The 60,948-nt window shown below is 45.9% G+C and overlaps 1 protein-coding gene across 2 annotated transcripts; it reads left to right on the forward strand.

Moving 5' to 3' along the window:
• Nucleotides 1-27,672: 27,672 nt before the first annotated feature.
• Nucleotides 27,673-59,780, forward strand: CNMD (chondromodulin). 2 transcript variants are annotated; one of them, XM_004012041.6, is made up of 7 exons: nt 27,673-27,833; nt 28,266-28,406; nt 33,788-33,928; nt 43,269-43,382; nt 48,415-48,568; nt 54,187-54,356; nt 59,189-59,780. In XM_004012041.6, the coding sequence occupies exons 1-7, from the start codon at nt 27,681-27,683 to the stop codon at nt 59,402-59,404; spliced, it is 1,089 nt and encodes a 362-aa protein (XP_004012090.4). In that variant the 5' UTR covers nt 27,673-27,680; the 3' UTR covers nt 59,405-59,780. The 2 variants fall into 2 exon arrangements, with proteins under 2 accessions (XP_004012090.4, XP_012039715.3); XM_012184325.5 differs by having other exon boundaries at nt 59,192-59,780.
• The last annotated feature ends 1,168 nt before the right edge of the window (nt 59,781-60,948 follow it).

Consider the following 60,948-nt stretch of genomic DNA (forward strand, 5'->3'; position numbering starts at 1 on the left):
TCTGTTATTGACAAGGAGAGTCAAAAAAGAAGGCTGAGACTAAGTGCCTGCTGGGGAAGGCAACCAGAGGCAAGTGCATTGTACCCTGGGACCACAGAAAGGCTCAGGAGTTGATAATACCAGGTGCCCCTGAAGGCAGAGGTGAAGAGGAGGACGACCGATGGGAAGGCAGCGTAAGAGGAAGTTCGTGCGGCAAGTGCCCGTCCCTTCCAGGCAGCCAGGTAACAGCTCTTCCTGAGCCAGGCAGAAAACAAGGTGCTCTCTGGGAGGATCACCAAGCTGGAGCCAGGAATCTGAGGCTTAGGCACAAATGAGGCCAAGATGAGCTGCCTCTAAGAAAAAGTGAAAGTATTAGATGCTCAGTCGTGTCCAACTCTTTGTGACCCCATGGACTGTAGCCCTCCAGGCTCCTCTGTCCATGGGGATTCTCCAGGCAAGAATACTGCAGTGGGTAACCATTCCCTTCTCCAGGGGTATCTTCCTGACCCAGGGATCGAACCCGGGTCTCCTGCATTGCAGGCCGAATCTTGACCATCTGCGCCACCAGGGAAGCCCAAAAGGAGAATTAAAGCAGATAGTGCAGGCCGCAGGGACAGAACCACTAGGCGCTTTCCTTTCTTGAAATGGAGCAGGACCCTCTGGTCCTTGCCCCCGCCCCCAACCATGGCCTCTGCCTGCCTTTTGTCTGTGGAAAAACTTTAGCCAAAGAATGAGTAAAATCAGAGACGTGAGAACATCCCGAAACAAAGGAAAACAGCCAAAGGAGGCCAAATAATAATAACGTAGTCATGAAGCATAGTCAAGGATCTTTAGTTCCTTCTCGTGGGCTATAGATAATGTGCTGAAGCATATCCTGGGAGCTGTCTTGTAGAATCTGAAATATCCAGGTGGAAGAAGTTGACTACCTGATGACTAGACTGTAGCCGTGACATAAGCAGCCACAGTGCTGAGAACCGACCTCTAGGAAATAGGAACAAATTGACCAGGGAACTAAAGTTTAATTATACTTCAAACAATCAAGATGGCACTGGTCAGACCACCGATGATCATTCTGAAGAGGACTGTCAGAGGTGACTGTGCTGTTTCTGCATGTAACCCCCCCCCCTCCGTCTATAAAAGCCTCCTTGATTGTCAGGGAGGGGAGTCAGCCTTTGGACAGGCGTCCGCCATTCCTCTTTCTGGTTGCCAGCATGCAAAATAAAGCAAACTTTCCTTTCCATCAACCTGGTCTCCTTACTGGCAATTGTAGAAACAGTGATTGAGCAATCAGATACCATTTTCAGTTACATTCTTGTTTCCCAAATGCTGGAACTAAACTGGAATTCTCAAGAGTATATAGAGGAATCCTAGCTTCCCTGGTTGCTCAGATGGTAAAGAATCTGCAGGAGACCTGGGTTTGATCCCTAAGTCAGGAAGATCATCTGGAGAAGGGAAAGGCTACCCTCTCCAGTATTCTTGCCTGGAGAATCCCATGGACAGAGGAGCCTGGTAGGCTACAGTCCACGGGGTCGCAGAGTCAGACATGACCGAGCGATCAACACTTTCTTCTTTCTTTTCTTGTCTCCAAGTGATGGGCCCAAGGGAAAACCCCCAGATAAAAACATGTGGGTGTTCCTGACAAAAAACCAAGTATCCATCCATCTTGCATGTCAGCTGATAAGTCCTGCTCATACACAGGGAGCTGCCATTCAGTTCTTAGGACCTCACACTTGAGTGGTGTCAGTGAGAGCCAAGGATACAGATAAGTGAGGAAAACTACTACAGGAAAGGAGGGTCTAAACCAACACACAGGACGAAGAAACCTGGAAGAAATAAAGACAAGGCAGGGAGGAGAAGAAAAACACCTTTAAAAACTGTAATTCGTATCCCCACAGATAGAAAAGAAGGTATTACAGCAATGAAATTAGACCAAGATGCTATTTTTAAGTATCATTTGAGAACAAGAAATATGATAGCAGACTAAAAGAAGTGGAAGATAAAGATGTGAGAAATTCACTGAAATTAGAATTTTTAATGGGAAATAAAAATGATGAATGATCATTCAAAAGATATTCCAAAAAGTGGAGACATAGGGAGAGTAATCGACCCCGAAAAAGGACAAGAAAAATTCTTCGAACTGAAGAATATATGTTTCCCTTTTATGATGCTGTAGGAAGCAGTTAACCCAATCTCAAAACCCAAAAGTCACTGGATGACTGTTCGTCTTATCTCTACAACACTTACATTCACAGGAAATGCATGGGAATAGCGAAATAGCTGTCCTTACGAGGGCTTGCTCTATGCCCGGTACTTGCTGTGTTTTCTATTCCTTATATCTCATTTTATCCTCACAGCGATCCTATTAAGTAGGCACTATTATTTTTCCCACTCACAGGTGAACAAACTAAGACTCAAAGAAGTTAAGTAACTTCGGGAGCTATGATTCAACCCAAAACTGTCTGTCCTCCTAATGACTACACTCTTCAGCGTCTTATCTGTTAATGACACCAGGGTGTACGTACACAAGACAAAACACACACACACACACGCAGATCTTTTTTCCCCTAACTTTTAGTGGGTTTTATTATCGTTTTATTATTATTTTAAATTCTCCACTCCCCCAACTCTATGCCACTGTTACCAAATTCTTTTTTAAACCATTCCAACTTTAATAGAAACAATTTAAAATCAATAAACCTCTACTATTCAAGCTTAGTCATAAGTGTAAATTTTCTCTTTTTTACTAGTATATTTATTATTTAATTTAATTTAATAACTTAATTTATTTAATTTAATTTATTTAATTTAATAAGTTCATATTGAAAACATGCAGTATAAATTCTACCGTCTTACAGTTTATCCTAAATTTGTTATTCCACGTTATGCATTATTGAAGAATAACTTTTCCTCTTTTAGAGACAGACCCAGGTCATACCCCTAGAAGTGAGCCCCTGTTCATTGACCTCTGCCTCGCCTCGGGACGGTCCCTCATTCAACGCACTGTTTTGCTCTCTGAGGCTATGTCCATTGACCTCAGTCTCTCCCGAGACCAGATTCTTTTGTTTTTTATTGAGTTGAGGTTAATTTAAAGACTGTGTTAGTTTCAAGTATACCGAAACAACCTTTAAATATATGCATATATATTCTTTTTCAGATTCTTTTCCATTAGAGGTTATTACAAGATATTGAGTATAGAGTCTGTCCTAAGCTGTGTAGTAGGTCCTTGTTATTTACCTATTTTATATATAGTGGTGTGTATATGTTAATTGCGCCCCCCCTACACACACACACACACATAGATCTTTATCTATGCCATCCTTTGCTCTCTCCACATGGGTAGATGCTAACAAGTCTTATTATGTGCTTTTCTGGTGGTTACTTTACTTTTCAAAAAGGCGTAGTCTTTTGTGCCCCTTTATATTTTCAAGTTTTAACTAAATTGCTCATTTTCTGCTTTTCATTTGGGAGCAATGTGAAAAACAGATCAATCCTTGGGACAGTCACATCAGCTCATATGGCCTTTTAACCTCCCAGTCATTTCTTGGAAGTCAAAATCCCCTAGAAAAGAAAAATCTTTTTTTGTCCTGTTTGGTGAGGTAGGAAGCTGCTAAGGGACGGCTTTACAGGGACAGAGAAAAGGGTAAATGCTTGTCCCCCACATTCTCTGTGAAAGGCAAAGACCAGCTTGGCAGCCGGTATTGATAGATCTTGGAATAGAAGCAAGACCGCATTTCACCAAGGACTGTTTTATTGAAATTGCAAAGATAATGTCAACAGTGTCTGTCTCTGGACTTTCTTCTGAAGGAAGAGTATATGTTCAGCTGGGCTAAGCCAGCCCTCTCCAGATAAAGGCAATAATGACAGAGACTTTCAAGACATGTTGGCTTTTATGGAGCACTATCCTGCATCAGCCCTGAAAAGCATGGAAAAGCTCATAAAATGCCTCAAAGGCTACATTTCATGATTATCTTTAACCCTCATTTCACCTTACGCATTCTTTCTTTCCATCAGTCCCTCAGTGGGGAGCTATATCCTCTGTCATATATTCAGAATTTATTTTTAAATATTTTCAACTTTATTGAGGTTACTCTTTACACAACAGATGAAGCCATTTTAAGTGTAAGTCAATGAATTTTAACAAATCGATACATATATCATTCTCACAGCCAAGCCTTTAAAGATGCTCCCATCCAAACCAGAATCTTTCTTTGTGTCCCTGTGAAGTCAGTCCCAGCGTCAGGCTGCTTCCTGTTACTGCAGAGTAGATATTTCATTTCTAAATTTCTAAAGTTTATTAATGGAATAATACAGTGCTGACTTTATGTCTGGATTCTTCTTCTGACTATAACCTTGTAGAGACGTATCCATGATGATACATCCATCAGCAGTTAATTCCTTTTTATTGTTGAGTAGTATTCCCCTGTCTAGACATGCCACCATATAGGTATCCATTGACCTACAATTCTCACTGAGTTGTTTGCAGTTTACTGTGAATAAAATTGTCAGTATTCATTAAAAAAAAAAAAGGACTGTCTTCAAAGATGCACATATATGCAATTGCTTACGTTCTGTCTGTCCATCAAAGTGTTCTGAGAATATTTGTTTCCATAATGTCTCTGATGCGTTCCTCCACTCCCCAAAGGTTCAGCATAAGCAATGCCCGACGGCCAACAGAGACCATCTCTTCCAATTCTCAAAGGGTGGAAAGAGCCATAAAGGAACTGGAGTTGGCTCTGGGCCAGTATGGACCAGTGTCTATTGCTGAAGCAGATAACAGGGAGACTAGAAAATAGGATACAGCTGCCAGAAGGAGAAAACGTGGGTACAATGATAGGCCGGCTTTCAAGAGGTAATTGCCCTGTGAGGTTTGGAAAGCAACTTTTTGGTAACACAAGAAAATTATTTTCTTAAGTCACTAAATTGTAATTATGACATTGACCACACAAAGGATTATTAGCATCTTGGAAATCACCTGTAGATGCAAAGAATAGAAATAATTCAACCATCCCCAAATGGACAACACTCAAAGGCATTTCACTTGAATATTTTTAAATTAATTTTTTTAAGTTGCTAAAGAAAGTAGGTTGCTATTTACCCAAGTTTTTCAAGTTATTTCATTTTGAGTTTTAACTTTATGGACTGGAGAGGCCTGCCTTGACTCTCTCCACTTTACAAAGAAGGAAACCAAGGCTCAGGAAAGCTAAGAGGTTGACTCAAGTTCCCACAATTAGTAAGAATAATGGCTAAATTAGTACAGTATTTGCAAAACACAAAGCCCTTTCAAATGTGTCATATTTCATGCAACGCTCCTGTCATGTGAGAATAATGTTACTGGTAGACTCATTGCTCAGAAATAAACTGAGGCTTTGAGTGCTGAGAAGGATTTTCAGGGTTGCTAACATTGGTCCATACAAGACCCACATATCATATTTCAAATCTCACCCTCTTTCCATTCGAGTTCAACCCCAGCTCTATCAAGTACAAATCCACTTCATTTTCTGCTAAACCATCCACCCTTGAAGAAGACAGAGAAATAAATCTGTTTCCTCTTTAACTGACAATAGTTGAGTCAAATGTTTTGAGAGCTTTAGCATCCTTGGGTTCTGTGTTGACTCTTTCAGCTCAGGGGGTATTGAAGCAATAGTCTACCCAGCAGTCAGTTTAAACTGATTTACAAATGGAAGATGCCTGGGAAATTGTTGAAGTCTTAACATGCCCTTATATAGCACAATATTTGGCTTTGAGATCTAGCCAAGACTGTCTCTGGCTTTAGAACAGCTAAATGTGTGTTGGAGGGCCATCACTAAGCCCTGAACCAGACCAACATATTTGAAATGAAAGGGGGTAAATAAGGTGTAAACTAAATACAAATCTACAAGTTGTGAACTTTCAAAGGTGTGAACACGCATTGGCAAGTCCAATCACGTAAGTCAGTTCATGGGTCTGGCATACCCTGTCACATGCGTGCATCCTCCACAGGTGGCTGTGCTCTTGTGAACTCTGCTGTGCAGTGCCGTTTGGTGTACAGCAGTACAGCATCTTTATTTCAACCCCGGGCTGTCCAGAAACCTGTGTAGCAGCAGTGGCGACACAGCTGGGGCCGCAGAGAGGAACCAGCTCTTATACTCTGAAAGTGAAAGTCACTCAGTCCTGTCCGACTCTTTGCGACCCTATGGACTATACAGTCCATGGGATTCTCCAGGCCAGAATACTGGAGTGGGAAGCCTTTCCCTTCTCCAGGGGATCTTCCCAACCCAGGAATCCAATCCAGGTTTCCCACATTGCAGGCAGATTTTTTACCAGCTGAGCCACCAGGGAAGCCCAAGAATACGGGAGTGGGTAGCCTTTCTCTTCTCCAGTGGATTTTCCTGACCCAGGAATTGAACTGGGGTCTCCAGAATTGCAGGCAGATTCTTTACCAACTGAGCTATGATGGAAGCCCATTATACTTCACTACTGTACTTTTCAAGATCCTGCACTGTAAGATTAAAAGTGTTTTCTTTTTGTGTCTGTTTTGTGTTTGTTTTTTATAATACTTTTTGTGTGAATATTATTATAAACCTATTACAATACTGTAGAGCCAACTGTGTTAGTTGGGTACCTAGGCCAGCTTTATTGGACTTACAAATTGGATATACGAACGCACTTTCAGAATGGTACTTGTTTGTATGTAGGGGACTTACTGTACTTTCAAACCACACGATACTCGAATGGCTATGGATTAAATGCCCAGCTGTACTGTGAACCCCCAGACACCCTTTTCTTTAGAGTAATCTACATTGGGGTCCAGTGTGGGAGCAAAGAGTGTGTCCCTACTAACAAAGCCCAAAGGTTATTAGTCTTAACTTGGCATCCTGTCACTTTCCTTATTTTCTCATTCAGAGTTAACCTTATTTTGGCATTGATTTTGGTGTCTAATTTCATTTTTCAAGAAAAATTTAAAGACTGTCATTTCCACACACACGCACCCCATGAGAAACAGCTCTGGTGACAACTTCTTTTATTAAAGTTCCTCGTGACCAAACAATAGTGCTTCATTCATCTGAATTGAAAGACGAGGTTGTCAGAAAATCTGTAAGCTATTTCTACACAAATCCTGCAAGTGTTGTGAATAGACCCTCTGTCCAGCCCCCTCCACAGATCTGGCATTGGCACAAAACTTGGCTCAGTGGGTTTCTTAAAACGAATCCTGAGCTGCCATACATGCCCGGTGGGTTTTATATTGACTCTGAAAATACCATATGTTTACCTTGCGTTTCATCTTTTCATGCAACACCCTCATTGCTTCAGTTTCCACATTCCTGAAATATTAGAAGTTTTGGGGGTGTTCAAGTTCCACTTTGAGACATTAAAAGTGGCTGCTTGCTTTTTTAAGTCCTGTACAAAACAATAAGAGCACTTTCAGCATTCTTATTTTCCTAAGCCACGAGAAACCAGGACGAGAAAAGGAAAACTTAATATTGAGTTGCAAAAGTCTCAAGTTTTTCTCTTTTTGTTTATGGAGTTCTTGGGTAACTATGAAGAGAGTCTTTGAATTCATGTCGAGTCTCAAAGTCAATGGAAATCTTAGTCCCAGGAGAATTGCTAGGGCTTTAAAACAGAAAATGGTTCCCATGACATGTGTAGCTGGTTTGAGTCTGAGAAGCCAGCTTATTAGGGAAGTTACTCTTTGAATCGTAGCAAGAAAGGCTGCTCTCCCGGCTGTTCAGGGAAGGTAGAATGAGTGCCTATGGTGATTCTCAGATTATGCATTTGATATATTTTTTGCAATTAAATGAGAAGTCAGGAGCCTCTTGATTGCTCGAGTTTGCTTTCGGTTCAGCTGCTCCCAGGAGCAGCGGGATCTTCACCATCTGTGAATCAGCAGCAACTCCCAGCTTTACGTCGTAGCATATGTTAGCAGCCATTTCCTGTTGCTGGTGCACTTCATATGTTCCTTGAAACCCCGTCTAAAACTCACTTCTCCTGTGCTTCTGTGTGTGTAAGCCCACCACCTTGCTAGTGGGTCACTATCGTGTGTCTCCATTTAATTTCAGTTCAGTTCTGTTCAGTCGCTCAGTCGTGTCCGACTCTTTGCGACCCCATGGACTGCAGCACGCCAGGCCTCCCTGTCCATCACCAACTCCTGGAGTTTACTCGAACTCATGTCAATTGAGTTGGTGATGCTATTCAACCATCTCATCCTCTGTCATCCCCTTCTCCTCCTGCCTTCAATCTTTCCCAGCATCAGGGTCTTTTCCAATGAGTCAACTCTTCACATCAGGTGGCCAAAGTATTGGAGTTTCAGCTTCAGCATCAGTCCTTCCAATGAACACCCAGGACTGATCTCCTTTAGGATGGACTGGTTGGATCTCCTTGCAGTCCAAGGGACTCTCAAGAGTCTTCTCCAACACCACAGTTCAAAAGCATCAATTCTTTGGCACTCAGCCTTCTTTATGATCCAACTCGCACATCCATACATGACCACTGGAAAAACCATAGCCTTGACTAGATGGACCTTAGTTGGCAAAGTAATATCTCTGCTTTTGAATATGCTGTCTAGGTTGGTCATAACTTTTCTTCCAAGGAGTAAGCGTCTTTTAATTTCATGGCTGCAATCACCATCTGCAGTGATTTTCGAGCCCCCCAAAATAAAGTCAGCCACTGTTTCCACTGTTTCCCTATTTACCATTAAGTGATGGGACCAGATGCCATGATCTTAGTTTTCGCAATGTTGAGCTTTAAGCCAACTTTTTCGCTCTCCTCTTTCACTCTCATCAAGAGGCTCTTTAGTTCTTCACTTTCTGCCATAAGGGTGGTGTCATCTGCATATCTGAGGTTATTGAGATTTCTCCCGGCAATCTTGATGCCAGCTTGTGTTTCTTCCAGTCCAGCGTTTCTCATGATGTACTCTGCACAAAAGTTAAATAAGCAGGGTGACAATATACAGCCTTGACATACTCCTTTTCCTATTTGGAACCAATCTATTGTTCCATGTCCAGTTCTAGGTGTTGCTTCCTGACCTGCATACAGATTTCTCAAGAGGCAGGTCAGGTGGTCTGGTATTCCCATCTCTTTCAGAATTTTCCACAGTTTATTGTGATCCACAGAGTCAAAGGCTTTGACATAGTCAATAAAGCAGAAATAGAGGTTTTTCTGGAACTCTCTTGCTTTTCCGATGATCCAGTGGATGTTGGCAATTTGATCTCTGGTTTCTCTGCCTTTTCTAAAACCAGCTTGAACATCTGGAAGTTCGCAGTTCACGTATTGCTGAAGCCTGGCTTGGAGAATTTTGAGCATTACTTTGCTAGTGTGTGCGATGAGCCTGTTCCTCTCCGTACTCTCAACAACCTTCAAGGATAGGCTTTTTTTCATGTTATTGAAGTATAGTTAATTTACAATATTGTGTTCATTTCTGCTGTACAACAAAGTGATTCAGTTAGACATACACTCTTTTTTCATATTTTTTTCCATTATGGTTTATCACAGGATATTCAATATCAGACTTGTGGTGTATGTATGTATATATATGTATAAATGGTATATATTCCATATGGTATATATGTTCCTTACTGATGCCCCAGGTCTGCCTGGAGCAGGAGAAGCCTTATGAACAATGAAAAGGCTCAGCCACATGTGTATAAAAGTCACACAGATAATGAGTGATGCTCATAGATTTGTATATACTATGGTATATACATATATATATAGTGGTTTATACCACCATATATGTCATTGTTTATCAGTTCTATATATAACAGCTGTATCTGCTAACCCCAGATTCCCAATCCAGCCTTGCCCTACCTCTCACACCTTTGGGCAACCAGAAGTCTTGTCTCTGCGTCCGTGAGTCTGTTTCTGTTCCATAGATAGGCTCATTTGTGTCATGTTTGAGAGTCCACATGGAACTAATATCATATGGTGTTCATTTTTCTCTGTCTGACTTCCTTCATTCAATGTGATGATCTCTAGGCCCATCTGTGTTGCTGCAAGATGGCATTATTTTATTTTTTATGACTGAGTAGTATTCCATAGTGTATACAGGTGCCATATCTTTTTTATTCATCTGTCGATAAATATCTACATTGTTTCAATGTCTTGGCGGTTGTGAACAGCGCTATTGCGGACATAAGGACACGTGTATTTTTTTTGAACTATATTTTTGTCTGACTATCTGCCCAAGAGTGGGATTGCTGCATCATCTGGCCACTCTAGTTTTTTGAGGAACCTTCTTACTGTTTTCCATAGTGAGTGCACCAACTTACACTCCTTCAGGGATAAGTTTTGATGTCCAGGTTTGATAGATGAGCAAATGGAGGTTCAGAGAGGTGAAGAGTAACTCAGCCACAGTCACAAAGCTTGTCAGTAGGAAAGCTGGAGTTCGCCCTCCGAGTCCACCTGAACACAGGGCCTGGCCCAGCCCTTCCCACGCTCTGTTACTTAGCAGCCCCCCAGGCCTGCCCGGGACAGGAGATGGCCTGTGGGCAATGAAGAGCCTCAGCCACACGTGTATCAGTCACCCAGAGGACACATAAGGCTTATAGACTCAGTCAAGCTCCCAGATCACCTAGTTCAAACTTCCACCCCAATCAGCAATTCCCTCCACAGCAGTCCAGGTAAACAGTTTCTCAGCCTGTACTAGACTTGTTTCTAAATGAAAAAAAAGAAAAAAAGATGGTAAATGGCCATGGCGAGGATCACATTTGCGTATAAATATTCATCCAGTGTTTGCGTTTCTGTAGCAACGTTCTATTTGGGAACAATTGTGCAAACAGCCACGATCGGGCTGGATCAGCGTATTCCCCCAGCAGAGCCAGGCCCCCAGGAGAGAGCCGGCAGTAAGGTATAATCAGGAATCACAGTTCTTGGTGCTGTTTATGTGCCTTCCTGGGACTGACAGTCTCGAAAGTGGACCCCAAAGGGCGGAACAGCGTCCTCTTGAAACTGCACAATCAGCATGACAAACAGCACACAAATGCCCCAAACAGAGCAAACGCCCTCACGTCCCCACCAGCAGCGCTAATCACCTGTTTTCACTCTCCTTGCTTCCTGCTCATCCTCGCCATGTGTAAGCATGATTTTTCGGGCTGTAACGAGGTATATGTGCAATTGGCTATTCCGCTTTGCGTGCTTAACATCATATCATAAGCATTTTCTGTTGCTGCACAGTTTGCCTGATTCTAATTTGTAGTGACTGCATGATAATCCATCAAATTGACACAACGTAATTTACTTAACTACTCACTCTTCGGCTGTTGCTAGGTTTTCTTTATTATTAATTACTCCACAATGATCATTTTCATTTTTATTGACTTTTATTGACTTTTCCTTCTTTCGGATTCTTTCCTTGGAGTCAAGAATCCATTAGGCTCTTTAAAAAATAAAGTCAATGCGAATGGATTCTGCGTTGACGCTTGTGACATATGACAGGTGAAAATCCTTAGTAGAATTCACATCAGGTGTGGTTGTTTGTCCACCTATTACTTCGTATAAAGGTGTCTAATCACTTGTGTCATAGATGAATAAAATTCTGCTCACAATGAGCTTACTCTCTAAAGGAAAGTAAAAGGGGAGTTGTTTTTTTTTTTAAGAGTAAAACAATTTTCAACTCTCCCCAGCCACAAAGAAAGGTTTTTAAAATTTCTGTTATCTTTCCTTTTTAACTTCTATCGGATATATGTCTTAAAGCTTTCAAGCACAGTTTTTTAAGCAGGAGGATGGGGTCATTGGATCCGCTATTCAGACAGATCATTTTGTCCCCAGCATGAGAGGAGGCCTGGGCAAGGTAAAGGAATAGCAGGGGTCCAGTTGGGAAGCCCCAGCAATAGTCCTGGGAGGGCAGGGTGAAGCTTTGAAGCAGGTATAACATATGTGATGGGGGTGTTCAGGAGGCCAAGGCAGGTGATGCTTAGAATGGTCAGGGCTTGAAGGCCAATCAGGTATGCAGGGTGGACAAGTGAACCAGTTGGCAGATTTTGGGAGGTTTTCAGATGCATGCTCCTGCCTTGGCTTAGGTATAGGAAAGACATACACCTGCCAACTTGAAGTCCTTTAAGATACCCCCCAATCTGAGGTCACCGGCCAAAAATGCTGCCATAGGAGAGTCACTCATTGGAGTTGACACCCTTCTCATCAGCCTTCTCTCAGGTTACGAGGTGACCTGCTTTTGGGTGAAATGACACATTATGACATTATCCACAATGTGGGTCTGGGAAAGGAGTGCTGGGCTAAGCGCGTCCGAGAGTGGAGTCCTCATCCTCGCTGTGTGGTCACGGGCAGTCACTGGCTCCTGCCAAGCCTCAGTTTATCTTTCTGTAAAATGGGGATAACAGGCACTGTGCTTCCTGTTTCACAAGTTGGTTTTGAACATCATGAGAGATCACATGTGTGAACTCTCTGTAAACTCTGATATCCAACACAGATGTGGCAGGGTGGGAGGGTGAGAAGGGGAGGCGGGAAGCTGACTGTGTCACCAGCTGATGCTGAAGGGCAGAAGCAGAGCTTTCAGTGAGTGAGATAGGGGACAGGAGATGCTGACGGGTGTGCCTGGAGGGTTGTCTGAAGAGTATCTGTTGAGGCTGCCATGACGAAACACCACCGTCAGGGTGGCTTAGGTAACACACATTTATTTCTCATAGTTCTGGAGACTGGAAAGTCCAAAAGCAAGTTGCTGGCAGATTCCATTCCTGGAGACCCTCTTACTGCCTTGCAGATGGCCTTCTTGCTGCGTCCTCACAAGGTGGAGAGTGAGCTCTCCTGTCCCTTCCTCTTCTTGTAGAGTCACTGATCCCATCATTGGGCCCATCATCATGACCTCATCCAGACCTAATTACTGGGTTATCCAAAAAGTTCATTCAGGTTTTTGTAAGATGTCATGGGAAAACCCAAACGAACTTTTAACCAACCCAGCTGCTTTCGAATTGTGGTGCTGGAGAAGACTCTTTAGAGTCCCTTAGACTGCAAGGAGATCAAACCAGTCAATTCTAAAGGAAATCAATCCAGAATATCCACTGGAAGGACTGATGCTGAAGTTGAAACTCCAATACTTTGGCCACCTGATGCAAAGAACTGACTCATTTGAAAAGATCCTGATGCTGGGAAAGGTTGAGGGCAGGAGGAGAAGGGGGCAACAGAGGATGAGATGGTTGGCTGGCATCACCGACTCAATGGACATGAGTTCAAGCAGGATGCAGGAGATGGTGAAGGACACGGAAGCCTGGTGTGCTGCCATCCATGGGGTTGCAGAATCAGACACCAGTTAGTGACTGAACAGCAAAAACATACTTTCCAAAGGCCCTGCTTCCAAGTACCATCCCATGGGGACCAGAACTTCAACATGTGAACTGGGCGAGGGGGAACACACAACGTTTAATTCATGGCAGAGCACTGGAGACGGGAGCACTAAGAGAGACAGAGCTAAATGGCAGGCGGATGGGTCTCTGAGCATCTGGAACAAGGGGATGCCTGAGGACAGCACATAAGGCTGGAACCCTGGCTCTGTCACTTTCTAAAGCTGGGCAACTCAGACAGGTTACTAACTGTGCCCCACCTCAGCTGCCTCCTCTAAAATGAGGACTCAGCCATTCAGCCACCGGATTTTATTAAGCAGCTACTATGTGCCGGGAACTATTGTAGGTATGAAGGATAAACACGTAAACAGAAGAGTCCTGGGAAAGCATAAATCCCCAAGGGATGGTAACAGTGTCCCATGGGGTTACTCTGAAGGGTCCTAGGTATAATCTGCATGGCATTGTGATTTTGCAGACCAAGTGCACTAGAATTGTTAGCTGCTGTTATCTCATCTGTTTCGCTATTTTTCCTTGGATAGGTCCTGTTAAGGTGCTGTTTTAATGTTAATAGAACAAGCGGATAGGAATCAGGGGCAGTACCCAGAGGTCCATTCATGCGTCCCATCTGTTTGTATTTGCTGCTATGGATTGGACTTCCAGGGTCACCCCTACGCTGCTCATCTCCCTGGACGGCCAGTATCCATGCAGTGTGACCATTCTCTGGGCTCCTTTCTCCAGCGAGTCCAGAAGGGCATTGCTTATTTAGGGAATGACATGTTCCCAGTTATTAATACATTCCAAATATTAAAATTTCAGTCGAAGCACTGGGAAAATCATGGCAGGCTCATAATTTAGGGAGGCCAGGTGGCTAATGAATGCTTGGTGCCCAGGAATATCTTAATTCCTCTGCCCCTCTCTCCCAATTAACAAAAGCGCTGATGATCTCAGGGCTGTTTCTGGCCATCTGGGATAAATCAGCCTGCTGGCAGCTGCCCAAATGATGTATTTTAAGGGCACAGGCCATGTGGCTCTCTATTGCAAAGCAATTGGGGTCACCGTGTTTGCATATGGATTAACTTGCTGTGCAGGGATCCTACCCTCTTACTGCACCCACTGTGGGCTGACCCGCAATAGCTGTTCAGCAATGATAAAAAGGAGATAGACCTTACGACCAACCCTTCAGGATGCCCCCATCTTCACTGCTCTCCATTCCTGTTTTTATTACTCTCCACAAAGAGACTTCAATTGGCTCTCCCTATCTATTTCCACAGTCCTCCTTCGTAGAAGGAATTTCCCACAATTCATATGAAGACGTATCTGGATGAGCATGGCGGGAGGACCATAAAAACCCATATGGATGGGACTTGAAAGTCACCAAGTTACTTACCAAAATCAGTAAGGTCTATTTTCCTTAGTGATGCCAAGGCAAGGTGTGTTAGAGTCATTTTAAAGAAACTGTTAATTGGATGAGCCATTCTCTGGGGGGAAACCCAGGGCAAATCACAGTGAATGGGCTCAGGTGGTAATTGCTCTGTTGTGAAGAGTGTCTAGAAGTTTCTGAGTTTCCTGTCTCCATTGCCCTGAGCAATTATGTTCAACACAGAGATGACAGACTTATTCCCTATTCAACCATCATCAATAAACATTTACCAATGACCTACCATGTTCGACACACAACACTGAACACTGGAAGGGTCCAGAGATGTACAAGACAGTCCCCAGCAACACGAGGTCGTACAACTTAGATGCCAGTTGCTCCCTGCTCCTTGTGATCCATGATCATAGGTCCTGGACTTTTTAGGCTAGTTTTAATACTTCATTTTCTATATCGTTATCCCCATAAATCACTGAAGCAGTCCAGTAGTCAGCATCCAAGCTACATCTCTCAGACTACCTTGGTATCTCAGACTACCTTGCCTATAGCAAGGTAAAAAATTCTATAAAACCACGAGTTCTGGCTTTTAGCTAAATCTGATGTTCACTGAACACACAAGTAGCTCCTGCCGTAAGGTCGGTGACCATTCATAATTCTACAAAGGCAATTAGCGAGGAGCATGAACCTTTCCAGCAAGATTTTCTAAGGTATGACTGGCCCTTGCACAGCTTCTCCCTTCATTAATTAATTAACTATGTACCTATCCAATGAACGACAGTGAGTAAGACACAGTCCTGACCCCTGAGAAGCTGACATGACTGTCTGGTGGGGGAAACAGACAAATAACGAGACAGAGAGGCAATGGGGAAAATGGCCAGAATCTTGGATGTGCTTTGAGGGACGCTGGACTTGACTCTGGGCACTGAGACCCACTGTGGGTCTTGAGCAGAGGTGGGAGGAGATGTGAGTTGCACTTTAGAAAAGCTGATGTAGCTACGGGGCAAAGAGCTTGAAGGGGGCAAGGCTGGAGGGAGGCAGGCAGACACACAGGATGTTCCTACTCTATCCCAGGGCTTACTGCCACATAAAGCTCCACTGAGGGAGATTTCAGTTCTTGAGAGTGGAAAGGTGAGGCTGAGCCAACGAGCCAAGAAATAGCCGCCTAGAGAGGCGGAGCGACAGACTGCAGCTCCGGTTACCTATACACGATGCTCGGCATGTCTTCTGGACACGCTGGTATTCAGATGAGAAGGAGGTGGCTTAGGGGTGAGTAGTTAAAAATCATTTGAAAATTAACCTATCTACATGGACCAAGGAAAATTCAAGAGACTCAAAATTGACTAAAGGGAAGGTCACCCTGCTTTGCCGATCCCAAAAGGCAGATAATAAACCCACCCCTCGTATTTAGCATTGGAATGCAACTTCTTTTTTTTTTTCCTGGAGCGTATCTGCCATCAATGCATTTTTTTTTTCGTCAATATAAAAATATTCCCCACACTAACTCCAGACTGGCTGGACAGCAGGAAGCGAGAGAGGAAAAGCAGACAGAGCTCATGAGCCAGTCCACGAGCACAGGGAAGCGGGGACTGGAACGCTGTGCCGAGAGTTGACTGCCCGTGACAACTGTGACCCTCTCAGCCCCCTCAGTGGACCTCAGTGTTGTCACTAGAAAGTTCTAGAGAGGTGCCAGCTGCCTGAATGGAGTGATTGTGTTTTAGTGACACCATGGAATTCCTTTTTTCCCAGTTTTGTTGAGAAATAATTTTCACACATCAGTGTATGAGTTTAAGGCAAATAACGTGGTGGTTTGGCTTAAATAGACTGTGGAGTGACTGTCACAATAGGTTCAGCCAACATCCATCTTCTTGTATGGATGCAATAAAAAGAAAAGGAAAATCATTTCTCCTTGTGTTGAGAATTCTTAGGCTATACTCTGCATTTGTCCTTATTTGTTGTTTAGTCTCTCAGTCGTGTCTGTTTTGCAACCCCATGGACTATATAGCCCACCAGTCTCCTCTGTCTCCGGGATTTCCCAGGTGAGAATACTAAAGTGGGTTTCCCTTCCCTACCCCAGGGGAATCTCCCAACCCAGGGATCTAACCCATGTTTCCTGCAAGTCTCCTGCATTGCAGGCATATTCTTTACTGCTGAACTACCAAAGAAGCCTCTGTTAATATTGGGTTGACCAAAAAGTTCATTCAGGTTTTCCATGGGGTCACAAAGAGCTGGACACAACTTAGCGATTGAACAAGAACAACCACCACCATCATCTCTTGCTTGGACCACAAAAGAGCCTCCCAAAATATCTACCTCTTTTATTCTTGCTCCCTCTCCAATTTAGACATTCTAGTCCACAGAGGTCAAAATGATGTTTCTATTATCTTTTATTTTTTTATTTCTATGACTCTCTATACGGAAAAACATAGACTTACAGAAGGTCACCAAGCCAGGCTTCAAGAATACATGAACCATGAACTTCCAGATGTGCAAGCTGGTTTTAGAAAAGGCAGAGGAACCAGAGATCCAATTGCTAACATCTGCTAGATCATCAAAAAAGCAAGAGAGTCTTAGAAAAGCATCTATTTCTGCTTTGTTGACTATGCCAAAGCCTTTGACTGTGTGGATCACAACAAACTGCGGAAAATTCTTCAAGAGATGGGAATACCAGACCACCTGATCTGCCTCTTGAGAAATCTGTATGCAGGTCAGGAAGCAACACCTAGAACTGGACATGGAACAACAGACTGGTTCCAAATCAGGAAAGGAGTACATCAAGGCTGTATACTGTCACCCTGCTTATTTAACTTATATGCAGAGTACATCATGAGAAACGCTGGCCTGGAAGAAGCACAAGCTGGAATCAAGATTGCTGGGAGAAATATCAATAACCTCAGATATGCAGATGACATCACCCTTATGGCAGAAAGTGAAGAGGAACTAAAAAGCCTCTTGATGAAAATGAAAGAGAAGAGTGAAAAAGTTGGCTTAAAGCTCAACATTCAGAAAACGAAGATCATGGCATCCGGTCCCATCACTTCATGGCAAATAGATGGGGAGATGGTGACAGACTTTATTTTGGGGGGCTCCAAAATCACTGCAGATGGTGATTGCAGCCAGGAAATTAAAAGACACTCCTTGGAAGGAAAGTTATGACCAACCTAGACAGCATATTAAAAAGCAGACATTACTTTGCCAGTGGTCATGTATGGATGTGAGAGTTGGACTATGAGGAAAGCTGAGCACTGAACTGTGGTGTTGGAGAGACTTTTGAGAGTCCCTTGGACTGCAAGGAGATCCAATCAGTCCATCCTAAAGGAGATCAGTCCTGAGTGTTCATTTGAAGGACTGATGTTGAAGTTGAAACTCCAATATTTTGGCCACGTGATGCAAAGAACTGACTCATTGGAAAAGACCCTGATGCTGGGAAAGATTGAAGGCAGGAGGAGAAGGGGACAACAGAGGATGAAATAGTTGGATGGAATCAGTGACTCAATGGACATGAATTTGAGTAAACTCCGGGAGTTGCTGATGGACAGCAAGGCCTGGCGTGCTGCAGTCCATGGGGTCACAAACAGTTGGTGAACTGAGCTGGTCACAAAGAGTTGGTCGCAACTGAGTGAGTGAATGGAACTGAACTGATAGAAGGTCACAAACTGAGAAGTTTTTAGACTTTCCTTTCATCTTAAAGATGAGAAAAAAGAGCACCAAAGAAATGAAAAACCTTATTGGAGGTCACACCACAAATATATGGCAAGTCTAGGAAAGAAAAGAGGCTTTTGAATTTCAGGTGGAGCCCTGTTTCATAGTCAGGTAAAGTATTTCCCTATATATAGCCCAAGGCCTAGACTACCGGGAAAAGGTGTCTGAAAACATACAAAATGATACTAACAGAAAGTATTCAGGTAAAAAATGTATCATCCGTTTGTGTGGGTTGTAATAAAAACAATGCTTTTAAAATGCAAACCTGATTATGCCATTCTGCTGTTTCAAACCCCTTGGGACCTCCTAATACCAAGGGGAAAAAATCCAAACCTTAACAAGGTCTTGTCTGAGATGACTGCCTCTCTGCAGCCTCGCCTCCTACCACTCTTTCTCTCATTCTCCAAAGTCCAACCTCTCTTCTTTCAAATGCCAAACTGTTCAGTGCTGCCAGGCCTGCTAACCATCTCTCCACGCTTCCCACAGCCCGCCCCTGCCCCAAACTCAGAACGGCTGCTCTTCCTTCAGTCCTCACCCAAAGCACGCCTTCCCCAAGGACTGCCCCACCCGAGGCAGAGCAGAGGTTACTTATCTCGGGGTACCTATACTTTTTCCTTTCATTGTTTTATTTTTATTGGAGTATAGAGTTATTTTCTGTATCTATTTCTATATTTATCTATCCATATTCGGTCGGTTCGGTTCAGTCGCTCAGTCGTGTCCGACTCTTTGCGACCCCATGAATCGCAGCACGCCAGGCCTCCCTGTCCATCACCAACTCCCCGAGTTCACTCAGACTCACGTCCATCGAGTCCGTGATGCCATCCAGCCATCTCATCTTCGGTCGTCCCCTTCTCCTGCTCCCAATCCCTTCCAGCATCAGAGTCTTTTCCAATGAGTCAACTCTTCGCATAAGGTGGCCAAAGTACTGGAGTTTCAGCTTCAGCATCATTCCTTCCAAAGAAATCCCAGGGTTGATCTCCTTCAGAATGGACTGGTTGGATCTCCCTGCAGTCCAAGGGACTCTCAAGAGTCTTCTCCAACACCACAGTTCAAAAGCATCAGTTCTTCAGCGCTCAGCCTTCTTCACAGTCCAACTCTCACATCCATACATGACCACAGGAAAAACCATAGCCTTGACTAGACGGACCTTAGTCAGCAAAGTAATATCTCTGCTTTTGAATATACTGTCTAGGTTGCTCATAACTTTTCTTCCAAGGAGTAAGTGTCTTTTAATTCCATGGCTGCAATCACCACCTGCAGTGATTTTGGAGCCCCCAAAATAAAGTCTGACACTGTTTCCGCTGTTTCCCCATCTATTTCCCATGGAGTGAAGGGACCGGATGCCATGATCTTCATTTTTTGAATGTTGAGCTTTAAGCCAACTTTTTCACTCTCCTCTTTCACTTTCATCAAGAGGCTCTTTAGCTTCTCTTCACTTTCTGCCATAAGGGTAGTGTCATCTGCATATCTGAGGTTATTGATATTTCTCCCGGCAATCTTGATTCCAGCTTGTGTTTCTTCCAGTCCAGCATTTCACATAATGTACTCTGCATATAAGTTAAATAAGCAGGGTGACAATATACAGCCTTGATGTACTCCTTTTCCTATTTGGAACCAGTCTGTTGTTCCCTGTCCAGTTCTAACTGTTGCTTCCTGACCTGCATACAGATTTCTCAAGAGGCAGGTTAGGTGGTCTGGTATTCCCATCTCTTTCAGAATTTTCCACAGTTTATTGTGATCCACACAGTCAAAGGCTTTGGCATAGTCAATAAAGCAGAAATAGGTGTTTTTCTGGAACTCTCTTGCTTTTTCCATGATCCAGTGGATGTTGGCAATTTGATCTCTGGTTCCTCTGCTTTTTCTAAAACCAGCTTGAACATCAGGGAGTTCACGGTTCACGTATTGCTGAAGCCTGGCTTGGAGAATTTTGAGCATTACTTTACTAGCATGTGAGATGAGTGCAATTGTGCGGTAGTTTGAGCATTCTTTGGCATTGCCTTTCTTTGGAATTGGAATGAAAATGACCTTTTCCAGTCCCGTGGCCACTGCTGAGTTTTCCAAATTGCTGGCATATTGAGTTCAGCACTTTCACAGCATCATCTTTCAGGATTTGAAATAGGTCCACTGGAATTCCATCACCTCCACTAGCTTTGTTCATAGTGATGCATTCTAAGGCCCACTTGACTTCACTTTCCAAGATGTCTGGCTCTAGATTAGTGATCACATCATCATGATTATCTGGGTCGTGAAGATCTCTTTTGTACAGTTCTTCTGTGTATTCTTGCCACCTCTTCTTAATATCTTCCGCTTCTGTTAGGTCCATACCATTTCTGTCCTTTATCAAGCCCATCTTTGCATGAAATGTTCCCTTGGTATCTCTAATTTTCTTGAAGAGATCTCTAGTCTTTCCCATTCTGTTGTTTTCCTCTATTTCTTTGCATAACAATCATGAATTCAGACTGATGTCTCTAATTACAATTCATTACTACGTGGTTTATTTTAGCCTTCCCTTTTTTTTATTTGTCTATAGACTTACTCTATATAGTCAAAATGCTGGGGTTTTTTTTTCTTCTTTTTTTTCTTTTTCCTCTTCTCATTGGGTGAGTTCCTTTATACCATCTTCCAGCTCACTTTTGTAATTCTGTATGAATTTTAAGGGCTTCCCAAGTAGCTCAGTGACAAAGAATAAGCCTGCCAAGCAGGCCTGGGTCAAGAAGATCCCCTGGAGAAGGAAATGGCCACCCACTCCAGTCCTCTTGCCTGGGAAATCCTAAGGACAAAGGAGCCTGGCGGGCTATAGTCCCTAGGGTTGCTAAAGAGCCAGACACGGCTTAGCAACTAAACAGCAGCAATGAATTTTCAGATTGTTTTATATCTGTGAAACATTTTATAGATATTAAATTGGAATTTTTATAGGGATTGCATTAAACCTGTAGGAATACAGTTGATTTAAAATGTTGTGTTACTTCCTGCTGTACAGCGAAGCGTATCAGTTATATATATATATATATACACACACTTTTTTTAGATTCTTGCCCATACAGGTCCTTGCAGAGTATTGAGAAGAGTTCCCCGTGCTATATAGTAAGTCCTTATTAGTTATCAATTATATATATAGTAGTGTGTATATGTCAATTCCAGTGCCCCAGGTTAACCCCTCACCTTTCCCCCCAGTAACCATAAGTTGGTTTTCTACATCTGCGACTGTATTTCTGTTTTGTAAATAAGCTCATTTGCATCCTTCTTTAGATTCTGTATGTAAGTGATATCACGTGGTATCTTGTCGTTCTCTGACTTACTTCACCCAGTATGACAATCTCCGAGTCCACCCCTGTAGCTGCAAATGACACGGTCTCATTCTTTTTTGTGGCTGAGTGATATTCCCTTGTATGTATGCACCACATCTTTATCCATTCCTCTGTCAATGGGTATTTAGGTTACTTCCCTGTCCTGGCTCTTGTGAATGGTGCTGCAGTGAATCCTCATTACCGTTGATCAGGAATGTGGGGACACCATTATTTTGTGACTGCTTGCCTTAAGATTGTCTTTTCCACTCCACCGTAAGCAGGGTGGCGTCTCCTTTGCTCAGTGTCAAGTCCCCAGACCTGGCAGAGTGCCTGGCACGAGGGCAGAGTTGGGGCCTGAAGCCCAGGAATGAGCCCAGGGATTAGAGGCAGGAGGCGGGTGGGCAGAGGGGAGCGCGCCTGTGAAATGGGGACCCCTACACCCCCTTCACCCCAGACCTGCTGCTAGGCTGCTGTTTCTACTGTCTCTTCATCGCTCTGGACCGTCATCGTATAAATGTGTAACCTAACAACTGTTGGAAACATGCCACTTTCGGAGAATGTGCTCAGAGAATGCAAGCGGTCTCCCTGCCCACCCTTCCCCCTGTCTTCTGAGCTCCGAGCAGCTACGTTCGGGGCCGCCCCTGGAACAGGCATCATCTGTTGTGTGAAGGAGGCAGGGTCCTGCAACCCACCCCACTTCCCACCCTCTCCTCAACATCACTCTCCTCAGACCAGGAGTCCCCCGAGCATCCGCATGGTCGCTTACTCCCCCAACCCTCTCTCCTTCTCAGGGCTGACCTTCTTGCTTATTCTTGGGTCCATCCCGTCCTTTCCCATCCCCCTTCAGCTTTCAAGTGTCTCTCCACCTGGGAAGGCTGGGGAGGATGTCCTTGGCCCTCCAGCTCCCTTGGTCTAGCCCCCTTACTTTCTTCTCCTCCTTAAATCCAAAGTTCTTAAAAGAATTGTCTCCGTTTGCAGCAGTCTCTTCCTGCCTATTCACTGTTATTTGTTATTTTATTCACTCATTTTTTGGACAAATTTAGATTTTATTTTTAATTTATTATTTTTAATTAATTGATTTTAATTGGAGGCTAATTACTTTACAATATTGTAGTGGTTTTGCCATACATGAATCCTCCACGGGTGTACATGTGTTCCCCATCCTGAACCCCCCTCCCACCTCCCTCCCCGCCCCATCCCTCTGGGTCATCCCAGTGCACCAGCCCCTAGCACCCTGTCTCATGCATCGAACCTGGACTGGCGATCTGTTTCACACAAGATAATGTACATGTTTCGATGCTATTCTCTCAGATCATCCCACCCTCTTCCTATTCCACAGAGTCCAAAAGTCTGTTCTCTATATCTGTGTCTCTTTTGCTGTCTCACATATAGGGTCATCATTACCATCTTTCTAAACTCCATATATATGCATTAGTATACTGTATTGGTGTTTTTCTTTCTGACTTACTTCACTCTGTATAATAGACTCCAGTTTCATCCACCTCATTAGAATGGATTCAAATGTAATCTTTTTAATGGCTGAGTAATACTCCATTGTGTATATGTACCACAGCTTTCTTATCCATTCGTCTGCTGATGGGCATCTAGGTTGCTCCCATGTCCTGGCTATTATAAACACTGCTGCGATGAACATTGGGGTACACGTGTCTCTTTCAGTTCTGGTTTCCTCGGTGTGTATGCCCAGCAGTGGGATTGCTGGGTCATTTGGCAGTTCTATTTCCAGTTTTTAAGGAATCTCCACACTGTTCTCCATAGTGGCTGTACTGGTTTGCATTCCCACCAACAGTGTAAGAGGGTTCCCTTGTCTCCGCACCCTCTCCAGCATTTATTGTTTGCAGACTTTTGGATCGCAGACATTCTGACTGGCGTATACACCCATCTTTTGAACTGTCAGTCTGTGCTCACAGCACAGAACCCACAGCGCTCCAAAAGGCACGGAGTGGAGCGTCTTTCTCCCGTGGGTGTCCCCGCGGCCCTGTCTCTCCCCAGAGGCAGCCCCGCCGTTGGCCTCTGTGAGTCTTTGCAGAGGGCGTGCGCACTCACACGCTCTTTTTATTCATCTGTTTGGCGCACTGGGGTTCATTGCTGCGCAGGCTTTCTCTGCTTGCACTGAGCGGGGGCTTCGCTCTAGCTGTGGTGCTCAAGAGTCTCACTGCGGGGGCTTCTCTGGTTGTGGAGTGTGAGCTGTAGAGGGCAGGCTTCCAGAGTCGCGGCACACCAGCGCAGCTGCCCTGCAGCGTGCGGAATCTTCTCACAGCAGGGATCCAACCCATGGCCCCTGCATTGGCGGTGAATTCTTAAGCACTGGACCACCATGCAAGCCCTGCATACATATGTTCTTGTTTGTTTATTTATTCATTGGCCATACCATGCCGCTTGTGGGGTTTCAGTTTACCAACTAGGGATTGAACCAGGGCCCTTGGCAGTGAAAGTGCAGAGTCCTAGCCACTGAGTCAGCTCAGTTACCCCATGGACTACAGCACGCCAGGCCTCTCTGTCCATCAGCAACTCCCGGAGTTTACTCAAACTCATGTCCATCGAGTCTATGATGCCATCCAACCATCTCATCCTCTGTCGTTCCCTTCTCCTCCTGCCTTCAATCCTTCCCAGCCTGTTTTTCCAGTGAGTCAGTTCTTCGCATCAGGTGGCCAAAGTATTGGAGCTTCAGCTTCAGCATCAGTCCTTCCAAGGAACATTCAGGACTCATTTCCTTCAGGATGGACTGGTTGGATCTCCTTGCAGTCCAGGGGACTCTCAAGAGTCTTCTCCAACACCACAGTTCAAAAGCATCAATTCTTCAGCTCTCATCCAACTCTCACATCCACACATGACTACTAGAGAAACCATAATTGGACTGGACAGACCTTTGTCAGCAAAGTAATGTCTCTGCTTTTCAATATACCACTGAACCACCAGAGAATTCCCCTGTTTGTATTTTTTATACAAATTTGGCCACTTTGGCCACCGGATGCAAAGAACCGACTCCTCGGAAAAAACCACGACACTGGAAAAGATTGAGGGCAGAAGGAGAAGGGGACAACAGAGGATAGATGGTTGGATGGCATCACCGACTCAATGGACATGAGTCTGAGTAAGCTGCGGGAGTTGCTGATGGACAGGGAAGCCTGGCGTGCTGCAGTCCATGGGGTCACAGAGAGTGGGACGCGACCGAGTGACTGAACAACAAATACAAATGGAGGCATTTAGATACATTTTCTACCCTTTGCCTTTTTCACTTAAAGTATCTTAGGTGTGTGTTCTTACATCAGTATATTCAAAGCTGCTTCATCCTTTCAAATTGTTGCCAAGATCCCTTTGTGAGGATGTGCCAGGAGTTCTCTGCTGCGGACACTGAAACCGTTTCTAGGCCTTTGTTCTAACAGACACGCTGCAAGGAGCAGCCTTGCATAGAGAGGATTTTTCCAGCCTGTGAGCCCATCTGTAGGATAAATCCACAGAAATGAAATTACACTTTGCATTTTGGAATCAAGTTTTCTCCATAAAATTTGCACCAGTTCAGCCACGCACAGCAACGTAGGCCTCATTTCCCCTCATGCTCTCCCATAGACTGTTCTAACAAGGGTGTTTATTTTCACCAGCCAGATAGGTGCAAAGGAATACTTTAAATGTGCATTTCTTTTTATAAGTGCTGTCAAGCATTTTTCTTATGTTGAAGAGTCATTTGAATTTTCCCTTCTGTGGAATCTCTGTTCCCATCCTTTGCCCAGTTTTTCCATCGGTGGTATTTTAATGATTCCTCGGAACTCTCCTGGTCTGCGGTATGAGCTGCAAATACTTTTAGTCACAATGATGCTTTGGAGCATGTGTTCTGTGCCCAATAAATGGAGCAAACCAAACTGCTGTCTTATTGGCTCGGGCGCCCTCCTCACTGAGGAGTCCCAAGGCCTTTCTGTGTATTCTCTCCTTCTCCCATGATGTCAGCGTCTGATAGTGCGGATCCGTCCTTCCTGAACTCGCCTTTTCCTCCTGCATCCCTTCATCTTGGGTCTCCTCCCACTTCTCTGGCTGGGACTTCTCTTATTCCTTCCGAAACGCCCATTACAAGCGCCCTGGGGAGAGGAGGTCTTGAACTCAGCATCAGTGCCTCCGAGGGCTGAGCCTCTGCAGGCTGCAAGGAGGTTTTCCAGCGCCTTCCACCTCTTGGAAGATGCAGCCAGTGGCATCTTGTCTGAATCCAAGGCAGGCTCAGGATGGTCCCCGGGCTCTTCTTTACCAGCCCCCCATGATGCTTTCAAACTGGTGTTGGAGAAGACTCTTGAGAGTCCCTTGGACAGCAAGAAGATCAAACCAGTCCATCATAAAGGAAATCGGTCCTGAATTTTCACTGGAAGAACTGATGCTGAAGCTGAAGCATCTAGTACTTTGGCCACCTGATGCGAAGAGCCAGCTGATTTGAAAAGCCCCTGATGCTGGGAAAGATTGAAGGCAGGAGGAGAAGGGGACGACAGAGGATGAGATGGTTGGATGGCATCACCGACTCGATGGACAAACTCGATGAGCAAACTCCAGCCACGGTGAAGAAAAGGGAAGCCTGGTGGGCTAGAGTCCATGGGGTTGCAAAGAGTTGGACACAACTGAGTGACTGAATATCAAGTTCAACAAGTCTGAAATTAGTCATATCAGCTCTCTCCCAACGGCCTCCTCTCCCCTGGGCTCCCACCACTCTCCCCGTCCTTCTAGGCCTGAAGCTTCAACCTCCCCAGCCCAGCAGCAGCAGAGACACGCAGTCATTCCCACCCCTCAGCCCTGCCCGGCCCCGCTGTCAGCACACCCATCTTCAGGTGCCCCCTCATCAGCGGCGCCTCGGGAGCCCACACTTCCTCCTGCCGCAGCCCTGCCCAGCCCCCTCCCTCTGCTCAGAAGACTCGGGCCCTCTCCTGCAGCACCCCCTTACTCCTCAGGCGGGGACTCTGCACACAGCTAGAACCCGACACCAATTCATGAAGCCTGGATTCACATGAGGTTACATGTAGCCCTGGTGGGCTTCCCAGAGGCATCTAGTGGTAAAGAACCCACCTGCCAATGCTAGAGACCTAAGAGGTGTGGATTGCATCCCTAAGTTGGGAAGACCCCCGGGAGGAGGAAATGGCCACCCACTTCAGTGTGCTTGCCTGGGGAATCCCATGGGCAGAGGAGCCTGGCAGGCTACAGTCCATGGGGCCGCAAAGAGCCGGACACTTCGGAAGGGACTTAGCATGCACACACGTAGAGTCCTAGTACTGGCAGAAGGCATTTCCAAAAGCAAAAAAATGTCTCCTGTTCTGCTGTTAAAATACATATTAATACTATATATCTCTCTATATAGTATAAAATGTATACTATATATATAGTATACTATGTGTGTGTGTATATATATAGATACTTGGCTATTTCTTTAGACATAACAGTGTTTTTGGTGTGTTTGTTGCCATTGTTGTTTTTATCTCTTTGTTTAACTTATTTAGTTAATCAACCAGAACCTATTACTCTTTCTCAGCTTGGCTTCCAGTTTCCCTGCTGAGCCTCCTGCTAAGGCTCCCAGAGAAACCTGGGACGAGAGCCCATCGCTAAGACCTGGGTCCGCGCTCCTGTCCCGGGTCCACCCAGCAGGACCCGCCGGGCGTCAACCCCGCAGACTTTGGCCGGCGTCCCCCATCCACCCCACGACCCCGCCGTCTGTGTCCTGTTCCGCCGGCGCCCCCAGCACACACACAAGTTCACTGCGGGAAACGGGCCTCCAGCCAGGCGCCCAGCAGAGCCTCAGACACCCTGAGTGCTCCCGGAGGACGGCGGAAAGAGTCCCGGGAATCGGGCATGTCGTGGGGTCGCGGGGCTCAGCACCCGTGGATTCCTCCCTCTCCCCCACCCTGCCACACTCAGACTCACGAGGGGCTTGGGGGAGGGCGTGCGCTGCGGAAAGCTGGGCGCGTCCACCGCTGCTCCGGGGCGGGCGAGGGGAGGCAGGGCAGAGGTGAGGCGCCAGGAGGGGTGGGGAGCTCTGGGCCGGCCCAGGCGGAGGGCACAGTGTGCGCGCGCGTGCCCCGCGCTGAAATGCCCGGCACGTCGGGGCCGCAGGCCAGAGCCCAGGGCGCCAGCCGAGCCTCCCGGTGTCCTGCTCCGGCGGCCGCGGTCATGACGGAGAACTCGGACAAAGTGCCCATCGCCCTGGTGGGGCCCGACGACGTCGAGTTTTGCAGCCCCCCGGTGAGTACCGCTCGGGGGCCCCCAGGCCTGCGGGGGCCCGGACTCCGCCGCCCCGGGTCTACGATTTGCACCGAGCTTGGGAGGTGGGAGCCAATTCGGGCGCCCAGATGTGGGCTTGGGGTGGCGCCCCACGCGGGTGCGGGTGCAGAGGCCGGGGCATCCCCAGATGCGCGCGAAGAGGACGGTGGGCAGGGAGCGAGGAGGGGGCGTCGAGGGGGGAAGACATGGCAGACCCGCGGGGCGGCGACCTTGAACCGCGAAGAGTCTGCTCAGCGCCCATCCAGGCCTGAGGACCAGGGACCCGCGGCGAGGGGAGCGCGGAGAAACGGGGCGCCCGGAGGAGCCCGGGGCGCTGTTCCCCATTCCCACCCGCGCCCCGACGCCGCGGTCGCTGCGCGCAGCCTTGACGCGTCCTCTCCCGGCCGCCCGCAGGCGTACGCCGCCGTGACCGTGAAGCCCTCCAGCCCCGCGCGGCTGCTCAAGGTCGGAGCCGTGGTCCTCATTTCGGGGGCGGTGCTGCTGCTCCTGGGGGCCATCGGGGCCTTCTACTTCTGGAAGGGGAGCGACAATCACGTAAGTCCGGAGGCGCACGGGGCGGCCGGGGCCCCTGGATCACTCGCGTGTCCCCCCGCGCGGGGGCCTCAGCAGATGCTGTCCCCTCGGGGGCCTCCCGGGCACCTCGGTCCCTTCTTCCATCCAACTCCACGACGTGGCTTCCCACTGACAGGCAACTTTGCAGAAAAGCCAGTCTGGGCTTCAAAAGCTGTGTAGCCGGGGGATACAGTGGAGGGTTTCAGGGAAGTCCTTCGCAGGGAAGGCGCATCGCAGCCTGGCGCCTCCACTAAGCAGCTGAGGGACCACCTAAGGCACGGCCCTTCTGGCCTCGCCTTACTCACCCTTAGGAAGAAATGAAACTATGGCCTCTGCCAGCTGAGAAAAGCTGTGAATTGAAGAATCTGGGACAAAGGTAGCGGAGGAACATTCAGACCTAATAAGGGGATGAACCTGACCTCCCACTAGCGTCCTCTTTTTCTCTCTCGCTCCCTCCTTTTCTCTCCTCTCTCTCTCTTTTCTCTCTCCTCTCACTCCTCATGCTTTAATTTGCCCTACTCTCTCGCTGTAAGGGGAAAAAAATCTAACTTCCTTAAAGATAGCCAATATCTTTAAAAATCATTTCTGGCCTGGTCACACGTGACTTAATGGTCAATGTTTTACTAACTCCCGCCCTACTTTCTATGAACGCCACTCTTTATGTTAAAGCTCGCTTGGCTCTCAAGGAATATAAAAAGTGCTTCTGACCCGAATGGGCAAGATTCCAGGGTGTTCATTAAATACTCGGAATTTTGTTCACTTATCTAAAGGAGGAGGAGCATTTTATCTTGATGACCATTGCCAGGCCTGGTGTAAGCTGATTTCAACTAATGGAAAAGAATTCCCTCTCCAGGGTGCACACAAAGGGCTGTTTCTTAATCACTCCCCTCAGAGAAGCCGTGACTGCTGTTTTCCCCTTTCTCTCCCACCATGAAATTCAAAGCATGAGCGAATTCCAGTACTTAGAGAAAATGGTGCTGAAAGCAATTCAACCATTTTACACACCACATCTTCTGCAGCCACTGCGTAATTTGTATTTTTAACTCAAATGCCTAATGTAGATAAGCATGCCATTTAGCAGAGTCTGTTTTAGAGACTATATCAAATTTACAAGCATCGATTTGTACGATCAGAATTGCACAGTGTTTTATGTGTATTTGAAAAGTGCCTTAATGTATTTGTGTATTTTAAATATAGAAGCCGGGCCAGATGCTCATATTTGAAAGCAGCATATCTGAACATTTCTGTATCTCCATCTCCATTAATAGCAGGGTTTAGACTGTCACCCCTTGGGAAATGTAAATGCTATCTTTTAGATGACAAAACTTCCATGGTATGAGTCCTTTGGGGACAAAAATAGCTTTGCTTTTTTTTTTTTTTTTTGGTAAAGATTTGGGTCATGATATATATTTAAATGGGTACCGTTTGGCATTTAATTATTCAAGGCAAACAGGGTTAACTGACAAGCTTCTAGAAAGAGAGATTGAAAGATCATCCAAAATGAGTAGGGCCTCCTTTTATCATAACTTTTACTTCACTGCAAGATGGTGGGTTGTCTGGTTCGAGAGAGTGGTATTAAATTCTAAAAATACAGAGGAAGAGTGAATCACGTTTTATTGCCAACAATACAAGTTACTGCTGTCTCTTCTGCAGGTAGGAGAATGAAGAAAATGGTGGTAGGGTTTTTGTGTGTGTGTGTTGTGTTTTTTTTCAACTCCCAAAATATTCCATGCTGATCCATATTACTTAAGTCTGAAAAACAAATCACAAAATACTAAGTGGAGTAAATTTGGTACCATCTACGCATAGCACATGCACAGGTCTGCTGAATTCAAATCTAAATGGCCCGAACGAAACATAATCAGAGAAGGTCAGTCTCTGTCCAACAGACAGAGATATCCACAGCCAGTGCAGCACCCACTCTTTGGAGATTACCCATGCCTCTGTCCCTCTGTATTGGTTTATAGAGGAGAAGCAGCAGTAATTCACCTCCTGTGCCTTTCATGTGGATAAATCCCCTTAGGACAGGTTTACTGGAAATCAGCTAGAGGACTCTGAAGCACTGAAGTGTTAATAATGAGGGGACAAGTGACTGGGCTCAAATATTGAGGTCATGTTTCATCCACATTATTGTCAATGGAACAAGGCATTGAAATATGGGAAATTCCCACCAATATGAGATAACTGACAACCCAAGCGCCTGGGATGAGGGGATGAGATCATTGCTTGGGGCCTTTATTCTCAGCCTGATTTTTTGAGACGTTGGTCCCAAACATGATGTAATTATCTTATGAACCCAGGCTGTATTAGAAGCTCATTAGCAAATCTCCTTGGCTGTAAAAGGCACCATATTGAGCAGAATTTTGGCACATAATAAACTTTCTTTGTGCTTGAATAGAAATAGCCTTAGGTGCTAACAGCTCCATCAGTTTAGAGCAGATATTGTGATTACTGCTTCACCAACCCAGCCTTCTCCTGAGCTTGGGGCTCAGTACTCTTTACCAGTCTCCAACCCCAGGCACTTCAGGAAGACACAAACCCCCTCTGCTGCTCTGGGGCAAGCAGGGGCTGCAGCTCCATTAAAAGGATGCAATACCCAGGCCTGGTTAGGTAGGGTGTTTTGTTGAGGGGGAAGGTGGAGAAGGGTGATGATGGAAGAAAGTCAAGTTAGACGCACAAGCCACTGTTCCAGTGTTACGATCTTGTCTCCTTAAGATTTTCTAAGAATTTGGAAATAGTTCATTTCTTAAATCCAGGATCACTTTAGTAGTAAAAAGTTTATGTGCAAGGCTTTAAAAAAAAAAAAAAAAAAAAGAGCCTCTTAGCTCCTGAGTAAAGGACGGACACTTGTGGCAGCAGAAACTCACACACGCGTTGTCCGCCACGCACGCCTTAACAGCCAAAATTAACTCAGATGAACAGTGGCTGCTCAGAGAGCGCAGGGGCCAAACAGAGCCCGCTTTCTGAGCCTCACCTGCAGGGAGCCCTGGCTCAGCCAAAGAAAACAGGTTTCCCCAAACAGGCTGATGGTGAGCACCACCACGGTGAAAAGTGAAAAGAGATTGGTGGGCTCCGCTCCCACGCCCCTAAACCAGAACCCCTGGAAGTGGCTGTCATGATCAGCTGAGCTGGGGAGACAGTGTCCTGCAGGAAGCGAAGTTCATCAGAAGGAGGGGAGGACCTGTGCTCAGAGGTGGTGAATGCCGGGATTTTCTACCCGGGTAGAAAAATGCCTACAAGGGTACCAGCTACCGTTTCTACATCTCTGCTGATAAAACAACGCTTTGTGGGTCTTGCAATAATGAGTTTTCTATAAGTAATGATCCAATAACGACAGATACTTTCCCCAGGGTTTGTCCATGGGGGCAGTCAGCTATTTCTCATAACTGACTTGAATTGAATTTTTCAAGTCCGAAAAATCTGACTTGAGTTGAATTTGAGCTCTTTGCAGTTCTGACCTAGGGACCTGACACTAAGTAGCTAATGGCCCTCATCAGTTCCCACTCCTTCTACTTTGAAGAGTGTATATCTTATACAACACATAAGAGATACATTATGTACCATATATGGGCCTCCTTGGAGGCTCAGATGGTAAAGAATCTGCCTGCAATGCAGGACACCTGGGTTCAGTCCCTAGGTGGGGAAGATCCTCTTGAGAAGGACATGGCAACCCACTCCAGTACTCTTGCCTGGAGAATCCCATGGACAGAGGAGCCTGGCAGGCTACAGTTCATGCGGTTGAGAGAGTCAGACACAACTTAGCCACTAAACCAGATATCATACATAAGACATAGTGTGTTAGTCACTGAGTCATGTCCAGCTCTTTATGGCCCCATAGACTGTAGCCCGCCAGGCTCCTCTGTCCATGGGATTCTCCAGGCAAGAGTACCGGAGTGGGTTGCCATGTCCTTCTCCAGAAGACATAAATATATACATATATATGCTTCTAAGTCAGAAAATGGAAGAAAAGAGAAGAGCAGCTCACCTCCTACCCCACAGCACAGAGAAGGTTCTTGCAGAGCAGCAGTACGCTGGTCAGGAGCAGCGTGTAAATCACTTTTTAAACCAGGGTCCTAACCAGATGTCTAAACTAAGAGAGCCCCGTTGAGGACCTCCCTGGCGGTCCAGTGGCTAAGACACCATGGTCCCAAAACAGGAGGCCCAAGTTTGATCCTGGTCAGGGAACTAGATCCCACACGCCTCAACGAACATTGAGGATCCTGAGTGTCACAACTTATTTGGCACAACCAAAGAAATAAATAAATATTTTTTTAAGAGAGAGTAAGAGAGCCCTTTGGATCCTGTAATTCAGTGGTCCACTGTAAAAAGGGTTTTTCGAATGGCAGGATTTTAAACAAGATGTTACTCAGAAAGGCAACATGTGAAACAGATCAGAAGCAAAGCTGCTCTGGTCAAATTGCAGATGAACCACTGGTGGGAGGGACTCGGATAAAGGAACCTCACAGTCTGTGAACCTGCTCTGGGCTACCTCTGTGACACCCTGGAGCTCTGATGACATAAATGAAAACCCCCTTTGAAGTTCCCACTTCATCATTCGACATTCAAGGCAACTCCCAAGAGGCGGAGCTAAATGGTGTAGCCAGCTGTTTTTCTGATTCCTGGCCCAGTGCTCCTGCACAATGCCAAAACTCTCCCCCTCCCCCCACACATCTCGTAACAACGCCTTATGACATGTTATGTCTGTCCCACAGCATCATTAATAGGGGTCCCTCTTATTTTGAGCGAAGGCAGACATACACGTTGACCTTGCTCTCTGTAATGTGGCTGTATCTCAGGCATACCCTAGTCCTGGCCACAGTCCTTACTGTATACCACCCTCCATGCCAAGTCTTGACTGAAGGATTTTTTAAAAATACCTTCACATTGAGGTGCCACTGCAGATTTGTTTGGTTAACAGCCCAGGGAACCCTCTGCCTCTTCAACGTCCATTTATCCATCAACAGATCTCAACTCTGGCTGCAGAGTAGAATCGACCTTTAGAGAAAGAAAGATCTGTGCTCAAGCCACATCCCCGCAGGTTGTGATTTGATCCATCCTGTGGAGGCAACCCTGGTGTGATAGCTGAAGATTCTCCTTAGATGTGTCTATGTGCCGCCAGGATTGCAAACCACTGAGCTCTTCAGATTAGTATCAGAGACGATCAAAGCCTTTACGTTCAAGATATTGTTTAAGAAATCATTGTATTAAGTGATTGGTGGATGAATGAAGTCCTCCCAGATAAATGTCTTACTATTAAGGATGATTCAGTGTATCTCTGAGACACAGGAATGCTAATTTATATAAAGATAAGCCCTGAATTGCTCTAAGAGGAAAACATCACTAATTCTGGTGTTCACTTCCAGATTTACAATGTCCATTATACCATGAGTATCAATGGGAAATTACAAGATGGGTCAATGGAAATAGATGCTGGGAACAACCTGGAGACCTTTAAAATGGGAAGTGGAGCTGAAGAAGCGGTTGAAGTTAATGATTTCCAGAATGTAAGTATATTTCATGCATTTAGGAAGTTTAACTAGGCAAGCCTGGGAGATGCCTATTCAGGGAGAAGGCAAGCCCCTCACATACACCAAATGGGAACTGCTTTTTATGGCAGTAATGGTGCCGCTAACCTCCTTGAACCATGTTGCCTGTTCTCTCTGAGAAAGGATCACTGTCTGTCCTTGACATTTTCAAAATGAAAAAACAATACCTTAGCACTGAAAAAAACAAGTTCTTGGAGCTATCAAAAGTCTTGGCAGAAAGACTTGCAAGAGCTATTTTTCTCTAAGCAGCCTTCTTAACACAGTGAATAAAATGCCCAAGGTCTCCCAGAATGTGGCAAGATCTAAAACTGGCAGTTATCGAGAGGAGGGAAACTTTAATGACCTAATAATCTAATCAACAGCAGGTGGGATCTATTTACACACGTCTCAGTGCTCCAGATTTCCCGTTTAATCCAGAAAATGAGCATGGAGAAATTCGCCTAGTGTATCATCTGCTGTCTGAACAGAGCCCATTACAGATGAAACATTCACGTCTCCTTTGCAAAGGACACACATGTTTGTTTTCAAAAATTCAATTTACAGACAGTTGGAGACATCAAGCCATGCATGGATGCTTCAGTGGACATCTGTGAACGCAAGTGTCACTCCAGGCCTCCTCTCTGGCTGGCCACCATAAATATCTCATCCTCTTTCTTGTTCTAGGAAGAGAAAGAGGCATCACTGTTTGTGCTCTCCTGTTAAATCTATAGATGGAGTAGGTGAGACTTCCTCATGAAAAAAGGCTCTTAAAAATAATGTCTCTTCTGATAGTTTATTGGCCTACAAACATCTCACCGACTTGTCTTCCTCTGATTGATGAGAAAAACTAGAGATGCTTTTCATTTGAATGAAAGAACTCCCCTTGTTGATACCCAAACACACTTCACAAGCCCTTTTGAATATCAAACAGAAGCTAACCTTAGAGCTCGGCTGATATTAGACATTATTTGGTGATGACAAGGGCTGGCTATGTTTGGCGTGGGCTCTGCCCTGGGGACAGGCTCTGCAGTCCTGTGTGTGCCCAGCTCCATTTCGTTTGGTCATAGCTTTGCAAATGGTTCTGGTCGAGTCCCAGAGATAATTTCTCTAGACCTATTAAAGGCTTTTACTGCAAGACCCAGGACAAGGTAAAAGGCGTTTTTTTCTTTGCACTGCTCAATATAAAATCATAAAATGTGACTCCCACACATACATCTTTCATTCAATCCAGAACAAAATTGAATACGCAGGATATGCTGCAATATCAAGATACGCGAAGGTAGCTATGCAGATAAATAAGAAAAGATCCATCTCGCTCAACATGTGTATATATCAGGAATGTCCTTTTAAAATATTTAATCCCAAACGTATATTTCTGTTTTATAAACCTTTGGTTCTAATAATGGTATTGATTGTGTTTTGTTCTTAGAGGCCAATGGGGCCACAAATATTTTATAAACTGATCAATTCTCTTTGATAGCTTCCACATTTCTCTAAGTCAGAACTGGTGAGCAGAACATTTTTTTGATGGATAGAACCTGTTATGGGTTTAAATAAGCCTGGACTTCTGAAAACACATGAATCAGCCACTGTGGTACTTTCTCCTGTATTACAAACCGTCAGTCAAATTCAGGAAGCGTGTGCGGGAGCTGACTATCTATGCGCAAGGGATGGTGTGAAGCACAGAGTATGCAGAGACGACTGACACTTGTCCCCTCTCCCAAGGACATTAGGAGGTGGGCATCCACAGAGAAGTGGCTTCGGGTCAGGCTGGGAAGCAGCTATGAACAGAGCTGGGGGGGCCTCGTGGAGGAGACCATCGCTGCCCGTGAGGGGGTGGAGCAGGTTTTGCAGAGGTGGCAATGAAGCCAAATCCAGCCTCTGAGCTCTTAACACTGAATTAATATTCAGAGACAGAGTTCTGAGTGAAGTAGCAAAGGGAAGCTGCTCGCTTTGCCAGGCAAAGGGGACCACAGTGGACTAATGCCCTCAAAACTGTGTGTCCCAACCCTGAGGGGCTAGTGAGAGGTTTCAGGGTAACGGTTCAAAGAGGGTGTGATTGGCTATGGGCATTCTTTTGATTGGTTGGTGGTAGGGTAAGTGGGAGTCAGCATCATCAACCTTCTGGTTCCAACTGATGGGGTCTCTGTACTTGTGGGCAGCCCACCAGGAAGGGGTTTCAGTATATGCAAAACAACTCACAGATATTGTTATGTGTATCCCTTGAGGGGGAGCTGGACCCTGCCCCAAGGCTGCACCACTGTTTCTCTGGACTGTCCCTCCCTGGCGTCTGCATCCTCTCCCTTCCCTAATTAAAAGCTGTTTGAACCCGCCCACTGGAACTCAGGGAAGGTCCTGGAGGTTGAATGAAGCCTATTTCCTGTAGTCAGAGAAATGGGGGACACGGAAAGCTTTTGTGTGCAGGAGTCCTGCATGGTCCTGCTCGCTATCGACAACAGTTGAACCGGGTCTGGAAGAATGGTTAGGATTTCAACCACAGAGAGGCAGAGGCAGGGCCTTCCGGGCCCAGGGAAGGATACACCATACCTGTGCTCAGGTCTGCTCCCAGGGTTTAAGCAGGGAGCTTAGAAAGTGAGGAGGGGGAGATGGAGATGCAGGCGGGCCCAGAGCAGGAAAGTTTCTGAACTGTAGGTGAGCAGCCTCCCCTGCTAACCCCACCAAGACTGTATGGAGCCGATGGTGGGAAAGAGCCCCCGAAAAGGGAATTTGCACTGAATGAAGGGCTCCAGGCTCTACACCATTGGAGAAAACAGTTGTTCGGGTCCCTTGTTGCAGAAGGTAAGGCAGGCTCCATTCAAGGGAGGCTACCACTGTGGGGTTTTGTAGTCAAGGAGAAAGAGCGGGCTCAGCTCGGAATACAGTAAGGAAAACGGGTGTAATAGCCACAGAGCAGGGTGGGGTGCTGGTGGATGGGAGATTACTGAGAGGTACAGTCATCCTTCGCTAAACTGACCTAGCGGGATTTTTGCTGCAGTCAGGTCAGGGGGATCAGATGTCCAGTTTGATCAGACTAAGGCTGACTCAGCAGCATTCTTGCTAAAATTGGAATAAACCGGCCAAGACAGAGCCCAGGGTTGGGGCCTAGAGGACTCAGAGGTGCCTGACTGGAGTTAGATCAAGAGAATCTCTGTCAAAACCCTGAGGAAGATAAAAGCTAGTTCTGTTCATGATGTATGAAAGTTGTACCCTCAAAAGTATCAATGCTGTTGGTTTAAGTCAACCCTCTCAGCCCTAATGACCCACAGATATAACAGAAATCCTGGTTAGAAATTAAGATAGTTCTCCAAGAAAACACCAGAGCAGGAGAAAATAGAGACAAAGAAAATGGCTTCCAATTTTGGAAGATACATTTTCATAAATATTAAATAAATACATCTAAAACTAAAAAAGAATAAGATAGAATGGTGGATATAAACAGATTTTCACTATACAATTCTTTTGACCTTGTGTATATTTGAAATATTTTAATTTAAGAAGCTGGAGGGAGGGACTTCGTTGGTGATCTAGTGACTGGGACCCCATGCTCCCAAGGCGAGGGGTCTGGGTTTGATCGCCAGTTGGGGAACTCACATGCCTCAACTAACACCTGTTGCAGCCAAATAAATTAATTAGGTAAAAAAGAAAAGAAAAGAAAAGAAAAGAAAACGGAAGGGGGAAAAATGGACAGCACAGCTTATCTGATAGGTAAGTAGGTTATTGGTTTCAAGAATCCATTTGGCACCCAAGTATAACACAAAGAAAAAATAAAGTGAAAGTAATTTATAATACAGTTAGAACTTGAACCTGATGTACCTTGAAAACATCATAGTCACATGCTTGGGTCACTGTCTGTGTCACAGCCTAAAATGCAGACTGACCTAAGTGTGTGCTGAGAAATTAAATATCAGGGACTTTTCTCTAAATCGCTTCCCTAGTGGCTCAGTGGTAAAGAATCTCCCTGCCAATGCAGGAGACGCAGGTTCCATCCCTAGGTCGGAAAGACCCCTGGATAAGGAAATGGGAATCCGCTCCAGTATTCCTACCTGGGAAATCCCATGGACAAAGGAGCCCGGCAGACTATACAGTCTGTGGGATCACAAGAGTCAGATACGACTTAGTGACTAAACAACAAAATCTTCTCAAATAGTAAACAAAAGTAACATTTTCTCTCCATTTTCATAATAATTCCATTCCTAGGAAATCCTTTGTACGTTAAGACTGCCAAAAATCATGTTACATTTACATATAAAACAGTGTTAGGTTCCAGGCTCAGGTGCTTACAATCCAGGTTTTCAGCCAAGATTCTGGGCAGTTGGTCCTGCAGAATTCCCCCAGGCTGGTCAGGACCCGGCACCCCTGGGCCATGCCCAACAAAGGGCCAGAGAGCTCCTAGTTTCGTAACAATAAAAAATTCCCTCAAAAGTTTCCAAATCACCCCCCTGGGGGAAGATCCCCTTGCCCTCCTTGGGAATTTCTAGTTTAAGCCACAGAAATAAATGAGACCCCTAGAAAGAAAAAACTGTGTGGCTAAAATGAGATTAGCTGACTTTGGATAAAAGGATGTTAGATCACTGGGATCCTCACTCACTACCTTTGTTAGCAAACATCTTCATTATCACCAGCTTCGAAGGTCTTGTTTGTTTGCAAAACCAGGAGATTTGCCTGCCTTTCTTATGCCGTTCCCTTCCCTCTGTTTAATCTTTTAGCGTTTCTGGCTGCTTGATATGGATTTGTAGCTAGATAGGGTGGTTAATAGGTGTGAATTCCTTCCCACGGGACCTATCCCCATGGGGTTACAGTTTTCTTTGCAGCCTGTAGACTGACTGTCAGAACTAACTCAATACTAGACACATTCAGTGCTGGGAATCCTTCCATAGTCAGTTCTCCCCCTGGGGATATGGTCATGGCTAGACGGTTTCCTCCCCAGCATCTCATCTCAGAAGCTACAAAGGTTTGAAGTCAAGAGAAGATATAACGTGGGCGGTGGGGGGTGGGGGGCTGGCCAAAATCTTGGCTTTCTCCTCTCACCAAAGCCAAATAAAAAATATGGAGATGGAGTTTGGAGGAAATAGAAAGGTGACTGTAATTCCCAGCTGGTGGAGAGGGGAACACAGTAGGTTCACGCCTCAAGAACTGTGCCCACTCTCCCCCCAAGAGGAGTCTGTGGGCTTAAATAAGATAAGGACTCCCATTTAGGAGCCGGTGACGAGGAGCAAAGGTGTTAACATCTTGATTCCTTTCTCTTTCATTGTTTCAAAGGCAGTCAGTCATAGGCTGGCATCGTCAACCCAGCATTTGAGTCTGATAGTTAGGTGGCTCTGTGGCCGCCTTTCTGATACGTAAAAAGCTGAAACTAAAACTCCAATACTTTGGCCACCTGATGCGAAGAACTGACTCATTGAAAAAGCCCCTGATGCTGGTAAAGACTGAAGGCAACGAGGGAGACGAGACGGTAGGCAATGAGAGACTGAAGGCAAGAGACTGTAGGGGACGAGAGAGAATGAGATGGTTGGATGGCATGACCGACTCAACAGACATGAATCTGAGCAAACTCCAGGAGATAGTAGAGGACAGAGGAGCCTGGAGTGCTCCAGTCCATGGGATTGCAAAGAGCTGGACGTGGACAAGACTGAGCTACTGAGCACCAAGCAACAAGAAGGGGAAGCCCGTTGTAAGGGTAAACACCAGATACAGGGTGTATTTAGCACAGAGTCAAAGGAAGATGGTGTGGAGTGCAGTTCTTGCAGAGTTAGGGGGCAGAAAGGCGAACTTTGTTGCAGACATGCAGCGTTCAGTTCAGTTCAGTGCAGTCGCTCACTCGTGTCCGACTCTTTGCGACCCCATGAATCGCAGCACACCAGGCCTCACCGTCCATCATCAACTCCCAGAGTTCACTCAAACTCATGTCCATCGAGTCGGTGATGCCATCCAGCCATCTCATCCTCTGTCTCCCCTTCTCCTCCTGCCCCCAATCCCTCCCAGCATCAGGGGCTTTTCCAATGAGCCAACTCTTCACATCCGGTGGCCAAAGTGTTGAGTTTCAGCCTCAGCAACAGTCCTTCCAATGAACACCCAGGACTGATCTTCAGAATGGACTGGTTGGATCTCCTTGCAGTCCAAGGGACTCTCAAGAGTCTTCTCCAACACCACAGTTCAAAAGCATCAATTCTTCAGCCCTCAGCTTTCTTCACGGTCCAACTCACGCAGAGTTAGGAGCAGTTGAAGTAAAAAACTAGGAATGTTCAGGCCTGCTCATTGTTTTCTTTATCTTCTTTGTTCTCAGGAAAGGGAAAGAAAAAAACCCATTCCTCTTTTTTTTTTTTCTTTTCACTGCAACAGAGGCAGTAATCCCCCTCCCCAAACTTTCATTTTTCAAACCATGTGCCATAGATTTACATGTAGAATAAGCACAACTGACCTTGGGGAGACAGCATGGTGGAGAGCAGTGGTTCCCCAAGTGTGTTCCTTAGGCCACCAGCAGCAGTCGCACCTGAGAGCTGCTTAGAAATGCACGGTTTAGCGCTCACTCCAGACCCCCAGATTCAGAAACTCTGGTTGGGGGACCAACACAGTATTTTGTTTCATGAGCCCTCCAGATGATTCGGCTGCAAGGAAAAGTTTGTGAGTCACTAGTACAGAGGGAACTTGGGTCCAGACGCTGTGCCTTAGTACCCCGAGGCTGCTACACAAATTACCGTGGGCTAGGTGACTCCTACACGACAGAAGTGTGTGTCTCATAGTTTGGAGGCTGAAAAGTCCAAGTGCCAGCAGGTTGCCTGTCTAGGGATGGTCTTGCTTTCTAGCTCATGGAAGCCTGTCTTCTCACTGTCCTACTCACGAGGCAGAAGGGGAAGGAGCTCTCTGGGGAAAGGACGCTAATCCTATTCACGAGGGCTCCACCCTCATGACCTCGTGTGTTCTAAGTTGCTTTGGTCGTGTCCAACTCTTTGCAACCCTGTGGACTGTAGCCTGCCAGGTTCCTCTATCCATGGGATTTTCCAGCAATAATACTGGAGTGGGTTGCCATTTCCTTCTCCAGGGGTCTTCCCGATCCAGGAACCAAACCTGAGTCTCTTATGTCTCCTGCCTTGGCAGGTGGGTTCTTTATCACTAGTACCACCTGGGAAGCCTCATGATCTCAGCCTTCCCAAAGACCCACTTCCAGGTACCACTATGGGGTGTTAGGTTTCAACATACGAATGTAGGTGGGGGTGGGAGAGACGCAAACATTCGGTGCAGAGCAGGCTATTTCAGTTACTTTAAATCTTTGTGGATTCGATCCAGGGGTCAGGAAGACCCCTGGAGAAGGAAATGGCAACCCACTCCAGTGTTCTTGAAAATCCCATGGACAGAGGGGCCTGGCAGGCTACAGTCCAGGAGGTCCCAAAGAGTCAGACACGACTAAGAGACCAAGTGCACACACACACACACACACACACCCAGAACAAGTCTCTTTCTCCCCAAACTGGGGGTCCTCAACCCCAGCTGACATCATGAATACACGGGGAGCTTTTAAGCATGCCAATGTCTGGGCACAGCCGCAAGCCCGTTAAATGGGAATCTTTTAGGAGAGGCCCAGGCATCTGCGTTTTTAAAATCTCTCCATGTGATTTTGGTGCAGCATCGAGAGCCTCTGCAGTAAGCCCAGAGCTCTTCCTCTGTCGAGGTTTGGGGATGGGGGCTCATGCCTCCTCCTCCCTCTGGGTGAGAGGTGACGCTGGGAGGAATGAGATGCGTTACACACGCGTGTGGTCGGTCAGGCTGCAAGAGAACTGACGAGGAGCTTCAAGAGGAAGGAGCCATTCCTTCTCCCGTCTGTCGCCCACCCACGTCTGCAGGACGCCTGGCTCTGAGATTCCATTCGGTGTAACTTTCCATGAAGACCCTCCAGCGTGACTGACGTGTGACTTCATTCTTCCTTTAGGAGGGCTGAACGCTGGGACTTCTCTGCTGGTCCTGCGGTTAAGACTCTGAGCTTCCACCACACAGGGAACAGGTTCAACCTCTGATCAGGGAACTAAGATCCCACGTGCCACATGGCAAGGCCAAAAGAAAAAAATATTGAAAAAAAAAAAAAGGAGGGCTGAATCCTGCCCCTCGATTTCTAAAGGCTTTTCTTCCTCCCACTCCCTGGTATTGATATATTAGAACAAGCTCTGTGTCTTCCTGACATTCGTCTCAACCCAATAGAAGACTGACCAGCTGAGAATTTCAGATTCGTGTTGGTGCCTACATTGTTATGGCATATAATTTGTAGATCTTAATACTGGTTCTGGCCACTCACTAGTCATGAAATTAACCAGAAATGAAAGTAAACACTCTTGGGTCAGAACATAACGTTATGCCTGACGCACTCTGTGGGCAGAATCGGTGCTGAGCTGTCAGCTAAGACCGGAGCCTTGCGGCTGAGATTTCCCTGGAGGCCAGTCCCTAGGCAGACGGGGAGACATTGTTTATATCTCACGGGACAAAAACAAAACATCCAAGTCCTTGGATAAGCTCTGGGAGCAAACTTCAGCTCCCAGTGTGATAGAAAGCTACTGTTTCCTCTGGGCTCAACAATGTTAAGAAGAATCTGAATTCACAGAATTCGTTAATTGGACCAGCATCTTCTGAGAACTTCTGTGGGAGCATCAAACGAAAACAAAAAAGAGATTCAGGTTGATCTCAGGCTTAGAGTTGAGTACGGAGGTGACATTCACAAGACACAAGGGCACTGAGAACTGAGTGCCAAAAGAGGGGTGGAGATGGGAGGGCTTTCGGAAAGTCAGAGGAAAGGGAGCCCCCTTAGCCCGGGCTGGACAGAGAAACCTGCAGGGAGAAGATGGCATTTCATCTGAGCTTGCGGGATGAGTGAACAATGAACGCACTGCCTCTCAGCGCAGAGTCAGACCTTGACAGAAGCCTCCCCGTTGGACTGTCTAAAGGACCATTCCTAGGACGTTCCTGGCAGTCTGGTGGTTAAGGCTCCATGCTTCCACTGCAGGGGGCGCATAGGTTCGATCCCTGGTTGGGGAACTAAGATCCTACATGCCTCACAGCATGGCCAAAAATAAAAAATAAAGCACCATCTCCTGTCACTCCTATTTCCACACTCTGCTTTATTTTCTTCCATAGCACTTAATGCCACCTGACTTTATCTCTATTTTTTATTTTTGGTAAATAACACTGAAAGGTAAGCTCTATGAGGGCAGAGATGCCATCTGTTCTGTTCATCCCTGTACCTGGCACCTGGAATAGTACGTAGCTCACAGTAGACGCTCAATACACTGCATAAATGAACGGATGAATAGAGGATGGATAAACTTTTGTTTCCTAGGGCATCACAGGAATCCGTTTTGCCGGAGGGGAAAAGTGCTACATCAAAGCGCAGGTGAAGGCTCGCATCCCGGAGGTGGACACCATGACCAAGCAGAGCATCTCCTCTGAACTGGTGGGTACCAGCCGGCTCCACACAGCAGGCATGTTGGGCACACACAGAAGGCACACCCCTCCTGTCTCTAGTTGCTGGACAGGTCTGTGACCAGAGCATAAGCTCTCTTTCCTCCCTGACAAAGAACTTAAATTACTTTGGTCCTACTCGTTGGTTCCAAGTGATCATTCTTACATGATGTTGTGTAACTGAAGGTTCTGGAAAACCAGATTATAAAGTACATAAAGGGTAACGGGTCATGACATGGCCCTTATTTGCTGATGCTAGGATTTCCCTGGTGGCTCAGACGGTAAAGCATCTGCCTACAATGCGGGAGACCCAGGTTCAATCCCTGGGTTGGGAAGATCCCCTGGAGAAGGAAATTGCAACCCACTCCAGTACTCTTGCCCGGAAAATCCCGTGGATGGAGGAGCCTGCTAGGCTACAGTCCATGGGGTGGCAAAGAGTCGGACACGACTGAGCGACTTCACTTCAGGGACTTCCCAGGTGGCACCTGCTAAGGAAGGAGATGTAGGAGACTAGGGTTCAATCCCTGGGTGGAGAAGATCCCCTGAAGAAGGAAACGGCAACCCACTCCAGTATTCTTGCCTGGAGAATCCTATGGACAGAGGAGCCTGGTGGCCACATAGGGTTGCAATCCATAGGGTGGCAAAGGGTCCGACACAACTGAAGTGACTTAGCGCTCACGCAGGGGACTGATCAGTGGTTAGCACAACTTAAAGGACTTTAGGTGTTGGGATCATTAAGGGGCTCAGGAGCCTGAAGCCTCACTCCGGCCTCAGTGCAACTTAGCCAGGGGAGAAGTCTTCCTGAAAATTCCCCATAGCTGATCACTCAGCCTCTGCTGGAAGCATAGACCAGGCTCTCCTTTCCTGTGTGTCAGGCAGCATCTTGGGAGGAAGTTCTAATCGCTTTGCCAACACTGAGCTGAATGGCTCCCCCTACAATTTCTTCCCACCAGTTCAAGTTCAGCCCAATGAGGCTATTCAACATATATAGAATTCCTTTCCTATGTATCAGGCTTGTGAGGTTCTTTAAACATATTTCATCCATTTATTATTAATAGCTTGCCTTTGAGCTTGGTTTTATGAACGCTTGCATTAAGAATTGCACACAGCATTCTAAAGACATATTTAGCAGTAATACCTTACACTGATTCGGTGCTTTAGGGCTTACGAAGTAGCCGCATTCATTGTCATCTTCCATTTGAGTTGTGGCAGGGCAGGGCCTAAGAAAAATGGACTTTGGAAATCCAATGTGGGTTCAAGTCCCAGCCCCGACACTTGCTGTGACTGTGGCATCAAGTTTTTAAGCCTCAGTCTTGTCGTCTGCAAACTAGGGTGTGCACTCTGTCCCCATGGCCCTGCACTTGCTAGATAATGAGTAAACGGATGCTGCTTTGAGTCTTAATTTTATTATGATCACCTCTGATCCTTCCAGGATCCCCAAGAGGGAGGTGAGCCAGGCATCAGCTCCCGAAAGGCAGGTGAAGAAAACTAAGAGTAAGCAGAGGTGCCTGGAAACTGCTCAATTGTTTGCTCTCCTAGGAGTAGGCCCAAGTGTCTCAACACACTGTGAGTTTTTCAAGTTGGCCAGCATGTCCTCAGTATTTCCTCTGCTCCCGACTTCTGCAGCCATTCGCCCCTCCCATCACTCTCCTCTGATCACGAGCTCGTTTGTGGCCCCTGAACTGCACCCTTCGGGACACAAGTCTGGACCCATGCATACAGAGTCTAGAAATGAGACCGAGACTGCCTATTCTGACCTTGCACATCTCTTATCGCATTACGTTTTCAATGGTCTTATCACTCAGCTTCTGTTATGAAACCTTTAATGAACTGTAATCCTCAACATTTCCCTCATGAGTAGACATAAAGAGCCAATTTCCCAACCAGATCTTAACTGACCAAGATCTTATCGTAAGTTTGCAGCAGAACAGGGACTTCCCTGGTAGTCCATTAGTTAAGACTCCACATTTCCAGGGCAGGGGCGTGGGTTCAGTTCCTGGTCAGGGGAATCAAGATCCCGCATGTCCTGAGGTATAGCATAAAAAAACTTTGCAGTACATTTTCGGATTTTTTTAAAAAAAAAACAAGGCCTTGTTTTGGTTTTTTATTTTTCTGATTTTTAAAAACAACACTTTGTTATTATAGAAATTCAGGAATACATCAAAGGAGAGAGTAGAAAGTCACCCAGAGATACAAAATCCATGGATAACTAATATTAGTGTTTTGGTAAACTTTCATGTACAATGTGTGTGATATGCTTTTTATAATTGAAGTTATACTGCTGCACATCCTTATTAGTTTCACTTAACTTTCAGTTCAGTTCAGTCGCTCAGTCGTGTCCGACTCTTCGCAACCCCATGAATCACAGCACGCCAGGCCTCCCTGTCCCCAACCAACTCCCAGAGTTTACCCAAACTCATGTCCATAGAGTCGGTGATGCCATCCAGCCATCTCATCCTCTGTCGTCCCCTTCTCCTCCTGCCCTCAATCCCTCCCAGCATCAGAGTCTTTTCCAGAGAGTCAACTCTTCGCGTGAGGTGGCCAAAGTACTGGAATTTCAGCTTCAGCATCAGTCCTTCCAAAGAAATCCCAGGGCTGATCCAACCAGGATGGGCTGGTTGGATCTCCTTGCAGTCCAAGGGACTCTCAAGAGTCTTCTCCAACACCACAGTTAACTTTAGGTCTTCCAAAATGTAGGTGATAATGGATTATTGTATGTTATCATATGATTATAATTTCTAATCGATATTAAAGCTTGCCTGGTGTTCCAGTAGCTAAGACTCCAAACTACCAATACAGGGGCTATGGTTCGATCCCTGGGCAGGAAACTAGATCCCACATACCACAACTAAGACCCAGTGCAACCAAATAAATAAATATTTTTTAAGCATTTATATGAATGAAAATTTAAAATTATAATCATATGACTATAATTTTAAAAGGCTTTTGCTCTTGAATATCGGTATCTTCAAGTTTCCATTCTCTCAAAAATAATAATTAAAAAAAATTTTTTTTGACTGCAGATATAATTTGCCTTGGTGAATGGCTTTGCACTTAAATCTTTGTCTCTGATTCTTTACTGAGGTCACAGAGGTGAATTCTGTTCCCCGTGTTTTAGTTGTTTCTATGGGGCATGGTGGACAAAACCAAATTCAGACAACATGTTTGCATGAATTAGGAATGTGTTGGCTGCCAGTAGCTTCCCTAGATGTTGCAGTGGTAAAGAACCTGCCTGCAGTGCAGGAGATGTGGGTTGGATCCCTGAGTCAGGAGGATCCCTGGAGAAGGGCGTGGCAACCCACTCCAGTATTCCTGCCTGGAAAAGACAGAGAAGCTTGGGGGTCTGCAGTCCATGGGGCGGCAAAGAGCTGGACACAACTGAGCTTGAACACACACACACAGCTGAGCATGACACTTAGAGATTGTTTTTTTTTTCTCCTTGGAAGTAGGTGACCCCAGGCATTGTCTCCATGGCCAGCATCTCTTATTTTTGCAGCCTTTTACTTCCAGCTCTAAACATCAACCACGCAGTCAAGTAAGGAAGGCAGGAAGATGCTGAACAGCGCCAACCATGCTTTCTCTGGACTCAGGAAAAGCAGACAGCTTCACATTCCCTCCACACACTTTAGCATGGATTGCATTGTCTAGAACTGGTCACACGGGCACCCTTAGCTGCCAGGGAGTCTACGAAAGCAGGTGTCTCTCCTGGGGCCTCAAACAAAAGCAGGATTGTGTTGCAAGAGAAGGGAAGGAGGAAGGAGATGGGGTAGCAGCTGGAAGTATGTGCACGGACTTTTCTTTAAGGCTCCTAGCTTGTAGGTTTCACGCATATGCATTCTCCCTATCACCCCACTCTGTCCCCATGCACTTCAGATTATGATGGGGTAGATTTATGCACCACTAGCTCTCATGCATTTTTCATCAGTTTTGTATAACTTTTAAAAGCTACTCTACCCAAAGAGCATTCATTTCCTGGATGGAGCCATTTAATTTCAGGTGAATAACTGGATTACCTGCGTGTTCGCTGCCTCCAATAGCTTTAAGTTGTTTTAATGCTGCCAGAAGCCTGAGGGAGAAAGCATAAATGAAGTGTTGCTTTTAGCTAAAAAATCAGGAGAAAACATTTTAATTTCTCCAACCTATTGCAAACTAATAAATACATGAAAGGCGCAACCTGGCAAAATAAATTTGTCTCCCGGGCTATCAAACCATTCTCAGCATCTCGCTGCAGAAGAAAATCCAGGGTTTAGCTTTGAAATCTCAGTGGTGCGCTTGATGCGAAGAACATCTGAGATACGTTTTGTTATAGCTGGGAAATGCAGAAATGGTTTATGTTAAATACTACTTTGAACTGAAGACATTAAAGAACCAATCACTGGCTCTTTCTATTGTGGTTTGGAAGCAGCAGAACAAGGCCCCAGAGGACGTTGACTTCACACGAAGGACGCCTCTCTCCTCTATTGGATTCTAGAGTCCGTTCAATCGCTTTTCCTCCAAAGCATCTTTGATCAGAAATATCAGATTAACTGAAATCTCAAAGTTGACATCAAGTAATTTTCACTTCTACTTAAGACACTCAGATTCACACCTTCGAATTATCCAAAGGCAGGATGGCATGAGGGCTGTGGAATGTTGTGAAGAGAGCTACAAAGAGATGAGGACTTCAGAGTCTGTGTGTGTGCATGCCTTTGGAATCTCGTGAAGTTTTCTTCTAAATTTGATTGAAGTATAGTTGATTGACAAAGTTGCGCTAATTTCTGCTGTACGCAAAGCGGCTCAGTTATACATATATCGGTTCTCTTTCCTACTCTTTTCCACTGTGGATTATCACCGGATAGAGAATATAACTCCCTGTGCTCTACAGTAGGACCTTCTTGTTTATCCATCCTGTATATACTAGTTTGCATCTGCTAATCCTGAACTCATTTTTATAGGGCAAAATAACCTTTTACCAACACACGAATCTTCATACACAGCGTGTTCCTCTGCCCTCTCTGATCCACGCATTTCCTTTTCATTTACAGGAAGGCAAGATCATGCCAGTTAAATACGAAGAAAATTCTCTCATCTGGGTGGCTGGAGACCAGCCCGTGAAGGACAACAGCTTCTTGAGTTCCAAAGTCTTAGAACTCTGCGGCGACCTTCCTATTTTCTGGCTTAAACCAACCTACCCAAAAGGTAATGTTTTAAATTCTCTGGAAGCTGCTTGGACCGCTTCCAGCCGGCATGGGTTTCCTGTGAGCCTCTGCACAGGTTTGAGCACGTGACAAGGAGCTAAGCCAGGCGCACCACTCAGGGTCTCAGTAATCAGCACAAGACACCAAAAAAAGGGAGGGAAGGGCGGCTGTGACTGTCACAGGGCAGGGCCGGAGCAGCGGGCAACGGGATGCAGGTGGGCCCGGGACCCCTGGGCCTTACCTGTGGGCTTTATTTATGACACTCCCGCTACTTCTGCTCTGCCTGCCTCTCCGTTATTGCACTTTGCAATTTTACATTTTTTTATCCCTAACGCAGAGAATCAGGGGACTAAGAATCTAGCCTACTGCTACATCTTTTTTTTTTGGTAAAAGATTTATTTAATTATTTTTTGATTGTGGTGAGTCGTCATTGCTAAACGCGGGCTTTCTTCATGGCGGTGCATGGGCTTCTCACTGTAGTGGCCTCTCTTGTTGAGGAGCACAGACTCTAGGCACACAGGCTTCCCGAGTGGCAGCATGCAGGTTTAGTTGCCCCGTGGCCTGTGGGATCCTCCCGGACCAGGGATCGAACCCATGTCCCCAGCCTTGGCAGGCAGATTCTTAACCACTGCACCACCAGGGAAGCCCCTGCCAAATCTTAATTATGCTCAAACCTTGCATGGTGGGATAACCACAAGCAGCTGTGGACACAGGCTGAGATTCCTCAAGGCTTGTACAACCACTTCCAAGTCCAAGAAAAATAAATGAAGGGCTCCTGGTTTCAGAGCAGGTCGGAGTACACCTGGGGCTGTTTCCAGAGCAGGTGAGCCCTGCAGCCAGGCTCCTCCCCGGGGTTCCGTCTGTTCCCAGCGCTTGCCGTTGTTTAGTCTCTCAATTGTGACGGACTCTCTGTGACCGCAGGGACTGCAGCCCACCAGGCTCCTCTGTCCATAGCATTCTCCAGGCAAGAAGCCTGGAGCGGGTTGCCCTGTCCTCCAGGGGATCTTCCCAACCCAGGGATCAAGCCCAGGTCTCCTGCATTGCAGGCGGATTCTTTACCACTGAGACACCAGGAATATCTACTGTCTTGATTTCTACCGCAGTCACCCCACTGACCTCCCAAAGGCCAACGTTGCACCTCCGGTTTATTGGTGGGGAAAAGGCCTTCTTCTTAGCACAGCTTAGATGGGCTACGTTCTCAGAAAGTTACGTTGAACACAGAGAACAGCATGGAAATACAGAGAATTTGGGGATTAGAACCACCAGACTTAGGAGAGGGGGACAGGCAGTGACTGTTTCATGCGTTCAGCCTTCAGTTTTGCAAGACGAAAAAAGTTTGGGACATAGATGGTGATGATGGTTGCGGAGCAGTGTGAATGTACTTAATGCCTGACTGTATCCTTTAAAATGGTTAGGATGGTGAGTTTTGTATATATTTTACCACAATTGACAAACACACACCAGACTTAGAAAGTCCTGGCTTCTCATTCTGCCATGGCTAACTCATTCCTCCAGTTCACAAGTCGTATTCAGTTCCAAAGCCTGGATAAAGTGGTTACATTTTAGCCCAGGCAAAGCAAATAGGATGCAGTTTGTAAGCCACTGGCAGCAGCTGTCTGGAAGAGCAGGTTCAGAATTCTAAGGCCACGGACAGGCTCAGTGAGAGAGAACCCTCTGCACAGTGTCTGCTGCACCCTAGGGGACTGGGAAGGAGGGCTGCCAAACGGACCATTGCTTTTGCTGTCCTGGGTCTAACCCCGGACAGAATCCCAAGGACAGAGGAGCCTGGTGGGCTACAGTCCATAGGCTCGCACAGAGTCAGACATGACGAAAGCAACTTAGCACAGCACATCCTGGGTGTTGCTCCAGTGAGTGTTCACACCTCTGGCCACTTACAACTTCTGGCTTTTTATTCCCCACCTGTCTTCACATGGAATGGGCCTTCCATCACCCAAGAACTCCTTCTCCAATACCTTGTCACCTTTTCCAATCAAGGACAAAAGTCTCGGAGTTTCCCTGGTGGTCCAGTGGTTAAGACCCTGCCTTCCAATGCAGGGGGTGCAGGTTCAACCGCTGGTTGGGGAACTAAGATCCCACATGCCTTTTGGCCAAAAACCAAAACATAAAACAAGCAATATTGTAACAAATTCAATAAAGAGTATAAAAATGGCCCATATAAAAAGTCTTAAAAAAAAAAAAAAAGGACAAAGTTTCCAACTCTGCCACCATGTAGAGCTCTCTCTAATCACTTTCTGTTTGAGGACATGCCTCTTACCCAGAGACTTCATTCATTCATTCGACGGTGATTGGCACATCTATTATGTGCCACTTACTTGTTCTAGGCACCTGGGATGCACTGACGAACCCATGCCCCCTTGGAATTTTGCATCATAGCTAGGGGAAACACTGACTATACACCGAAATATGAAAATTGTTCAGTACAATCCAAGGTGCTATGGGGGGGCTTCCCAGGTGGCACTAATCATAAAGAACCTGCCTGCCAAGGCAGGAGATAAAAGAGACGTGGGTTCAATCCCTGGATCACAAAGGTCCCTGGAGGAAATGGCAACCCACTCCAGTGTTCTTGCCTGGAGAATCCTGTGGACAGAAGGGCCTGTGGACAGAAGGGCCATAGTCCATGGGGCTGCAAGAGTCGGACACGACTGAAGCAACTTAACACACACTGTATTCTAACAACTGTCCAGGTAACTCCCCATTTATAGATGAAGAAACGAAGGTCAGAGATTGAATCGCTCTCTTGAGGTCATTGATTAAAAGAAGAGCAACTGATTTTTTTTTAAATTTAATTAGAAAAAAAAAGAAATCACAAAGTGTTGGACACGACTGAAGTGACTTAACGCACACAAGGTGCTATGGGAAAAGGACAGAGTGGGACAGGGGGTCTGGGGGCAGAGTCGGGAGGACGATGATATTGGCACTGCTGAGGATGGCTGATAAAATGAGAACCTTCACCCTCTGAAAAAGAGCTGTGACTTGTTTCCTCACACTCCAACAGCGTGATCCCTTCTGAAATATTCAGTAATGTATCATTAAGTATTAATCACACATCATAGGTATTCAATCATCACCCCATCCATCCAAGAATTACACATATACACAACGGCAGAAAAGCAGAAATCACCTAAATGCCCCCAGATTTGAAAAGAATTAAATTAAATGTTGGTGTAGTCACAGGATGGAATAACATAGACATTAAAAGTGAGGGATTTTCTTTCCAGTCTCTCATAAATGCAGTGTATTTTACAAGAAAGACAACAAAATAAACCCTTTCCAAGGATGCCGGGATGCCCCCCCCCCCCGCCCACCTAGTTCTAATAGAGCCTCTCAGCACCAGGGTCCAGCAGCCCCTGCCCTCGGAGCTTCATGCTGGCAGGTCGTGAGCATCACAGAGCTGAACCGTCAGAGCCCTGGGAGTGACCAGACCAGCTCAGAGAGAAGTGGCGGGGAGCTGAGGTCTGCTGCCCGTGGGCTGTGTGCCACAGCTTCCCATTTTGTCCTTATTTCATCTTTACCAACAACTACCCAGGCTTCCAGGTGGTGCTAGTGGTCAAGAACCCGCCTGCCAAGGCAGGAGAGGTAAAAGACGTGGGTTTGATTCCTGGGTCGAGAAGATGCCCTGGAGAAGGGAATGGCAGCCCACTCCAGTGTTCTTGCCTGGAGAACCCGTGGACAGAGGGGCCTGGTGGGCCACAGTCCATGGGGTTGCAAGAATCGGACACAACTGAAGCAACCTAACACACACTGTATTCTAACAACTGTCCAGGTAACTAGTCATACTCTTTGTTTATAGATGAAGAAACTAAGGTCAGAGATTGAATCGCTCTCCTGAGGTCATTGATGAAAAGAAGTGGAGGTGATTTTAAAAAAATTTTTAATTAGAAAAAAAAAAAAGAAATGGAGTCTGAGATTTGAATCTAGGTCTCCCCAATGCCTCTCCAGCCCTGCCTGAGAAACCAAGAGGCTACCCTTGGAAGCTATCCACAGCTGGGCACACAACCACACCCTCACAGATAACATGGCATCATATCATCATCCCCTAACATTCGAAGGCTTATTCCATGCCAAACACTATGCTAAAACCCTGAGACAAAATTCTCATGACCTCTGTCGCTACCCTGTGAGCTAGATACTACTATTATCCCCATTTTAGAGAAAAAGAAACTGAGGCTCGCAGAGACACCAAAGCCACCCCTGTGGTCCTCTCTCCATTCTTGTTACTCAGCGGCCATGAGGACCCACGAGGCAGAGTGGAGAGCAAAGGCACCGAGCTGGAAGCCAGAGACACTCACGCCTGCCACCGGTTCTGTGATCTCGGCTGAGTCACTTGGTCTTTTCAAGCCTAACAACTGCATCTTCTATTCTGCATCTGCTAATTGGATGACTTTGTGTATAAAAGTGTTTGCTTATTCTACCCCAGAATTTGTAAAAGAATCAACCAAGGACTTCCCTGGTGGTCCAGTGGTTAAGTCGCCCGCCAGTACAGGGGACACGAGTTCAGTCCCTGGCCTGGGACGATCCCACATGCCGTGGCCAACTACAGAGCCCATGAGGAGCAACAAGAGAAGCCGCTATAACGAAGAGGAGCCCCCACTTTGCTGCAGCTAGAGAAAGCCCAAGAGCAGCCGTGAAGACCTAGCACAGCCAAAAATAAATAACTTTTTCAAAAAAGAATCAACCAAAATAATAATAAACCTCCTGAAAAAACTATAAATTTAAAACTGTAAATTATACATATATTGTAAATCCAGGAGGAATGCATAGGGCTGCAAATAACAGGATAGCTAACCAACAGTGATTTCAACAAATACATACAGGTTGACTATTTTCATACAGCTAGAACCCTGGAGGTAGGTTTTTGGCACTGTCATCAACTCTCTTTGTAGCTTACTGTCTGCTACGTGAGGCATGCTGGATTGTCATCCTTCTATCACTTCTAGTCACATAACCCAGATATCACGTCTACATTCAAGGAAGGTAAACCAGATGGAGGAAGCTGTGTCCATCCCGTTCACCAAGAGAGCAAACACTTTCCTGGAAACTGCAGTAGCGTATTTTGCTTAGGTCCCATCTGGCCAGTCCTAATTGCAAGGGAGGCTAGGGGGAAAAGTGCTACTTTACTTTCTCAGCCCCTAAGGAGAAGCAGGGGATTCCCTGGTGGCTCAATGGTAAAGAACCCACCTGCCAATGCAGGAGACTCGGGTTCAACCCCCGGTCCACGAAGATCTCCTGGAGAAGGAAATGGCAATCCGCTAGTATTCTTCCCAAGAGAAGCCCAGGGACAGAGGCGCCTGGGGGGCTATAGTCCAAGGGGTCACAAAGAGTAGGACATGACTGAGCCACTGACCAAGAAGTAGATGCCTTACACCATCTGCCTCAGCATTATAAACCAAAGTCTGGTTACCTGATGTTAAACCCCAGCCTGAAACGTGCTTCGGTCTTAAGAAAATGTGTATATTTAAACAGGATAGGATCTACTCATGTGTTTGTTTTTATATCTTTTTCTTATGCTTTTCACCCTGATAAACACAGAATTTGCTTAACGAAATAAAGGAAATAACTCACAGCAGTTTTATTGTTGTTGTTTTCATATTTTTGTAGAAATCCAGAGAGAAAGAAGAGAATTGGTAAGAAAAATTGTTACCACAACGACCACAAGAAGACTACGCAGCGGCCCTCGGGGCACCCCAGGCCCTGAAAGACCGAACAATGGAACCAGACCCAGCATCCAGGAGGACGCAGAGCCCTTCAACCCAGACAACCCTTACCACGTGAGTGCCGGCGTCTGCCCCACAGCTCGCCCAGGCGCGTGAAACCCAGCGCCGAAGCTGCGTGGCGCTGCTTGAGAGCTCAAGGCACTCAGCAGTCAACAGAGACTTCTATTCGATTATTTCGCATACATCTTTATTTGCCTATTGCAGAGTTTATAAGTGAGGGTAACATCACTTCTGTAGTGTAAAATCCTGATGGGTTGTACTCCTTATTCAAGGTTGTTTTCTGGGCTCTGCTCGTTTGAGTCACAGGCAAATTCATGACGACCTATTCACATCAGGAATTTGATTATTTAAAAATATTTCCAAGCATGTGCCCTGCAGGCAGCAGACAGATTGAAATACTCTTTCCCCCTATGTCCACGATAGTCATCCAGTCATCACACTTTTGCTGAGAAACTGCTCTTTTCCAGGCCCTGTGCACACAGGAGTAACTTCTGCCCTCGAGGGCACTCAGTCCATTCGGGAGACAGACTCACATAGGGGATCGAACGCTTCAGATGGAAACCTTGAGAACTGGTGTTTGTAAGGATGACACCAACATGCTAAACACTTCTCAAATCTTCAACAAAGTGTAGTTTATCATTACTATACTTTGTAGGGAGTGAAATCAGAAAAATAAGTACTTATGTGTAACTAGTGTTTTAACTAAATAATAAACTAGTATTTTAACTAGTTAGCAAAAAATACATGGATTTATTTTAAATGTATACAATGAAAAGTGAATTTACCTTCTACCACAGATACCCTCCTCCGAGCAGTCTATTAACAATGGCTGTTTGCCCACTTCCTCTGCATAAGTGTACACACACACACACACATTTTTAACACAAAAGAGCGTACATAACTTCCTTACTTTGCTGTCTCTCCAGTTACAATACAGCATTTTAGGAATTCCACTGTATCTCTTACATGGATCCACCTCATTCATTTTAATGGTGACCTTGTATTCCATTGTGTGGATACATGTATAGAAATTTAAACAGTTCTGCTTTGGTGGGCATGTAAATATTCCTCCAATACCATTAATAGGATATACCTAGTACCTCCTGCGCAGGGTATGGGAAAGAAGTCATGCAGATGAAGCTGTTAGCACAGTGCTCGGCACATAGGAAGTACGAACTTGCTCCCTGTTAGCTATTAGTCTTATCCACACTTCTTGTACATGAAGGGAGTATATCTTTAGCACAAATGGGGCTTCCCTGGCGGTGTGCTGTGCTTAGTCGCTCAGTCGTGTCCGAGTCTTTTCGACTCCATGGACTGTAGCCCGCTAGGCTCATTTGTCCATGGAATTCTCCAGGCAAGAATACTGGAGTGGGTTGCCCATACCCTCTTCCTCCAGGGGATCTTCCTAACCCAGGCATCAAACCCAGGTCTCCCGCATTGCAGGCGGATTCTTTACCAGCTGAGCCACTAGAAAAGCCCTTCCTGGTGGCTCTGTGCTGTAGGCATTTAAAAAACTGCAAGTGCAGAGAGAGTCTTTCTCTGAACTCCCCTTATCTGCCTAAAGACAAATCCTCCAGAAGGAATTCTATTGTCATAAATCCCCTCCCCGGGAGTTTCATTAACCAGGGAAGATGGACTCATCACAGGAGGAGAGTGGAAGTCAGCACCACATTCAGACAAACTTCATCACAATCATACCTCCAATGTGTTCTTCTAAGGGTCCACTCGTCTCTCCTAGAAGTCACTGACCCTGCCATAAGAGATCTACATCCCCATCTACCCTTTCCTATTCAGATGATATTTAATCCTGAATTTTAAGCTGCCTGGGAGTTACTCTTGTCCTGGGTATCTTCCATTCAGACGGTAAAGAATCTGCCTAAAATGCGGGAGACCAGGCTTCGATCCCTGGATTGGGAAGATCCCCTGGAGGAGGGAAAGGCTACCCACTCCAGTATTCTTGCCTGGGGAAGCCCACGGACAGAGAGGCCGGGCAGGCTACAGTGCATGGAGTCGCAGAGTCAGGCACGACTGAGTGACGAGCACTTTCTCACTTTTTAGCGCGAGTACTGACGCATGTGGGTTTACTGGGTCACAGTAGATGGGAATTTTGCATTTTAATGGAGGACACTAAACTGCCTTCCAGGGAAGGCAGCTGCAAGTCTTCAAATGTAATGCAAGGCCTCATTTATTATCAAACTTTGTAAACAGTCTTGGGTGTAAAACTGCGTCTCCTGTCTTGGCTAGTCTTCACTCATCTGTAAGGCTGAGCATCTTTTCACACACGGAGAAGTCATTTGCGCGTTTTCTTTCCTGTGTAGCCTATTCAGTCCTTTATCGTATCACGTGTTGCAAGTTATTTTCTAGTTTGTCATTTTAGACTAATATTTTAAAAAGACGTAGAGCAGAAAGTATTTTTGAAGTAACCCAAGGCTTACTAGAAAATTCAGGACGCCACGGTACTTCCTTCGGTAAAGCTCAAAGAACAATAAAGGAATTGAAGAGACAAACAGAAGTTGGTTTACTCTCCAGGCAGCTGGCCTCCCTGCACCTGGGTCTAGGAGGGGGCTTCAGCCCCTTTACAGGAGGTGGGTAGGATGCGACTGCGCCCTGCTTCTGGACTTCAGGGATCTGTGTTCCTCAAAAACTTCCACACAGCAGTTTCTTCGAGCTTGTAAGCAGGAACATCTCCCTACGACTTCCGTCCTTCCCTTATCCCTTTAAGGAAGTATCTCAGAAATATCTCAATAACCAGAGATTTCTGCCAACTTCTTAATCCTAACAAACTTTTGTTGGCCCCTCAGGTCAGATGCCTCAGCCGGCAGGCTTGTTGGCTCCTCCCACCCTGTGTGTGCGCGTGCGCTCAGCCGTGTCCGACTCTGCAACCCCGTGGACTGGAGCCCACCAGGCTCCTCTGTCCGTGGGATTTTTTAGGCAAGAATACTGGAGTGGGTTGCTGTGTCCTTCTTCAGATCCTCCCAACCCAGGGACTGAACCTGCATCTCCTGAGTCTCCTCCATTGGCAGGTGGATTCTTGACCACTGAGCCACCTGAGAAGCCCCTCAAATCGGGAGTTTTTTTATTTTGGCCGTTCCAGGTGAACCTTTTCCAAGATATAAAGCTGGAGGAGGAAAGTCTGAAGAATTTGAAAAAACGAAACAAAACAAAAAACCCTGGTGTTAGTAAGACAAATACTTTGATGACAAAATGTGAACATAAGCTTTATTGGATGGTGTTGAATTGTTAAGTCTTGTGAGGTGTGGTAATGGCAGTGTGGTGCAGGAAAATATCTTATTTTGGAGAAACATTCTAACATATTTATGGGTGAAATGTCACAATGCTCTCTTTAAATTTACTTTAGAATTTTAAATACTTTAAAAAAATCAGATTTGACAAAAGGTTAGCAATTGTCAAATCCAGATGATGTTCAAGTACACAATTTTCTCCACTTTTCAGTTTGGTCTGAAATGTCTTATAATTGAATGCCCCCCACCCCTAAAATAGCTGAATAAAAAAAGTATACCAGAAAAGGTGATAGGGTTGCTCAAGTTCACTTGGCTCATTGAAGTCTAACCTACGTTGGTGCTTTGGTGCTGTGTCTCCACCAAGTTGTTCCTCCAGGAAAGAGCTTTAAATTGAATAAAGTATTTCCATTATTGATACAGACTCCCCCCCACCATTGTAATGCAATGCCATAATAAAGAGACTATAGAATCTATACCCCTAGAAATTCATGAAAAGGAAACCCAGATACACAATTTGGCAGGTGCCAAATTTCTTCCAGTTCTGTGGTCTTTCCAGCAGTGAAAAGGGCTCTGTAGGTGACCCTGGGACTTCCCAAGTGGCTCAGTTGTAAAAGAATCTGCCTGCTAATGCAGGAGACAGAAGTTTGATCTCTGCATCGGGAAGCTCCCCTGGAGAAGGAAATGGGAACCCACTCCAGTATTCCTGCCCAGAGAATCCCACGGACTGAGAAACCTGGCAGGGTACAAACAGTCCACGAGGTCACAAAAGTTGGACACCACTGAGCATGTGAGTAACAAGGTGACTTTTAACTTCGGTACAAGTTTGTAGTTAACTATCATCATGGCACACACAAACTAGCAGGTAAAGTTTGAGGTCTTCAATCTTTACACAGTAAATGGTGCCCTTTCCCGAGGGTAACAGACTCTTACATTACACGAAGGCAGAAACGAGACGACTTGCTAAGTGTTCTCAGCCAGTGCAAGTGGAATGGGAATCTGTTGTTAGCCTGGACCAGTGAATTCCAAATATGCTCCCCAGAGCCCTGGAAACCATCATTACAAGATGCCAGGGGGCCTCAGCAGCAGCAGAAATGCTACTTTTGAATCAGGCTTCCTTCCTATTTTCCTACTTAGGACAAGTTGAGCCACTACTGAGTGGTAACCATGGCTCACTGAAGGCGTAAGGGAACTTCACGCGTGCCGAGTCGCTTCAGGCATGTCTCTTTGTGCCCCCATGGACTGCAGTCCGCCAGGCTCCTCTCTCCATGGGATTCTCCAGGCAAGACTGGGGTGGGCTGCCATGCCCTCCTCTAGATCTTCCTGATCCAGGGATGGAACCCCTGTCTCTTTTGTCTCCTGCATTGGCAGGTGGGTTCTTCACCACTAGTGCCACCTGGGAATGGAGAAACTTTACCATAACATTAAAAAAAAGATTCTTCCTGTAAGTGACCGATCAGGCAGGGTGGAAGTTCCTTCATGTTAGAAGAGTTTCTGAATGATAAGGTTTTAAAGATTGAAAGCGCCTTACGGAAAACAGTGATTGCTGGTACCACTGAGACATTTAAGACCTTATTTTAAAATAATGTGTGTGCTATAAACGTCTCCTCATGAAGGAAACACAAGTAATTCTTCCTTATTTCACAGCAGCAGGAAGGAGAAAGCATGACATTCGACCCCAGACTGGATCATGAAGGAATCTGCTGTATAGAGTGCAGGAGGAGCTACACCCACTGCCAGAAGATCTGCGAGCCCCTGGGGGGCTACCACCCATGGCCCTACAACTACCAGGGCTGCCGTTCAGCCTGCAGAGTTATCATGCCTTGTAGCTGGTGGGTGGCCCGCATCCTAGGCATGGTGTGAAAGCACTTCAGGGAGCAGGTGCTGTGAAGAAGTCAAACTCCAAAGACAACCAAAGCTTGGGGCATCTTGAAGCTAAAGGGACCATCAAGTATTTTATGTTCCATCTAAGCAATGTTATTCGAGACACTGAACAGAATACTTCTCAACTGCTTTACAGAACTTTATTCAGAATTGCACATGTACTGAGAGGGTAGTTTTAAGTCTAAAATATCATAATAATCCTTTTATTACTTGCTATTGTTTTGCTTTTCTTTGCCAGGAAGGTCTGCTTTTAAGCCTTCCTTACCAAGCTATTTTGAAATAACCATGAAAAATTACTTACAATATATCTCAACTGTACACTTGAGTTCCTTTTAAATCAAGTCACTGACTAAAACGATTGGCTTCTGTTGTTATTTGCTCAGAATTCCTGTTTTTCTTAATCTTTACTGTTCTTTCCTCGTCTTGCAAATGTGCCCCCCGAGTTCCCAGATAAAAATAAGAGACAAAATAAGATATCTAATGAAATCTACCTGGGAGTAAACCTAACCCTGAAGGTGGCAGCTCACGGGAAGTCCTGGGAATAGGAGGCTGGCCTGTTGAGAGTCACGTCCAAGAGGAGAGCACCAGGACAAACAGCAGAGTGCAGAGCAAGGCTAACCAGACTTGTGGGGCAGCACCTGCACCGACATTCTGAAACCAGGTCTGCACATCCCTCGCAATCTGCTTTCAGTTACGTGGTCTTCAGGCTCGCAGCAGCATAATGACTTCTACCTTTGTAGCACAAGCTGGCTGCTGACATAGTTCAGTTACCAGCTGAGTTACTCTCCTAGTAACACGGGCAGCGCTGTCTGATAGACACGGCTGAGGAGGGATGGCAAATCTCAGGACCAAGGACTGTCTTTAAAAATTGAGACATCAGGAAGATGAACAGGGATTTTGTATTTTTGACATTTTAGTTTTGACCCTCATAGTTTTAAGAGATTAAAAACCTTCCTAAAGAAAAGTTTTCCAAAACAATGCAAAGATTCAGAGAAATTAAAGGTTGTGATACCACAACAGTCCCATAGTCTAAAGACACCTTACTATTGTACATCTAGTTTTCAAACTTGGTTATCAGACGAATACCCATATACCTACATTAAATGGGATGAACAGCAAGTTAGGTCTTTGGAGAAAAAAGGGATGAAGGACAGACACACTGACATGTATGGCCACACTGTTCAGGGGGCAGCAACTTCCTGTAGCTACAAATTTTACATTTTCAAAATGGCTGCCCCTCTACTAAGCAAGTCAGTGCCAATGGTTATACACACCACCTCCCACCTCATCACCCAGCAGCCTGTATGTCCTTGCCTCTGCAAATAAAAGAGGAAAAAAGACAGGAGTCAGTGATCCCACCCCAAAAGTGCTTGCGCTCTCATGAGGCAGATGACTGGGCTGCAGTACACCGAAGGCCTTGATAGACTTGGGAGCACTGGGCTTCTGGGGAAGAGAAGGCCTTCAATGGGTCTTCAAGGATGAGCAGGAGTCGGCCAGGCGGTGATGGGAAGGGCATTCCAGGC

This window comes from Ovis aries, chromosome 10 (genome assembly GCF_016772045.2).
Source record: "Ovis aries strain OAR_USU_Benz2616 breed Rambouillet chromosome 10, ARS-UI_Ramb_v3.0, whole genome shotgun sequence".
NCBI lineage: Eukaryota > Metazoa > Chordata > Mammalia > Artiodactyla > Bovidae > Ovis > Ovis aries.

Coding starts and splice junctions, on each gene's coding strand:
- CNMD (XM_004012041.6), top strand. CDS start 27,681: ATGCCCGGCACGTCGGGGCCGCAGGCCAGAGCCCAGGGCGCCAGCCGA. Junction 27,834..28,265: donor TCGAGTTTTGCAGCCCCCCG/GTGAGTACCGCT, acceptor GGCCGCCCGCAG/GCGTACGCCGCCGTGACCGT. Junction 54,357..59,188: donor ACCCAGACAACCCTTACCAC/GTGAGTGCCGGC, acceptor CTTATTTCACAG/CAGCAGGAAGGAGAAAGCAT.